Here is a 72089-nt window from a genome sequence, read left to right as displayed (position 1 = left end):
AAAGTACTGTCACAGTACTATCGTAGATCCAATTGTTACTACAGTACTGCAGTTGTTACTGTCAGGCAGCACAGGTTAGGACACAGTCGCAGACCCAAAAAACGCGAGGGCAGAGAAACGCACGGCAGAATCAAAAACGAGTATGCAGGCAGGGTCAAAACCAGAGAGGCAGTCCGAGGGCAAATCCAAAACGGGAAAGTCAGAACAGGCAGGGTCGGAAAACGGGAAGGCACGATCAGGCAAACAAAGCAAAGCGGCAGGCAAAAACGGAGTCAGAAACAGGCAGGTCGAAAATCACAAAACAAGCGAGCAAAGAAAACGCGGGGACGAAACAGGCAAAAAACACTGAGACGAACTAGCAAAGACTGAACAGCGAGCAGGGCATATAAAGGGACAGACCGACGAGGGGATGAGATGCAGGTGCGCAGGTAATCAGGCGGAGACGGGGCGGAGAAAAGGGCCGGGCAGAAACAAGGGAAAAAGGAAAAAAAAACCAAAAGCGCAGGGCTAGGAGGCGGGAGTACTGACAGTTACTCCCCGCAATAGGGTACTTCATGCAGCTTACTACCTTAAAAAAGTCAACAGTATGAATCAGATTTACACACATTGGACTGCCAAGTGCCATCAACTGAAACCCATTATTTGAAAGCAAGAATAAAGACAAAATTCCTTCATTCTATCGTAGCTCTTCCTGATCTGCATAACAGAGGTAGGATTTTAAAGTCCTGGCAATGTATACCTTACCAATAAATAAAAATCCAAACCTCAGCGAAACACCCTTTGGGTGCATTAAATATACCCTGTGATGGTGATGGGATATGGATGCATGACAACTGAGACAACTAAGACAGGCTGCAATTGGCTCTCTCTCTCTCCCTAAAAAGCAAATGCTGAAAACTGACTTGTTATAACAAATAACAAGAGCTTGGAAGTCAAAACCTCATCCCACGTGTTCACTATATACCAATACATAACTGTGACACTACATAAATATTTAACAGCAATCTCTTACAGACAACTTGTCAGTTATGACAACTGTTAAAATAAAAAAAATAAGGTATCTCAGGCATTATTAATAACATCTATGTTTACAGTGTGTTGTGACAGTACCTTTGCAAAACAGTCCATTCATTTAAAAGTTTATTGCTATATATAGTTATCATTACTACAGTGCCAGAGTCACTTTTGAGAGGAAATAGGTCCTTGCAAGCACTTCTTGCCTTATTTTTAATCACATTACTAGTTCAGCCACACTGTCATACGCCCCTATGTTTAATTCATAGGATCTGTTAGGATTAGAGATGCCTGAAGTTTGGCAAAAAATGCATGCAATTACATGCCTGGGTTGATTAATAATAGAGTTAATAGAGTCAATTGGAACATTCTTTGATGTCCCAAAGAGAGCAACTAGCTTTAGTTTTGTGCTCAGTTGGTCTCTGATTCTAACAGCTCCCCTCACTGGAGACACAGGCACTTCTCAAAGGTCATGCCTTCAGGGGACTTCAGCAGAACACTTAACATCTGGTTGGAAAAGACATTTTCTCAAAGTAAGTTTCATACTTTGATTTTAATCACAGCTGCATTTTGTCATTTCATTCAGCATGGTGTTCAGCTTCAATATTCCAAGCAGCCTGAAACTTGTTTTGTATTATTTTCATGTTCCCAAAGCATGTGGGGCAATTTAGTATTACTACCTGCAGTTAAGACTTTTTGATTAATGTTTCTGTAGAGAAGCATGAGGGAAGCATTCGACTGTACACACATTTAGCCACCAGACTTTTGGGCCCCATTAGTATGTGTTACACTATAGTAATATTCAGATGGGTGAACTTGGGAGCTTGAGTGGAGGGAGGGGGCTGGGGGGTTAAGAGCTTTCCTTAATATCACAATCCCAGCAGGCATGAAAATAATTAACTTTGTTTCAGCACGGTTTGCCCTTGTTGATCATATCTACAGAATTTCAACAACATTACATTACATTGCTAATATTGTATCAATTGTGTGGGGATGCACACAAATCTAATTTGATTTGAAAATCAAAATAAGTACAACTCAGTCAAATTCTCTCAACTTTGACCAAAGTGATTTCTGCATTAATGCTGTGTCATATACTACACGGAAAATCGATTTCATTTTGAAGAACAGAATTTAATTTTAACCATAACATTGTATTTACATGAGACATCAGATGCATTTTTTTCTTTTCAACACTGCCACAAGTAGAGGTGTGCAAATCCTCAACAGTGAAGGCTACTGACACACAGACTTTATGCCCAGGTGGAAATTGATTTTCTTTATGGCTGTTCAGTTCAGATCATGATAATGTCTTGAACTACAGCTGAAGTACAGTCTCAGTTGATACTCTGCCTTGCTTGAGTAAGAAAACTGACTTCAAATCAAAGAAAACCATAAGTTTCTTTTATCAAGTTTCTATTAAGCTCCTATAGAGCATATACTGAATCAGGAAACATTTTTAATGGTCTTGAAAATGAAAGAACCATTGAAGTATTCACTCTAACATCATCTCCTTTTTGCTGTAATGTTGTGTGACTACAGCAAGCAGTAATTAAAAGTAAAAACTGCATGCTCACTATATGTTTACCGGTGATGGGCGAGTGAGTCAGATGGTTTAATAACTTCAGGAAAAACAGGATTCAGGATTGATCCATATTAGTGAGTCACTTATAGAACGTGTCACACACTCATTGTGTGACGTCACTCCCCCATTACTAATATTTATGGTTTAAAAAGGATGAAATAAAAGTCCTTTGCAAATGACCCCTTTAAAAGCTAGTTGTAAAAAACAGCCTCGAACTGGCTCTAGTAAGCAACGTAGCACACTGGTTTAAAAACAATTTACAGCTTCTGAGGTTTTGATCTTACAGGCATAATGAGCTACTAAAACACTGTTCTATTCAATTTGGGAAGCTATCACCGTTGTTTTTGTCTAAATAGGCATTCAGCTGTTGAAAAGTGTAGGAACTGAAGATAATCGTTCAATAATTAATTCCAAAATAAGCAACAGAAGTAAGAATATGTAGTATATTCTAGTCTAGCATTCTTCACGCTTTCAGCCCATTGTGTCAGTTTGCAATTGAAATTTTACACAGCTGTCCCATTTTGTTTCTCATTTTTGGAGACAGTTCAAAGGAGTTCTCTGCATCCAAAGCCTATCTGCGAACACCGAAACTGCAATTAGTGTGGTTTAGGTATAAGGGACAGAGATGTACAGAGGCCAGGCTGAGGCAGTCAGCTTGTTGATGAACATCTGTAACATGTTTTATCATTTCATGTATTACCATAGAGAGTACAAAGGGGCCAACCCTTTCCAACCTACCCACCCCTATCCCCCGGCAGAACGGAGCCAACTTGTTCCACCGCTGTGAGCTCCCAGTCACCATCGTTGATGACACAGCCAGGATCATTCCAACCCAGGCCATAGAGCTCAGCTTGTGTTCAGAGCAAATGCGTTGGACACTCAGGTACTCAAGAGCCCAGTGAAAGTGTTTTGTTGGACACGCTGTCAGGCTTTCAGGTGGAAGGACTGCCAAACTCAGATATTTTAATAGATGGCACAAGCAACAAAAAAAAAAGTTATCAAAACCAGAAGATCCACTAAAGCGGGCAGAATATCCAAAATCACAAGGCAAAGACAAATCCAAAAATACAGGCAGAGGTCATTAACTGGAGATCAAACAGGTCATCAGGAGCAGAGGGGCACAGGCAGAGATCAGGGTCTAAACAGGCAGAGTAGTCAAATTAACCAGGCAGGAAATTATTCCAAATCAGCAGGCAAGAAAAGTAATCCAAGGGACAAAGCAGAAGTCAAACACAAGAGCATACAGATAAATGCTCTAAAGGCAGGAACAAAACAGACTAACACACTGAGACAAACTGGCAGAGAACAAAGACAACAGAAGGGTATTTATACACAGACTAACGATGAATTAACAGGGAACTGGTGAGCAGGACAGGCTTCAGGTGGTGGGTGTGGCAGAAGGGCAGATCGGCAGGACAGGAGGTGGGACGACGGTGCACATGGGGCTGTAAACAAAAACAAAAGCACATGCATGCAAAAACAAAAACAAAGACACACCCACCCTGACAGACAGGAGGACAGAGAAACACAACACAAGCAAGAGATCTCAAGCTGAAGTAGACAGTAGACAGTAGACATGTGCAAGTCACTTTACCCTCTTGCATGTTGCATTCATTTTGATCAATTAATTAATTAACTAACTTACAGCATTTGTCCTCTGATATCTAGCAATACATTTTGGTTGAATTAAATATAGAAGCTTTACTGACAACCCTGAGCACATCTGGGGAAAAAGATTTCTCAATGAGAAAAAGGCAGACTGCTTTCGATTCAAGGATGGACAAAGGCAAAAGGCTTATATTTTTCCCATTGGAAAAATATATATATTTTTTTCTATTCAATTTTCTACTTCATTTGAGGCACGAGTCACCATCAAGCCCAGTATGCAAACACATGGAAATGAGCGGTGCAGAGGAGGGCGTGTATTGGCCACTCAGCACAAGGCCACCATGTTGACGACGTTAGAATAAATCTTCCCTGTCGCATTTATTCCCAGTTCTTGAGCATTGCTCATTGTTTGCCATGGTAGAACCCAAAGCATACCCCAGAAGAGATGACTCAAAATGACACAGTCAAAAAATATACACAACAATTGACTTACTTATTAATCCAGACAGATGCCATTTACATTTAATTTTAAACAAATGTATTGTATAAATTCAGAAACTGCAGGACATTTTAGGGTGATTGCAGTTATACTGCAGTCATATTGCTGGCCTTATTTCAGCCAATACTTTATCTATCATGCTTTATAAATAACCTTTAACAAACATTTAGCCTAAATTGCATGTGCAGCCAGAATAGAGGGCAAACTAAACTTCTATAAAAACATGCTGTGCCACTAAGCTGGCAAGCATACCGTGGCTGGCTAAATCTCATTCAAACAGTATCAGCAACTGTTGGTTCCTGCAAATCATGTTAGCTTCCATATATTCCCAAGACTGCCACTATAAATTTATGTGCATACAGTTCGTCAGTGGTTGGAGTATATTGTTTGATTCCACTGATTTTGGTTCCGGTATGCAGTGTGGTTGCATGGTTCCACTGCAAATGAATTTGGAATTCAATTCAAGAACAGGTGCATCACTCATAAAATGTGAGGCTTTGCTATAACCAGGCATTGCCAAGATTCATAATCACAGATTTCTAATGAGAAGTAAATTCAGCATATTAACAATATAGCTTGTCAGCAATTACCAGGAAATACAGTATGTATCTACCTCTATAACTCAACAGTCGATATGTGTTCAGTGAAAGATGCTGCTTAAGACCAATGTAACCACCATTTTGAGGGACAAAATTCTTCATTTTCATGGACCATGATGTGTATGAGCTAAGTGATACAGAATAATAGGTCTAAATTTACACGGAATTAACACGTAATTAACACGGAATGTCAGGAGAGGTTCTCACATCATATTAGAACGTCTCTGATATTTAATGTCCAAATCCATGATGACAGAGAGAAAAATTAAAATAAATAAATAAATAAATAAATAAATAAAAACAGGGAATACCCTAAATAGCTAAATAAACATATCGGGTGTAATATTGTGCTACATTGGACTTAAAATGGAGTCAAATGAAAATATTAGTGTGCTGTTTTGATTAGGAAGAGGTCATACTGGGGATATTGCAACTTATTGCAATTTCTTTGAGTTTCTTTGAGAACAAAGCTGTTCCAAAAGGTTTAGGGTCCATTGAAGGGAAGCACATCTTCACTCAGCCACCTAAGAACAATGGAAACACTGTCTGTAATTGAAAAGATCACCTCTCTGTTTTGCTAATGTCTGCGTGAAAGTGAGCTCTACTCACATAAACAAACATGGACATACTGGATATTGAGTCAGATGCTGTTTGCCCACTCATGTGTCACCTCTGCTGTGGATGTAGACAGATTGTATGCCCTCCTACTGACACTGTTCCCAGCAGCGACATCATGATGCCCATCATGCTTGTAGGAGATGAGGCATACACCCTCAGCTGTGACCTGCTGACCATGCCTCTCCCGCCAACTTGAAATGGCCTGGAAGATTAACCACCGTCTGGCGAGTAGCAATAAAACGCATTTTGGCAAACAGGCCACGAGTGCACTGCTCCAGAGTGTGGCTTGAGCCTCACATGATCTTGTGTGTCCGCAATGTCCCCAGATAGCAGAGGCATATGTACCCTCTGAGTATGGAGATACAGAGGATGAGAACCACAGAGGTATCCCCGGGACCTGGCATTCATAGCCTGGGTTCATCCACATGGACCTGAGGCAGGTGCCAGCCAGAACCCATTTGTGTAAGCCAAGGAGTAGTGTGACCAACCTAATGGTTACTTGTTCTCATACTGATAGGGTAGATTGGCAAAATGCTTGTTGGTGCATGAACTGTTGGTGCATTTTCATGAAAAAGAAATGCTTGAAACTGAATGTGACGAGATAGGTTACCTTGCTTCCCACAGGGTTCAGATGATTGAAGGTGTGATGGTTGCCACCCAGGCGATTACAGCCTGCTATGTTCTTTTCTATTTAAGCCCCTTGTACCTGTCATGCTACACGCTGCTCTTGCTCTTGTTTCTGCTTCCGAGTCCGTCTCCTCCCTTGTTCCTGCTTCCTGCGTGGTCAATGGTACGTGTGTGTTTGTTTTTAAACTGTGGTTTGTCTGAGGTTTATCTGTTCGGATTAACTTTGGCATTTTATGGACAGATTGCCAGTGCTTCCTATATTTTGAACTGGCTCGACAGAGGTAACCCGTGTCACGGTCACTGATTGCAGGTACGTGCATTCATTTTGAGTTCATGATTCTGAGATGGCCTGGCAGTACGGCACTAACCTGGCTTTGCTTTGATTTTAAAGGTGTTTGTAGGCCGGGATAGTGACGCCGGTTCTGAGGGCTACTCAACCGGAATCGTCTGATTTCTATTCCGTGTGTCTAGATCAGGTAAACTCATTTTGCGATACTGTAGGATTACGGTTCTGGTGATACGAGGTAATTCTAGCAATTTCGGCTAATATGCATGCGTCTGTACTGATTGACTGTTTGTATTTTTACAGGCAGTCTGTGACGCTAGCTGCTGTTTTGCTTTATAGTTGTAATCCTTATTTTAAACTAGCAGCATTGCATGGTAGTGAAGTGCCCCCGTGGGGCGCCAATGTCATAAAACAGTCTGGCTAGCCCATAGGATTATAAATGCCTTTTTTGTACGTGATTCTGTGATGTGTGACCAAACCAACTGGTTGTAGCGTATTTAAAATCTTCCTTGATTAGGGTAGCACACCCGAATGCAGTGGGCTCAGGCTGTCTGGTGGTGGGGGTTTAGTCTGTAGTGGAGTCTCCCTTTACCTGCTCGTCTAGTGATCTGCACCAGCACATTTAAGTTCACGTTTGCTGTGTTGACTGAGTGAGGCTGCGCACAGAGCGGTGAGTATTGTTCACATAGGTGGAACCCTTAGTGGTGAGTAGTATAACCTCCCCCAGACAGCTCTTCACCCACTTTTAACATGTATTGGTATAGTGTCTGAGTATTGTACATTGGTGACTGATTCAGGTCCTGTACTTTTTATTCCTTCCTCAATATTTATACTCTTTGCCATATTGTGGAGAAAGTAAATTGTAGTACCCATCGTCCTAGGTGTGTAGTTTCTTTAATTGGTGCGTAAAGTGTTTTCAATAAATTGCATTTTAAATTTGAATCACGTCTCTGGCTTCTTTCTTGTAAAGAACTCCAGGGGTCCTCTATTGTGTATAGGCCCCATCCATAAAACTATTTTCCCTGGGCGCAATCCCAGGGTGGCGTATTCGGTTTGAACAGCTGCCACACACCTCATTGTTACATGAAGTTGCATAAATGTGTTAAATTTCAGAAGAGTACTGTCCATGCTCAATAAAGTAATTGTAAACAAATCTGACCAAACACATTTTCTTCAACAGTGTGAAATAGAAACTGCAAAAACAGTCTTGCATACTGTTAAAAAGACTGCCAGCAGCTGTCTTTTCTGCAACCTGAAAGGAAAAAGAAAGAAATTAATGGAGATCTCAAAATTCTTCCACATCAGTAGACCTTAGTATCTTAGTATGCTTCCCTGGTATAGGCTTATGCAATCCACAATTGTGTTCAATCTCTGTTTACAGCTGACATTACATCTGACAGAATGACATTTGTATGGTGTGGGAAAGTTACATGTTGTTGAAATGGTGTACCAAAGGTTGAGTTTAATTAGTTTGAAAAGACACTGTACGTTAGATAATGATTCTGTGTGACACAAGGTATCCAGGTTACTAATACTTTATGAGCCACATTTATGAAAGATATGCACAGAAGGACCTTATATGAAGATGAGACCATAATTATCTTATTCTGCAAATTCCTTTGACCAGGGCAGTGGAATGAGACTTCTGGCCACCCTTATAAACCTTTGTCTAAAAAAACATCACCCCAGGTGTAATGGGTAATTAGGAGACATTGCTAGTGCCATATTGCAGCACAGCCTGGTTTCTTATTCTGAAGTGTACCACTGTTGCTGAGGTGTTTCTGTTAAAATTCATCTAAATCAAAGTCCAAACTAAAGCCTTTGGCCCTGTGCTGCTACAGAGAATGCACAGTGTAAGCAGCGCACAACCACAAGCACACAAGAAATAAGAAACATGGAGAAATAAATGTCCCCACACTACCGCTCCGTCATTCTATGTGTCCTGTTTTCCAGCAGACTGACTGTAGTAAGCTGGCCGGGAGAACCTTCGGTATGGCACGTGTGCAAGCCAAAGGTGATGAGAGCAAGTAGTAGGAGGAGGCTTCTTGAAGCCAAAATAGTTGGCGTTACCATGTGCCATAAATGGCTCACTGATTTAAACCAATTTTAATGTGCTGCTGTGGAGAGCAAAGCCTTTTGATTGGTTCACGCAAGTCAGTGATTGACGGCACACAGTAGACCCATGCATCGCTCTCCTACCACTACCCTTTAACAGTGCAGATATGGCGACAATAGAGAATGCCTTCACATTGAAGGCTGATGTGTGCTCTTGTGCTTGCTCCCAGTACGACTTAGACAAAAGTTCGGATGTCGATATGTAGTCTCATCTGCACTGAGGGCTTCTTTATCTGCTTTATATCAAGTACCAGGTGCCAGGAGAACAGATCCTCAACACCCTCTGTTCTGACAATGGAAGATAGCTTTTTGCAGCATGCTCAACTTTTTCTCCATTTCCATAGTCTTTCCCAGCAGGTTCCTGGTGACAGGCTTTGAACTTGGAGCACTACTGGAGCTGCAAGGTGCAGAAGTACCCTCATAAAAGTTCCAAATCAAAACAGAAGACTGTCTTCTTAATTCTGATAGAGGTGTCTGATTCCCACTCCCATTTGGCCATCTCCTAGCCCAGTATGACAGCCGTTCCTTCTCCACCTTCCATATCCCCATATGTGAACAAAAATAACCTCATAAATACACTGCAGGGTACCTATCCTCTATCTCACTATGATATGCTAGAAGGAATAGGAGCAATTTCTATGAAATAAGACAGATATATATAAGAGATGGTCTATTATCAAGCTAATGTGTTGTATCAATTCTTTACAGTTCAGATGCAGCTAGATTAGCTGTTATCACCCAATCGGCTAGGCACCTGAGAACAAAATTAGATTGTGGAGTTAATATTTTAGGCTATTTCAATCACTATGGAATGAGAGAAAACAACATATATAAATATATTTTCAGGAATCATTTTATAGCTAATATATATATAATTGATATTGAAATAAAAGGTGCATATTACACATAATATCTTTTACATTTACATTTATCCATTTGGCAGACACTTTTGTCCAAAGTGATTTACAAATGATGTAGAGTACAACACAAGCAAAAACCATAATGAGTCAACAGTATTAGAAGCGCTGCATGACCAGGTTTCAATGGTTGGCCAGACAGGGTGTAAGCTAACTGGTAGAGCTAACGAGCGTGTTAAACCATTTTTTTTTTATTTTAAAGCTTAGTAGGAAAGAGTTTTGAGACATGAGAAATTCCTTTTGGTGGTAGTGTTTCAGGTGCTCAGGTGAGAGCAGAAGAGCTGTGTGTTCAGATGTTTCTTGTTTATTGAAGACAGAGAGAGACTCAGCAGAACAGGTGAAGTGTGGAAGTTCATCCCACCATCGGGGGCCAAAGATAGAGAAAGTTCTGGATAGTCTCATGCTGTGTAATAATTCAATACACATAAATAATACCTCTGACAGAACTGAACAGCAAGATGCTCAGTTCCTTTAGGTGTGAAATCAGAATACCAAGGTTGGCTTTCACAGCCTAGATCTAGTAACTGCGATGTATGGTAGTAAACTTGGCTCCCTTTGTCTAGTCAGGTTGCACAGGTTAACTGGTGGTAGGGCTTAAATAGTGTTATGCTCACACTCACTGGTTTGAGAGCGGTGCTAGTCTGGTCTGAAATGTTGCTCATTCAGCTTGAATGGATACACTGCTGTTCTTTTGTGCCGGAAGTTGGTCTGGATAAGACCGTCTGCTAAATTATTGTAATGCAATGTAATGTAATGTAACAGCCAATGGTGTCCCAGTCAGAGATATGCACAATGTCCCTTCAGGTAATCTTACTACATTGAGATAGTCCAGTTTTTATCAAATTGGAATATCCCTTTTCATACAAGTAATAAATTGTTTCTGTCAGGGGTTTGCTACATTTTGGAAAATCTGTTGTACTCAATATAGTTCACTATTGATATGCAGCTCATTCTTGATAGATCTGTTTCTGACATCCTGTCCACATAGCATCAGTTCAGTTGCTAGGGTGTAATGCTTTTTAAAAAAAATAATGCATGAATATATAATGGCCTCTGTGTAGAGGATCTTTTCTGTAAGTACTCTGTTTCCTCCCATCCAGCTCAGCAGTAGGCTAAGGCCAACTGAATATTCTTTGTTATCCAATACGGTGGGGATGTGGTATAGTTTGACCAGTGGAGCCCTTCCACTCGATCCTGTTTACTGGGAAGGGCATCAGCTTCATGGTGAAGCTTTTCAGCACCAGATCCTGCTAGGTAATGAAAGCACAAATTAATTAATGAATAATATATCTCAATGCTCTGTACACCAGAGCTCCAGTTTTAGAGAACTATGACCATACAAACATGTCTCTTTCATTCCTAAAACTGAGGTACCTTCCATACTTCCAGACACCTTGAGCTTCATCTTAAATAAAGATTTGACAGAGTGACAAGGGGAGGATAATGGTCCATTATCAATTGAAATGTGTCTTTATTCTCAATAAAGATGTTGAAAACACGGAAAAGGGAAGAAACACTTCATTATCAAACTAAATGGGCATGTGCCTTTATCTTGAATGATGATGTTCAGAGAACGTGGTCAAAGAGTCAAACAGAGAAATGGTTCATTATCAGTCTAAATGCATATGCATATAATTGTCATAAATGACCTTGACACAAAGACTTTCATAGTTACAAGGTTGCATAGTTACAAGGCATGCATTACATTGTTTTAAGATGGAAAAGGAGCATGTAGTATTTTTAACAATTTTAAGTGGATTCCACTGCCTATGGAGAAACTGTGAAAATTACTGAAAATTACTTGATAGAAATGTCCGAGCCTACAGGAGGCCTCTAACCTCTGAATGTATTACATTCAATGTGTCACGTTTAAGTGACTGAGCTGAAAGTAGAGCATTCATCAAATCCCTGAATTTTATAGGATGCTCTTTGATATCAAAATAGTTCCAAGTTCAATGAAGCCCATGCATACCAAGGATATAATGTCTGAAATTTCATTGGAAACATTCCTTTGTACACCTGAATCCCTGCAATCTTATATTTTTGCCTCCATTGTGCTCGTTACCCCAGTGGATAGCTCCTTTTAACAGTGGTAGAGAATTCACTATCCTGTTAGCCAATAATCATGAGAAATACCTCTGACATGTTGGGCTTGTCAGCTTAAATGAGAAATTAGGTTTAGTCTGATTTCAGAGGGGGGCAAACAATTAAGCCCAAAACTAAATGTGATGGCTGCAGATATACAGAAAATACAAATAAATGATTAATTAACTGGATATGTCTTACAGAAAGGTCACCCAACAATCCAGAACATATTTATGAACTTTGGAGTTAAAAACTTGTGAAATCTTGATTTGCATACACAATGAAATGCTTTATAAGGATATGTTCTATCAGTATTGTAGTTAGGGTTAAGCAGCCTGATTCAAATTATGTAAATAAACAGTTTCTAAAATTACCACTGGTGATGTACTCTAAATGATCTCATTTCACAATAAAGCTCTCCCTGACAGTAATCTTTGCAAAGCTGTTATCAATGGCAACAGGCTGCTGCATAGGCACCTGACATCCTAATTACATTTGTGGATTATTATTTATTATATGTAAAACCACCATCATTCCACTTTATACTCTCCTCTTCTGTCGAGCGATGCATCTTTCAAACACACAAAAAATTCCAACTGAAAATGTTCAATCTGACTCTACAAATGCAGACCCAATCTAGCAGATTAATTTGTATTATAATTACAAAAGTTTGGAAAAAGGTGATATGTTCCAATAAACTGAACCATTTTACACGCTTCGTGGAGTCTGTTTTTCATCCTGTTTATAATTTCTTATAGAGGCACCTTCTGCTGCCTTCACAGCAGATAAATAGCAGCAGAAAGAACTATGAACTGTATTTCTGTGCTTAAATAATTGAAAAGCATGAGCCCGATGGATGTTAACAGTTTTCAGAAATGGCTTACATTAAAAAATGGTAACTGGGATCAGTTCCTCAGCTTTTTTTTCCCCTTCTGATGGCAAATGCAAAATTGATTTTTTTGCAGAAGCTGTGGGATCACAATCTGTTTTCCTGTGTCAAAACATGTTTTGTGGATTCTACATTTTTCTGATCTGAGAGACCAGGTTCGAAAAATGATAGGTAGAATATTAATGGGGTTCGATCAACAATCATCCCTGTGGAGTGCGCCAGGGCAACCAAGGGCATTTGAAACTCAGGCTGGGGTGCCTAGTCCTGGGTCAATTTATTGAAGGGAATGTTCTTTCCAACAAAGGGAAGGAAAGTGGGACATCTCCCACAAGACTTGTGGCCGACATGTTTCTGTTTTGTGGAGCTCTTCCATGGGCCCCACTATTACCACTGTTGGGGGAGCTTCACCACCAGAATTAGATGAATGGGTGATCATCCTTAAAATGTTTGTTACTCTGCCTTACAGAAAAAAAACATGCTGATGCGAAGGAAGGACTCCTCTGTGGGTGAGGCAAGGTCCCACGTGCCTTTTGAGAGGCCTCTAGCACGCCAAAAGAGGTGGCCTTTTGTAGCGTTCCCAGGAGGTCCTAAAGGATAAGGATATCCTGAGGATAAGCCATATGCGAGTACCTTTCACTTTTCACTTTCTTTCACTTCTGTGTCTGTCTTCAGTCTGCTCACAGCTGAGCATGAATGAGGTATTTTTAAAAGTTATTCTAGAACAAAGTTCCATTCAACCACTGTATATGGTAGCACTCTCTATTTTTAACCCAATTTACCACAGCAGGACTTGAATTTTACTGTACGAACAGAATTTTACTGGACGAACAGAAACCAGAAAATGTCCTTTCTTGCAGGTAAATTGAAATTGACAACATTAGGGCTGGATTTGAGGCTCAAACTAATCAGAGTCACCTCGGTGTCTGCACCGACTCAATGAGGCCATCTGTCAGCATCATCGTGTTCTTATTTGGAATAAGATGGAAAGTACAGTGACTGCTTCCCCGCTTACACAGGTTTGCTGGTAGTGATTTGTGTATTTCAAAGATCATGTTCCATTATTACTGTCTGTTAAATGGTCCCATCTGTTCAGAATTCTGAATAGCACTTGTAAATGGGAAGAGTTTATGTGCACCGAGTGATGGGCATGACATGGACTCTGTATTAACCAAGAACACCACATTAGCTTTTACCAAAGGTGATTATGAAGGAGCCACCATGAAGTCTTACCATCCGCTTATGAAATGTTTTAAAAATATTCTGAGGTGAACTGCACGTGTCTTATGATCTTTTTGCTTTAAAGCAACAACAGCAAGAAATCATCAGGGACAGCTGATAGAAGAGCACAGTGTACAGTGAATTTTAACACACTGTCATTTTAATAAAAGAAAGATCACTTCAGCAACAATTCACTGGGGCTCCATTCAAGGATATTAGCAGCCTGAATCCCTATTGAGGAGATGGTGTTATTACCTTGTGAGACTTTCCCATGAGCTGTACACAGTTTTTATATATTCTGTATGACTTTTGCATCAGTGTAATATTTTTCTGGATTAAAATGTACAATAAGGTTTGGAGTTCCTACATGTTGGAATCAACTGAATTCCCCCACAGTCATTCTTTCAACTATGTTTTGAAAGCATTCGTTTTTACAGCAATACAGTGGCATGCTGATATGTATTGGAAAACCAGTCCAACATATTGATTCTCCACACAAAGGCTTTTGTGCAATTTTAACTAATGACTAAATTTCTGTAGCTATTCTTTGCTGGAATGATTTTGTGCATTTCACTCTCTTTACATTTTTTTTTAGCTTACATTCCACATTTATTTTATGCACCGTCCTCTTTTGATGTCAGCATTGATGCACAATTGCAGCACTGTGTTAAATGTTACTAAATATATATCCCCCACCAAATGAAGGTGAGATAAGGAAATGACAATAATATCATATTTCTACCATTACAATACATGGCATGATAAAACGGGCATGGATGAAAAAGTTTTGTCTCAGACATTTTTTTCACTTAATAGTCATGCAGTGCCTCCCAGATGAGTATGTTGCCTGCAGCATGCTGTTGTCAACAATACAGCGTCTTAAAAGATTTCTCAAATTAGCCGCATGCAGATTTTGTTTGAAAAAATGATGGCTGTCATTTTCAAGCCTCTCCAACACATGTCTGCTGGCACCACTGGCACCAGCATGACTCCAATTCCGATATGGAATCAGAGCTGGCTGTAAAATGACATAGTTTGCAGGACATTTGGAAGACAGCATCTCTATTTTAGTTCTGTTTGCCTACTCCAATAACTCTGCAAGCATAAGCGGTTGCCTCTTCAGAACCTGGAGAATGGAGCACAATTCAACAATGCAGCATGACAGTGTGATCCTTTCACACAATGGCTCCTCATCTGTCTACACTGATTGCTCTGCCCAAGAGCTGAAACCATCCATTACGGTTATAGGAAGACAAATATTGAGGTTGAAATATGCAAACTTACTTCCATCTCTGCTCCCAAGGGCTTCAGACATTGGACTTGTGCTGCCTCAAGGTTAATATTTCCCTCCAAGGTGGATCCTGTCTGCACTGCTGTCTGGGAGAATAAATAAAAAGTCTAGGTCTTCCATACACTGCTGTGGTACAAAGTTTGCCCCTAAAGAACCTGCGAACATCACTCGTGCCCTGCTGCGCGAATAGCACTGCTCAAACAGAAAGCGAAAATCACAGCAGTGCCACTTGAGGCCACATTTGCAGAAACGAGCAATATCGAATTCTATTTCAAGTGGTTTCGATCAAAGAGAGAGGAAAAAGGTAATTATCTGAAAAAAAAAATGGAAGACAGGAGTATCGAAGCCTTGCTGAGCCCAGCTATGAGAGTGCACTTGGGGTGGGCGCTTGCTTTAATGGAATTGAAGGCCTCTTCTCTGAGATTATACAGTCCAGCTCTTTCCCTCAGAGAGTCTTCAGGATAAAAGTAGATAGGGGAGGGAGGACTTTCTTTTCTGACAGAAAAATAACTCGCTAACACGCTATTCCTCATCTTTCATACTCTGTGTTTCTATTTTTACCTACTTTCTTGGCTGGAATTGAACGTGGTATTGTGGAGCTGAAGTGTGTACTCATATGCTTTCATTGAGAGACAAAGTCCTTACTGAGCCAGAACAGCTACACATATCTTTATGTCACCTATATGGGCTGAGAGCAGCCACAGAGCAAGAGATGAGACTTCCACATAATTCTGAGATCAGAGGATCTCCATGGCTCTGTCTACAGTGACAACATTAGACACATTGAGGAAACGCTTTCAGAACACCAGAACTGCTTATGTACTTAATTGTAAATAACAACACATAAGATAATCATTGGTGGAGTTCTTCAATCAGTCTTGATTTAGCACTTCTATGTAGCACATATTATGTTACTGCAGCATCCTCTCATCCAAAAAGTCATTATGAGAGCCATCTTAGTTCTGGAATGAAAAAGTATGAGTCTCGGTATCTTGAGGAGTTCCTGAAACTATGACGGCAAAGCAATTCAAGTCAGTTTACACATGATCCTCAGAGATTATGCACTGCACTGCCTTTTCAATAATATCCACAAGGTTTATGACATGAGGGGAAAAATGGTAAGGTATTATCAAAGTCATTTCAAACCCATGGATGTAGGGATTACACAGGCGGAAGAGAACATTTCTACTTAACCCTCAACGCTTTTGAGAATCTTGTGTCAAAATGTTTCTAAAAGTAATTAAACTATTTGAAAACTATGTGTGAGCCTCAGTGCTCTGAAAGTTCGCACTGTGGTCACGTAAACACCAAAACCGCAGCACTGAGATCTAGCGTGGGTGAAACACAAGTTGTGCCCCTTGACCATGGCTCTTAATCCCTTTGATGAAGAAAAAAAGCAGTGTCAAGCAGCACACATCTGACATGAATTAAACATTCAGGAATGTTTAAGGTGCCGGTGGCCATGTTAAGCCAGACCGGAACTCTTAATAGAGTCTATGTGCTCTGCATGTTAACACTGGTAACTGTTCGCTCCATACCCTATAATAGATGTCTCCAGTGACTCCTGGTATCTACTGCCTGATCTATCCTAATGGACTTGCTTTCAAGGACTGTAATTCCTGATTAGAACTCCTGGATACATTTGACCATTTTGAATGTTTAGTTGCTGAATAAATTTGCTGCCAATTGTTTATCATAACCATATGTATTTATTTCATTTTCATATCAGGTTTTCAGCTATTCTGGCTGTGAGGTTTGAAAATTTACTAACAAAAATTAATGGATACTGTTTAGCCTTATTTCAGTTTATTTCAGACTTTGTTCTTGTATTGCATAACACTTGACATTTCCTTTTTTGCACACATTGTTACACACTTATTGACACCCTTCTATTGCCCTATGCCCAAAGCTACACTCCAAAGTGGCCACCAAAAGCGTTTTTCTCAGGTTCATAGATTTTCATAACATTCACTTATCTTGCATTTCGCATGTTCGTACATACTTAATAAGTAGTAATAAAAACTGTATCATCTTCACATTAGATTTTTATAAGTACTTACCCCCAAAAAAAGTTTATTTTTCAAAACTCAGACCGACAAAAGAAATCCTATTTATGAAAATTTTAAGCTATGACCATTCTCTAAAATTTGACATTGCATTACTTCTTGTTTTGTGGAAATGAAATGAGGTGTGTCAGTGAACTAGCATTGACAAGTCCCAGAGCTGTAGTTACTGACACTGTCAGCTAATTGACTCACAAGGTTCACAAAAGGTCAAGCAGCAAGGTACATGTTACATGAGGTATTTGCTACCATGTGCATACATATCATCATAAACAAATAATTAAAACAATAGAGAATATTTATTAGCATTTTCTACAGTGACTGTTTAGCTATCTGGAAGTACGTATGGTGACAGCTGGGTTTCCTTTTGGAAATGATGATGTTATAACCACTCAATTTGTCTAGCCAACCTTTTATTAAGCAACAGCACACAGGAAACACAGCCATACATTACCACTTGCCAGGGTAGGAGGGGACTACATAAAACGGGAATACGGTCACACTCAAAGTGGGTAACACAAAAGTCCACTGCCACAAGGCATGCTGGGAAAGCTCCGCCCACCACCCCAAACATGCTACAATATGTATGGTGAAACAAGTGATCGAAAGAGTACAGATTTAGTGCAGTAAATTCTCTTAAAAATAATAATAAATAAAGCCCAGTCAAAATCGATTTAAAGTTATGTCTGCAGAGGATGAAATAAGAGAGAAACAAATTTGTCTCACATTTCTGTGGACATACTGTTAAAGAAATTCTGATCATTGCAGCCAAAATTACATACATTTACGCTCTATGGTATAAATTTTCCCCAGCAGAGTGTGCTACTCTAGATAGAGGCCCTGTTTTTTCCTCAGTTTTGTGACTTCTTAAAGATCAAATTAAGGAGGTATGTAATTTACAGACGTTGTAAACATTGATGCAACTGAAAACCTGATAGGAATGAAACATTCCAAAATTATACATGTGTGTGTATATATACACACACACACACACACACACACACAGGGTTGGGACGGTTACTTTTAATATGTATTCCACTACAAATTATAGAATACCTGCCTAAAATGTAATTTATAACGTATTCTGTTAGATTACTCAAGGTAAGTAACGTAATCTAAATACTTTGGATTACTTTCTGACGTAATCTAAATACTTTGGATTACCGTATTTTAAATACGTAACGCTGTTCCATGTATTCCGTTACTCCCCAACCCTGTATATGACTCAATGAAATGCTCGTCTTGCCTGTCAAAATTTCAGAAAAAAAAAAAAAACTTAACGCTGGCACACGCTGTTCTTTTTGTGTTTAGAAAGACACTGTGCAGACGGGGGTAGGTGCTGCACTATTGGCACCGTCACTGTCACCAGCAGCCTCTTGCATCCCATGTAATCAGCAGCACCCAGAACAGTTCACTGACGTGTACAATTAACACAAAGAGACTGCCAGTACAGAAAGTGCTTGGCAGTGAGAAGGTGGGCGTGTTTTGTCTCAAAACACTACCCAAAGGAGAATATCATCCCTATAACGCCGATCTCCTCATAAAACACTGTCACTTAAACTGAAGCTGAATGCTGTATTTCTCATTTACACAGCTATATCCACAAAACAGAAATGCAGCAATGGGAGTTGCAAGCCAACTGCCCCCTAGTCTAAAATTGTGACCTTGGTCTGTGAGAAAGACCGGGAGAGTAGAAGATTCTAGTTCTGTTTCCATCCAACTTACACTCACTAAAATAGGGATAAAGCCTAAACTAGTCTGACAGGCAATGTGGAAACCCAGTTCAATGCAATGTTAAGGGTCACTCATAAGGATTTTTAAGATTCACTAACAGAAGTGGTGACACTGCATCTCGCTAAAGTTGAACAAATGGCCAAAGCCGTGGAAACCCCCTAACTTAATTTTAGTCTTAGTGAACTTGCACATGCTATGATACTTGTCTATTCCTTCTTTTCAAATAAATAAATTAACTTGACATCAATTTCTACCAATGATAGGCCAAAATGCACCTGATAAGTATATGGAAAAGAGACTGCAGACACAGAGATTGAGAGATTCATGAAAATCATGTCCGATGAGCTCCACTTAACACTATATGTGAACAAAGCCAAGACCAAACACAGTTCCAACCCACCATTTACAAAATGCAGATTAGTAGCCTTAGGACTGGTCCCAAATGTTCAGATTCCATGGTTTTACCATGGTAAATTAAATTACTTTTGATAAAAAATAAGAATGAGAAAGAATGAACTAGTCCAATTGTATTATAAGATCCAAATCTTAATTTAAACCCCACTTTAGAATATATTGGTTCAGATAATGATGAGGATTATTTTTTCCCTGGGATTTAGCCAACTGCTCCATCTGGTGGTTCAAACTGTAAAAGAATCTTGCTATTTTGCATTGTAGCCAACCTGTCATGGAAACTCGTTATGCACATAACATTTGTACTTTCAAAAAAACAATGTTTCATCCATTTTATTTTTTTTAAGTCTTCACTATGTGAGCTCAATTAATGACAGAGAGGAAAGAAACTAAAGAGTATCAGAACCTGATTTTTGATATGCCCTGAATACAGTATCAATGGTCAAAGCAAGGCTAACATCAATAAGTATGCTTTATTCAGCAATGTACTGAAAATGCTTCTTAAAAGCATTTGTTTGCAATTACCCTTTAATACAAGTAAAATAACCACCTTTCAATGCAGTTGACTGCTCCCACCAACCGAAGGCCCTTTTATTTGGGGCAGTATTCGGCACAGGTTTAAATGAACATCCCAGACCATCAGCTAAGAGGATTGTTTTTTTTCCCCAATTCACTTTCCATTAATCTGCCACAACGAGTGGCTTATCTTGACACGTCAACTTTGATATAATTGGGGCAGCTGTTTACTATTGTTGTGAAATCCTACCTGCATTGTACCAAAAGTCTCCTCTCAAAGCTGAATCAAATTCTTGATTCCAAGGACTTATTGTTTGATATGTAAAGGTATACGTTGCTTTTTCAGTACCTGTCACTAACCCCTACCCCTACATCAACTCTCAGGGCTTCTGTTGCACAGGGATACACTTTGCTGTCCTGATCTGTGGAGGTATACTGTAGCCTGGTGTCCCCGCTAGTGTGCATGAAAATCACCTATACGCTACACAGCAACAGCCTATTGATGACAGACACTTTCATGTGGATAACATTCACATTCTGCCAATGTACCAAAGGTTTTATGGGTAAGCCAGTGCAGACTGGCAGAGCAAAGCTTTCTAATTTGGCAGTGTTTTAAAAGAAATTACTTCTGATGATTATCTGCATCCAGTCCCAACACAGCTGGGGGCTCATTTAATTACATCAAAGCATTCAAGTACTTCGTTTTAAGGCGGTTTGTATTAAAATTAATGTCATTAAAAATGCATGGTCCACAATGCAAAAAAGCTGACTTGATTTTCCAATACAAGTGTATATGTCCATAGATCAAAGTTCAAGGGCCAGAGGTCTATGTGACTAAAAACAAACAAAAAAAGATACTGGTTATACCACTGAGCTTATGCCACCCCCACGAATATACCCCTGCCCCTGCTGTGACACTCTGGGATCTTTGAGAGGCGCTATATAAACATCATGACTATAAAAAAAACAAGACATTTCAGCTCTTTCCTTCCACATGATTGACACACACACAGACTCAGTGTTCTGATATAAAACATTTGTATTTCTGCATGTTTCAAATGAATACATCGGTTTGGAAAACAAAAACAAAAAAGCGAGCACAAAAAAAGAAACAAAACTCCCATGCTTATTCGCAAGAACACCCCCCTTCCTGTACACAGCTCTTCAGACTTCGACCGTACTCAGTGACAGATGACGCGGCAGAGCGTCGAGTGAACAGCTGAGTGGACGAGAGGCCAAATCCGTCCCCTTCGGTGCCTCCGTGCGCCTGCGGTCACTGGGCCGTCTGATGGGAAGGCAGCTTCCTGCGGTCCTTGGCCGCGTTTCGCTTCCGCTTCTTGCTCAGGAAATTCTCCAACTTTCCGCTCTTCTTCAGCTCGCTGTACTTGTCGGCCAGCTCCAGCCTGCGCTTGTCGGCTGCGGGAGGGGGAGCAGGGGAAAGGAGGAACGGTCACACCGTGCTTAGCTTTCAGGCCAACAGCATGGGCTGAAGCCCTGAGACCATTACAAAAACAAGTCGGTTCCAGCGTGCGACACTGTACCCCTGTAATTACTAAGGCCGGGGATGCGAATCAAGCGGGCGGTGTGTGTGAAACGGGACGGACACGCCAAGTCCTCCCTAGTGACACTTACACTTCTTGAGGAAGAAGGGTCTCTGGCCCTGGCCCACTAGCTCCCTCTGCTTCCTCTTCAGCTCCAGCTCCTTCTCCCGCTGCAGCTGTCTCCTCTTCTGCTCACTCTCCTGGTTCACCTGCACAGACGGGCGTCACGCAGCTTTGAGTCCCCACTCCCTCTACACTCACCGGCCAATAATTCTGTTTCTACTAAACATTCTTCCCCAAGTGCACGGTGGTCCTTTGCTTTCGGAGACCAGGGCCCACAGAGGCAGCTGAGTGACATTCAACTAATGTACAAGCAGCATGAATTGGATGAATTTGAATGCCAGGGCAACTCACCATCCTCTTGAGCAGCAGCTCTAGCTGCTCCTTCTTCTTTTGAGTTTTGACCTTCTTAAGCTTCTTCTTGATCATCTACAACACAAAAAGGAAATGTCTGCTTTCAGGACATTTTCCTCATAGACCCATAATGATATGTGTATATATATATATAAGCTCATACTCATAAGCTGAGTACATATCTTATGGTAAAAATGAGTAGGGGTGGTGGGCACGTAATAGCATGAGCAAACAGGACAGGTAAGTAAGAGGTAATGCGGCATGTATAAGGGTAAACAGAATATGTAATATACTTAGAAAAATAAACCATTACAATGCCTTGCCTAGTTAACATTTTTAATTTTAGCTGCTAATTTTGCACTCGCTGTGTATTTTTATTATTGGAGTTGAATGTGTCCTAAACATCAGTAAGCAGGGAAATGATTCCTATTGCACTTAAACAATGAAGACTCATTTTATCATTAAAACATGACAGTGTGTGTGAAAGGACTTATTAAAGGTACACTTTACTAGCAGGATAACTGGTTAAGATGGTTCATACTCTCAAACTGCACTAATAAGCCTACATCAACACATAGCTCCGTATGAGGCAGCAAGGTTAGCTTGAAATGTGTGGGTCTAACAGCAGTAGTAGTTTATGCTGTCTGAGGAAAGAATAAGATCAGAAGAAAACCTATAGTTTGTAGTACCTCCTTTTCTTTCCTCTTTATGTCATCAATAAAAGAGTAAGTCTTCTCAAAAATCTCTGGCTTATATTCCCCAGACAGGTCATCAAATCGAGGGTCCCTCAAAACCTGGAAAAAAATTGGATTGTTAATTAAAACACAAAACCTTAAAATTCTATTGGCTATGTAACTACTATACCCTAAGGTCACCAGTAAAACATTTACGCAAAAACACAAAAAACAGAACAGACTAGGACATCTGATGTCAAAACACAGTTATAACTGACAGTTCAGAAACAGAAGTTAATATTGGACTTGTGTGTCATGTTTAAAATCTACACCACCTGCACCAGCAGGCTCTGCTGTCAGCTTAGGTCCATATGGTTGGATTGCTCCCTTACTCCCCTCTTAATTAAAAAAAAAAAAAAAAACACAGGATACTTAAGGAATGCATGCCCACAGTTATTTGGTTGAACATCAGTAGGTTATGAGGTACATAAGGTACATACTCCAAATCTGATGCAAGTTAGCAAGCTACCACATATGTGCATGTATACTTGAACTACACGTGGGGTACATATGCGCAACAGGAATAGTTATACTTCCAGGTGCTTGTTTGGTGACCTAGATGCCATTTGTTTGCCACCTGAAGCAACGGTCTCAGCATCAGGCATTGTATGTGGCTGCCCCTCAACAGCTGGATAAGCTTTACACTAAGGCCAGCTGTTCAAGAAGTAGCCTTTCTATGACATTCTAAAGCAGAAGGAGAGGGATGTTTACTTCAATCTGTATTAGCAGCGGAGCTTTACTGATTATATAATTTATGAAACTATTAGGCTGAACTGTAGTTTTAGGGGGTCTTATTCTTCAAATAACATCAGGTAAGTGACATTACATTACATTCATTTCGCAAATGCTCTTATACAGAGCGACTTCCAGCACAACAGAACATAAGTGCATCCGTTCAAGCTGACTGAGAAACAGTCTCAAACCAGGCTAACAACACTCCCAGACCAGTGAGTGTGAGCATAACACTATTAAAGTCCTACCCTAAATTAACCCGTGCAACTCGAATAGACAAGGGAAGCCAAGTGTACTATCATCTATCAATTGCTAAATCACAGAATCCAAAACGCATCACTATACTACACATAAAATGAACAGGAAGTACGGCAAGTTGTTAGGTGTCTGAAGGGTTAGGGTTAGGGTTGAAGAGGTGAGTCTTCGACTTGCATCAGAAGATGGCCAGCGATTCCGCTGTTCTGATACCTGTGGGGAGTTCCCACTCAGGGGCCACTACAGAGAAGGACCGTGTTTGAGAGGAGGGACCCACTGAGAAGGGACAGTCAGTTGCCCCATGGTTGCAGAGCGTATCGATCTTGGTGGAACACAGGGTCTGAAGACCAAATGTAGGTATGAGGGGGCTGTCCCATTTACTGTCCTGTGTGCCAACACCAACATTTTTAGCTTGATGCGGGCAATAACAGGAAGCCTATGAAGTGAGGTGAGGAGGAGAGTGACTTGACTACATTTAGTGAGATTGTAGAGACTGTGATGTTTTAACTGTGAAGGACTTCACGCACAAAACTTGACTTTACCCCAATGTTGCACATATTTGATAATGCTTCAGATACTTCCTTCAAATAAACAGCCAAAACTTACTGTTTTTTTGACAGGCACAACTTGTCTTAGAAACGGAGCAGGCCTCTTAGCAGATATTTCCATAGGCCTAAAAAAGAAAAAAAAAAACGACTGTTTTAATGACTCGGGACAGGGAGGGAAATCTGAGCCTGACGATTTTGCAGCACAGATCTTAAAAATTCAGCAATATTACTTTTTTGACTGGCAGGGCAAAGCCAAAAGATCAAATAAATGCCCAGTCCAGAGATTACAAATTGTGTAATAAAGTTTTCTTGGATCTGTGTATCTGTGCATCTTATTCTGTGTGGATGACGCTGTATCACTGGCTTTACATACTGTGTTACAACATTTGGAGGGTAAAAACACATATGCCAGGATGCTATTTGTTGACTATAGCAGTGCTTTCAACACAATTATTCCATCTATCCTTGTAACTAAGCTGATAGACCTTGGCCTCTGCAATTCCATCTGCAGGTGGTTACAGGACTTCCTGACAGGCCGACTGCAGATAGTTAGGGTTGGAAACAGATATTCATCCACTGTAGTTCTGAACACCGGAGCTCCACAAGGCTGCTGTGTCAGTCCTTTACTGTACAGTCTGTACACATATGACTGTGTGGCTAAATATCCTACTAACAGCAGTGATAGGACTTATTACTGACAACAATGGGATGGCTTACAGGGATGAAGTGAGGAACCTAATCATGTGGTGTCACAAAAACAATCTGTCCCTTAATGTGGAGTAAACTAAGGAGCTCATTATTGACTTCAGGAGAAGTAAATCAGTACACACACCTGTTCCCATAAATAACACTCCTGTGGAAATTGTTAATAGCTTTAAGTTCTTAGGCATTCGTATTTCTGACTCTCTCTCCTGGTCTCTTCACATCAGCTGTGTCATCAAGAAAGCACACCAGGGACTCTATTTTCTGAAGTGTCTCAAAAAATATGGCTTGTCCACAAAAACCCTCATTAACTTTTACCGTTGCACAATAGAAAGTCTTTTGACAGGAAGCTTATTGGTGTGGTTTGGCAAAATTACATCACATGATCATACACTCCTGATGAGGACAGTAAAAACAGCATCTAAAGTCATCGGATCACCATTACCACCAATACAGGACATTTACATCAAACGCTGCAAGAAGAAGGCACTATGCATTATGCAGGACACAAGTCACTCCGCTCACAGTTTTTTCTCTTATCTCCCTTCGGGGAAGCGCTTACAGAGCATCACAGCGCGGATCTCCCGCTTCAGGGACAGTTTTTACCCTCAGGCAATAAGGCAACTGAACAAGAGTTCAGTTAGAAGGAGGGCTGAGGTCTGAAAAAGTCTTTTTTTATTGTACTTTTATTGTTATTTATTGGTATTTATTGTTATTTATTGATATTGGGCTGAGAGAGCGCCAGGGCGCATTTTATTTCATTGCTTATGGTACTCTGTATTTGTATGCACATGACAAATAAACTTGAACTATTCGGTGCCTCAATATCTTCACTTCAGAAAGAGTAGGGAATGGAGGAGGATTACCTGTTCTTGTTCAAACGCTTCTTCTTCTCTGGCGCTTGTATGCTTTTTGCTCCATAGGCAACTTTGTTGTAAGCTTTTGTTCCAACCTTATTCTGCAGCTTCATGATGTCCTCGAAAGACATTGTTGATAGTTCTGCATAAAGGGGCAAAAATTAATGAATACAATGTAAAATGCAAACTGACATTTATTTGTCAGCCTGGTTTCATATAAATCTAGACTATCATTATCCCCGCCTCAAATTTAGCAAAATCGTGGTGTATTTGCGTAACACAGTTAAATTTGAAAATAAGCGATTAACTTTTATTTCAGTGACGAATGAAATAAATCATTCACACTGCCAAAGCCAAGTGGCAATGCAATGCAATCACCTCTTTTGATGTCCTCTTCGGTTTGCACTGTTTGATCATTGCTTTTGACGGTTGATTCTCCTTTTTCATCTTCGGAAATGTCATGTCCAAAATCGCTATCTGATCCAGCCACATCCTCGCTGCTGTCATCGCTCCAAACATCCTCTTTGATGTTGACCTTGTCTTCCTCACCGTTGTCATCTTCATCACTATCTTCAGATGCACCACCCTCTTCTGTAGATTTTCTTTCATTTAAACTTTGATCACCACCGTCTTCTTCTTCTTCTTCTTCCTCTTCCTCCTCGTCAGTCTCTGAGTTATTGTCCTGTTTAAAGTTCCCTGATGAACTAATCAGAGCAAAATTTCTTTCAAGCTCTTCCTCGGACTCATCATCACTGTTAACGGGTTCGGCCGTCGCCATCCGGGATGCTGCTTTCAGTCTTTTACCTGTGCCAACCCGGGATACTTCATTGCCTTTTTGTTTGAGAATAGCAGGCTTGTTTTTGCTGGCCATCTATTAATATACAAAAAAAAAAGAAGAAAAGAATTTGGGAGACGTTTACCGGGCTGGTTGCCTAGCTAGCTAGCACTTCAGGCTGCTAAACAGCAAATGTAACGATAACGTAGTTGAGCTATCCAGTCTGAATTTACAACATAAAAAGCCAGGCAAAACTACGGAGTCTTATCGTTACTGACTGACTTGCCTAATTAATTTATATGGCCAACTGTGATGTGGTGAATTACCTATTTCATTTGACTGAATCTGCGGGCAAATGTCAAAAGGAAAATCTTATACCACATTATACATGTGCTAACCATGTCCTAGCGAGCGCCCTCACTACATTAATTAACGTAGTTACCTAGTGAAATGTGGTCACACTCAAACGAAGAGAACGGATTTAACATTATATTGCATGATCATTATACGCTGCCTTTCGGTCTGGAGCGAAATAAAGTCCCCTGCTTCTAAGGCGGCCTTTCACTACACTTTTAACACAATCCCATTTAATTAGCAAAGTACCTTTTTCAGAACACATAGTCCCTATGCCAGGGAGGCATATTTAACATTACATGTGATATAATAGCTATACACAGTCATACTTACATTAAAATCGATAAAACTCAGGAATTTTGCTTCAACTGCTATCCACGTGAGTCCATGTTTGTTATCTCCAACGCGTCTCAAAATGATGACGTAGGACCTTTATTGTACTGTACTACAGAGGGCGCTAATTTAAAGGGAAGTCAGTCTTGCATTCTGCGGTTAGGTGTTCAAAATGCCAGAAAAGTTACAATATATGTCGAAATGAATATAACTAACAAAATTTCACTGTAGTTATTATTTTGTGATTAGCATGGAGGCTGTTGAAATGTCAAGTGTAACACGTAATGCCACAATAACAAAATGTATGTTTACATTTTCATTTATTCCCTGCAATACAAAAATACTGAAAGAAAATTCAAAACAGGTATAAAACATTATCCTTTACAAATATTACATTTAACCATGGGAGACATAATTTGCCAATTCAAGAAATCATAAAGAATTATTTATAGCGTAAAACAATCATATCACAGCTTTATGGTAAACCGTTGTAGAGTAATGCAATACTCTCCATTCAGATTTTGCCACACGGTTACTTTCTGATTTCTAGTACAATGCAGAAAAATGCATACTCAGATCACATTTTTGGAAAGGCACATAAAACCCACTGCATTTGAAAATATTTCTAGTGACATGATTCTGCTGATAAACAGCATGTTCACGATGTAAAACACAGTACCTCAGTTTGCAATGGCTATGAACGTGTCAGAGGTAGTAATGTTGCATTTATTACCGCAATTCACTTTACTGGAAATCCTCAGACATCTCCTGTCTTGTGGTTAAAGAGTCAGTGGTGAGACCAGGACATTTGCGCACTTTATCTCAGTTTTGTGCCCATTGACGAGCGGCCTTGTCAGTGTTCAAAAAGCTGCACAACACACTATGTGCTCAGCAGTATTTCTTGGCATTGGTTATTCACCTGATAATTTTACAGCTATTTTTGCTTGTAGGGAAGCCGGCAACATCAACACAGAAAATACAACATTGTAACAAGGACAATAAATATCAAAATATTGTAATATGTAAATGCTTCTATAAATTTAGCTACTCCAACATGTTTGGTCAACCAAACATTAAGCTTGATAAACCATAATTAGAGCTTTAATACAAACCAGTTTGATACATTTTCCTTTATTCCTCTTGCTCCTGATGATCCATTTTTTAAAGTGGAAAACAGCACCCTCCTACACTGTATTTGTGCACAACTGACACAATGTCCTTGATCAGTCTGTTCTTAATCCAGCAAAGAAGCTGCAGGGTGTTATGACAATATGCCATACAAGGTTACGCACAGTAAGTCCTAGACTTATTTCAGTACATGGATTCTGCAACATGTTGATCTGAAATGAAAGGAAGGAAAACAACATGAGTACTATTTCATGACACATTTACAGTTACTTTTACCAAAGTCTGTGTGTGTGTGTGTGCGTGTGTGTGTGTGTGTGTGTGTGTGTGTGTGTGTGCGTGCATGTGCGTGTGTGTGTGTGAGTACATACATGCATATTGGGTGAGCATGTGTTTTGTGAGCAGATTATTAACCATTCACTCATGCATAACTATACATCTGACTGGAAAATTACCTTGCTGGAGGCTCCTGTGAAAGAAGTGATTGAGTTGATGCAACTCTGTGTCTTCTTGGTGTCCAGTCCTCAAGATGCAGGTGTCCATTGCATTGGCAAAGCTGGGAAACTGCTCGAGGGATACGCCATCCAACAGGGTGACAAAAGTGAGAGCGTCTGAGTGCATCGCGGCCAGGTCCGGTGCCTGATGACCACTCCCCAGTGCACAGCGGCTGGAGCTGGGTGGTGCGTACGCCCCCGGTACCCTGTCCAGATCCTTCAGGATGCTGTCGATGACGCCCTCATCCAGGACCAGCTCCGGTTTGAGCGGGTGCACAGCTGCGTGTGGCCAGCTGTAGACCTGCGCCGGAATCTCCCGGGCAGGAGGGCCGGTGCTGACGTCGGGGAAAGCCTTGTCCTGTGCTGGCGCGGGGCTTTGGGAACGACCCGCCACACGATAACTGTTAAAGCTGCTGGCTAGTGAGGAGATCTGCCGGGCGAGGGTGCTGATCTCCGCCTGCTCTACCTCGCTGTAGGGAAACCCAGTCCCTGGAGCAGGGGAGATGGCGGGGCTCAGCAGTGCGGAGGGAAGCGGGGAGATGCTCTGAGCACCCCCAGGGCTAAGATAAGAGCCGCCACCCGCGTGACCACTTGGTGGTTGGCCAGAGCCCTCCAGATGGAAAGAGCCGTCTGATGGCCCTTCACATGCGCCAGGCGCTGGCAGGTAGTCCGGGACCAAGCGAGCATGAGTGGGACGGCATGGAAATTCACACAAAGGGGAGGGGCAGGGCTCCGGGGACGGAGGAGGTGATGTCACTCTGACGGTGTTCAGGTTGAAATCCTGGTCTATGATGGCTGGGAGGGGCTCCGTCGAGGACAGGCTGCCAGAGGGCTCACAGTGGGGATCCTGGAAGGAAAGGTAGCTGGGCAAGCCCCCAGGGGGTGACAGCAGGTCCTCAGCATATCTGTAGATGTCCAGCAGGAAGTCTGAGTCGGTCTCATCTTGCAGGGAGGGCGAGTGAGAGGGCACAGAGTTTTGGGGACGGGTAGTGAGGAACGCAGGGCAGTCCCTCAGTTCAGCTGGTGAGACGCTTTCAGAGACCCGGTCATTTGACACCACACTGGACACTTCAGGCCCTGAAAGCCTGCTCGCCTTGTTCTGGGGCTGGTCACTTTGGTTGCTGGGTAATCTCGGCCTCTTCAGGTTTGGTACACTGTTGTCACTCTGGTAAGGAGGGATGTGGGACAGCAGGGGGTTGGAGGAGTGCTGAAGGAAGGATCTGAAGGGTTCTTGCATGTCAGCGTAGATTTTTTGTATTAGGAACTTGGCTTCGGTTTCACTGTAAAGGGTTAAAAAGTCTGTCATGATTCCGTTTTGATCTTAGTGGGATTATCAATTTATAAAGTGGTTTATATATAACAAGATTATCTGGTAGCGATGGAGTTAAAAGGACAGTGTGACAGTGTTTTTGTCAGCACCTCTGTACCTGATGACATAGTTGTTGCAGGTTACTGTCTGCTTCCCAGAGTCCTTTGCAGCTCGAATGTACAGCCAGGCCCACGAAAGATCCCTGCACTGCAGCCTTAATACAATCTCCACCAGGGCTTCCTCATCCACTTGTACTGTAAATCAGAGAGAAAATTACATTATTGAATTTTCACAGTTCTTACATGGCAGCAGTGTGGTGTAGTGGTAAGAAGCAAGGCTTTTAACAGGTGAGCCACTGTTTTTGTACCCTTGGGCAAAGTACTTAATCTGAATTGCCTCAGTCTATATCCAGATTTGTAGATAGGTAACAGGTAACACATTGTAAGCTATGTAACTGACTAAAGTTGATGTAATACACATGTGACTGGCATCTTTGAAGTGTATAAATAAGACTGTAGAGAGTCAGTGTAAAGTATTTTGAAAACATGCAATAGACAAAGAGTAGGTCAATATTATTAATAAAATCTAAAATGCTTTTTAGTCACTCAGAGAAAATTCACACCGATACTTACACAAAATCTTATGTGCTTCTGCTCCTAAAGTTAGGTCCTCTGGATGAAGCAGCTTGTACCACGACTGACCAATCATAGCTTCCATTGAGTAGCCAAGATGAAATGGCACACTGGAATGACCACAAAAGTACCACACATTCAAAAACATATCTTAAAGGAGCTCAAAAATTCTGTGAAACCAAATGAAACACACTTCATGTGGTAATTTTATTTAACACTTTGAAGTCTGCATTCTAAACTGAACATTTAGACCCTTACCTCTCAGACACATGAGTAAAGGTCATGTCAAGCTGGTGACTGCTTTTGAAGTGTTCTGTGAAGCAGTGGGAGTCGCTGTCTGCAGTCCTGTTCACAGTTGGGGTGCACAGTGCAAAAAAAGCATGGCCCAGGTCAGCACAGGCTGGAGAGGATTGTGGGACAGACTGAAAGTGGCCCCTGACTAGTATGGAGCAGCTGCCACTATGTCTGAGTCGGAATGATTTAGAGGTATGCATCCGGCAGACGAAGGCCTTCTCTGGAAGAACCAAAGAAAAAAGGATGTTACCGAATGCATCACACAAGCATTCACACTCAGTGCTGACAAAACACTACCATAGAAAAACTGCTCACTTAGCTTGTTCAAAATGTTGAGCTAATAATCTCAGCATAAACAGCACCTGTTTTGCCTGTTCAGGACTTAATATCAGGTCTATGTGGGCTCATGTAAGTTTTCAGGCAGTTTGACCATTTTATGTCTGTTTACCTGTTTCTGATATGGCATCAACCTCTAGCTGAGACTTCACAAAGTCCACATCCCTTTTTTCCACCATGTCATAAAAACTATCTCCTTGAAGTAGGTCAATCTAAAGAAAAAAAAAAACAAAACAGATGTGACATTTATTTTGCCACTTATAAACCTTTATGCTGAAAAGATTAGAGACCGAATGCTGATATGCGAAGGCAACATATCATTCTGTGTACAGCATTCAGATTCTAATCATTTCACCTTTAAGGTTAAAATATAGCTTTAATGTTTAATGTAATGTATCAGTGTGTTTCTGAACATGCACATGCTATATTGTAAGATGAACAAAACATCAGCTGCAATTATAAACAGGGCAAAATATAGTTTGAAAATGCCATGCACAGGATAGTTGTCTGTTATAATTGCATGTCAACATGGAATAACCTACCATTGAGAAGCCCAGGTACTCAGCCACATTCTCTGACACATAAATTAGCTTGCCTTCGCTGGTCATGGCAACAATGAAGCCAGGCAGGGCTTGTAGGAAGTCCTCATAGGGCAAATAGGAGTTTCCTCCTTTCTTAGACTGTAACTCTGATAATGACAAGCACCAAATGGATCAATGTGGCTGCAATAAGGCACTCAGAGTGTAGTGTATCTACACTTGAAGCTACGGTCATTTGGTAAAGACAGTGCTGGGTTTACCTTGATAGAAGACGGACTTCCTGATGTAGGTGCAGATGGCCGACATAGAGTGCAGGTAGGACAGGCGCTCCTGTTCCTCCACAGCAATGGGCAAAAGGGCACGCATATTCCTGATTTCTGCATTGATGTGATCCCTTCGCGCTTTGGACGCCCCCTTCGTCGACCTGCGCAAGACCATTGCGGAGGCGTCAGGACTCGGAGCGTATAGGAAAACCAACTACCAAACTGCTAAAGGACAGGCGGCACCTCCACCTGGTTTAGAACGGCATTGCCTCCAGCCGCAAGACACGACTTCGCGAAGTTATATGATTGCTTTGAACACGAGAGTTTATATTCCCCGTTTTTTTGAAGCATGCGTTGCTTTTGTGGAAAGGTATTAAAAGGTGGATCCTTTTTATCCCTCTTGCGTCTGTCTGTTTGAAGCTGTTCATGTGTTCTCCGGCCAGAGAGGACGGGAGTACACCACTGCGTTCTGTAATTGCGCGGGCCTGTGAAGAATCCTCCACACTTTATAGCCAGTGCTGTGAGTGGGCGTCAGAGGAGGCTGTTCGAAGCCTTTTAAAGAGGGTATCCACAGAGCCCGGCAGCGCACGTCAAAGAGTGTGACGCTCCAGCGACTGAGCGCTTTTATGCCCAGATACGTCCCGATGAAGAGAAATCCTGATCCGCAGATCTGATTTCTTTTAAATCACAGCCATATGCGCACCCTTCCTCACCTCTCCATTAATCCCTTGCAGCATCAATGACCACTGTATTGACAGTTTAATACATAAATAATGTTAAGTCGCCAAGGACAGGACGGGTTTGTCTGCCACAGGAAGCCATACCGCGTCTAGAATTTTATGAATATTAGTTGAACACAGGCTGGTACGGGATTTCATCTGAATTAGTCAAAGTTGTAAAGTTAGAGCTATAGCTGTATAATGCATCAGTGATGGAAAATGTTAACTTTCGTATTTTAAAACACGTGCAATGAGCAGCTACTGCACCTCCAATACTCCAAAATCACTTTAACAAGTTTAATGGTTTGGATTAAAAGTCCAGTTCTACACATGACCAGCAGAGGCAGGGCAATAATCCCGAAAGCATCAGGTTGCCTTGGTGCAGTAAAGGACTGACCTGAATCTCTTGCAGGCTGAAACTTTTCTCGCATTGACGCGTGCATCAGTGATGCTCGGGGATGAGCAAGGCGAAGACCCGCGTTTCCCATTCATCGGACTGGACTCACAGCATACCGTCATTTTCCTGTCGCTGTCGTTCAACAAAACAAAAAGTGGCAAAAATACATGTAGCTGAAATAGTCTTCGCTAATATTGGTTGTGACTCTCTCAACCTGTCCTGAAAATATAACGAAATTCTATTGTAGACCATACTGGAGAAGTTCAAGATGTTTAAGATATGATTATTAAAAGAAACATTTTAAACAAACACACATATTTTAATAAGTAAGGGACAAACATGCATCTTTCAGCTCAAGATCAGATAGGAATGCACCTTCTCTGCTTACCTTTGGAGGGCTATGTGTTCCCTGCCTCCGTTTCCTCCCTCTTTTTATAGTTCAGCGGGCTCAACCTGACACCTTTGTTTAAAAACTGGCAGTATGAGAAAGGGAAAAAACGACTAACGTTACTTGCAGTGACGCAATGACAAGTGATGGGATATTTTTAGTTATGTCCACTCTAAAAATAAGCGCCCAATCTACCCCAGCGGGGAGGCGGCTTTGGCATCGCTCAAAAAGTGACGTCTAGTAATCAACAGTGGTTTCAGGCTGAGGTGACTTGCGACTAGTCACCTCAATTTTAATACAAAAAATAGCAGTAGCCTACTAATAAGAGAGAAAAAGACAAGGCTATAGGTGCATATCTGTAATTATGTGTAACGTATGTAGCTAATCAATTCCTCCTTTGATATTGATATTTATTTACCGTATTTGGTTTGTTACAATAATAGCGAATATTTGTATTGAAATACAGCCAATTTCTCTGTTGGTGTATGGATACGTTATTTCCCGTATATTTGTTTTAATGTTTTTATAAATTAATTTCAGAAACGTTGTTCAGAACTGAATGTGCCTCATAAACTCTAAATCATACCGCAACTCATCAACGCTTCCGATCAAAATGACAATGACACCAATTCAGATTTTTAGACCTTCCCCCTTTATACTGCATGCTTTCAGCGCTGTAAAGGGAGACACGAGTAAGACATGATATTCACAACTCTTCTATAATCCTCTCTGCTGTGTGGATCGGGAGGCATACTGAGCGCCACCCCTGTCAGAAGTCTCTGCTTGGGTTGCCGTTGGTCACATTAATTTATTTACGCTCAGTGTTAAGGTCTAATTTTAGCCATGTGCCAGTTGAGTTACAGATCAATAATTTCAAAAATGAATAGCCTACAATCATAATGTGGCAGCTCATACTACAGACTTCTGTCTCTGGCTGATCCAGTTCCTTTGTGGTAAGATCTCTCTCTGTGCCTTTCAAGCCTGCAGTCAGGACTTCTATAGTGTCACTGGCTTAACATACATGAAACCGTCTTGTGGAGGGGCATTGGAGTCCCCAGAATTCGGCTGTCATCAGTCCGTCTCCTAATGAGTCGTGCCTGGGTCCCATGGGGGCCATTCTCCTGCTTTCACAGTCAAGTTTGCCTGAAGAGCAGTCAACAGCAGTCTGGCGTCAATGGGCGGCCAGGTTCAGGTTAGGCCATTAGATAGATAGATACATAGATAGATAGATAGATAGATAGAGAGAGAGAGAGAGAGAGAGAGAGAGAGAGAGAGAGAGAGAGAGAGAGAGAGAAAGAGAGGATACATGGGGTCATTGTCATGATCCACTGTGCTGCACCTACACTATTGTATTGCTTTGAGAGTAAAGGATCCAAAAATGCATCAGATAAAAGCACAATGACAAAACCTCTTTATGTATGTAGCTATTGTGCTAGTGCTAGTGAGCTCATTTACTCAATATTTTAGTGTTTTCCTCTTCATCTATTTTGCAATGGAAGCTCTTGAAATAAAAATAAATCTACACAAATCCATAGCTGTAAATATACAAATATAAATATAAATATATAAATATAAAAAATATAAATATTCTTTTTCAGGACATACTAAAAAGTTATTGTTGGTTTTTTGTAGCATGTTTCACAATAAACTGGAAATGAGTCCAACAGTGTAAAGGTATGTTCTCTGCTTTCTAACACTTGCTATTGTCAACCATTTGCAACTTCCAGTTCTTACCTTCAGATTGATGTTTATTTCCTGTAGTCAGTTTGTTAGATTAATAGTGGATATTTGCATTGAAATATAATCAGTTCCTCCATTGGCCTACAGACAGATTTTCCTGCATTTTTACTGTTTGTACAAATGCATTTTTATGACATGTTGCTGTTCGGATATCAATGATTCCTATCAAAATGACAATGATACCAGTTTAGATTTGATGATCTGAATGTCCTTTCATACTTATTCAGGGCTGTAAAGATAATGGGCAGACAATCATGGCATGTACTCAAGAAGCCTTCAAAGAGTATGGCTACACCCTCTGCTTCTCCTAAAAGGACTTCACTTTCAAAACAGCCAAAACTAGTAAAAGCAATAGAGGGAAATACTAAAAATTAGCGAAAGAAAGGCTAATTGATTTCCTGTGACCTGTGTAGCTATGTCACGCAGGCTAAATTAGCTGAGTAAGCCTGCATATTGGCTTTCAAGATCTGGATTGGCTTTTCAATCTGAACGGGAAATTGGAAAGCAATTTCGCCGAGTGCTTCCCCGGTGTTAACACTTGAGCTGACCTCTTGGTCTGAGGCCAGACGGGGCAGCAGCGGACCCACTTCCTGTGTGCAGCCCCCTGGGTGGGACCGTGCCTGTCCAAGTGACCTACCGTCTGCGACGGGCACTTAACGCTAACAATAATGCAGTGCTCATAGGACCAGCCCGGTGAAAGACACAACCAAACTGTTTGGCCAGAAAGCGAGGGTCCATTCAGTGGAAGATAAAGTGGCTACCTCCAGGCCATTGCTCTGACAGCACGGTCCACCTAATATCAGAGGGCACCTGGAAATTGGGCCTGAGAGGGGAGGGAACAGCTACATGAGGGAAACTGTTGTAGGTAGAGGCAGTGGCTTTGGACAAGAGACCATGAGCCACTACAGTCTGTGTAAGAGCTCTAAAATATACCCACTGAAAGGGTACTAAAAATCAAGCCCTAGCTATACTAAATCATTTACATTTACACTTTTTCATTTAGCAGATGCTTTTATCCAAAGCAACGTACAAAAGTGCATATAGTGGGCAAACAGGCACAGGCACAAGGGCAAGATGTGTAAATGTCATACAAAGCAGATAGTGCTGAAGCTGAGCGCAAGGTCAGTGTAGCGAGACAGAGCTAATCTGATCTAGGGGTACATATATCAAATACAATCATTAGGACAATAAAGTACCACTATGCTACCTAGGCAAAAACGTGCTACAAATACAAGGTAAGAGATAGAGCTACAAGTACATGCCAAGAATCTTAGATCTTAGATCTACAAGGTCAAAATGGCAAGGATGTCAGTCCAATCAAAATGACCACTTTTTTGAATTACTGCAAGAAGGTCACAATGTATGTGCAAGTGCATGTATAATATTTTAGCTAGCTTTTGTATTTTAGAAACACATTTCTATTTTGGTCAAAATGTCTGGGCAATATAGGAATGGATGATGTGTGAGAACATTCATGAATACTGTCATGACTCTCTCCCACAGTCTGTCCTAGGGCTGGCAAATTGGCTTGTCTGAGGCTTGCTGATGTACTAGGACCTTGACACCTGGTGCTACTCCTATCAACAGAGAAATTGATCAAATGTTACAGACTGTAGCGTCTGCTCTGCATAGAGAACCCAAACATCAACAGCTCACTTACAACATCATTAAACAAACACCACATTTTGTTTATTCCCCAAAATCAATCACCCACAATCAGTAACCACTATTCCAGAGTTACTTTGAACATGCATATTTTGGTACGGAAAATCTAGTCAGCCAATGTCCAATGTGTTCATTGATTTTGTCTGCAATTTAGATGTGGGTGCTCTTTTCTGTCCACATCTCCCAAGAGGGTGGCAGTTGAGTACATTTCAAACATGCTCATCAGTCAACATTGCCCCCTCTGCGGTTCAATGTCTTGACGATTAGCCTGGAAAAGCAGGCCAGGAGTGGACTGCAGAAAGAAATCTGAGAGGCCTCACAGATCTATCAGTTGACCTCTGTGACACCAATTACGCTGAACTCACCACGGGCTCAACTGCACCACGGGCACAGACGTCACATTATGTAACAGTGGGAAAAGATGAAAGTCAACATAATTTCTTGTGAACTGAACTTGAGAAAAAATTCCTTAAAAGTACGACAAACAAGCGAGACAGCATGAAGACTTTCTCTCCACACACTTCTTCTTTACAGAGCTTTTCCTTAAGAAGCACACAGAGCATTTTACTTCAGTTTTGTCCATTTTATTGTTTATACAATTAAAGAGCATACTGCACAGTAAAACTCAATTAGCCTTGGCAGAGAAATCTTCATTTTTTAAAAGTATATGATAAGTAAACATTGTGCCCATTAATCTTTGTGCGCTGTCAGAACTGAGCACATGGGTTCACAGAACTCCTCATTCATCTATTTTTTTTTTCTCCAAATGAACTTCATCTGCATTAATTCATTTACTCCTTTTTATGAATATTGCTGAAGTCATACTTGTTTATATCTCATTGGACATTGTTCATTCCTATACTCAGTCTATGAGCACATATCAACCAAAACATACATTGAAAGATGCACAATATTATCAGCCCACACAAACCGGCCTGCAAGATTTACATAACATGCTTTGCCACAACCTGCCACTTCAAAGCAGTCACTCCAATGTCCACAGGGAGGACAGCCATCACTTGATGCATGTTGCTCACTCTCATTGGTTATTTTTCATTGATCAGGCTTCTGTATGGCTCCTCTTATACTGCAGCGACAATGACCCAGGCCTCAGAAAAGCAGCACAGAATAATCATCAGTCAGGCTCGTGCAACACTTTACATTAATGTTCCCATATCCATAACATGTCTTTCCTCTACATCCTTCCCAACACTTCAATCAGACATTGTGCCAAGCTTCTTCAGCTTGATTCGATCACAGTTCCAACAAAAGTCCAGCACAAACGCACAGGCTGTAATTATACCCAAAATACTGCTAATTATATAGAGATAACCTACGCTGCTCATGTTATCTGCTTCAAAAGCAAGGTAAACCAAAGGCCTCGGTGTAAGAAAGATACGTCCTGTGGCTATATTGAGAAATGAATGGACATGATGGACTGACATGAAGTCGGTCTTGAATTTAATGAGATCTTTGTTTGAAGGTGTCACCAATGCATTCGTGGTTTTTCTACCGAGAAGGTTTCATTGGACAGAATAATCCATACAATAAAACATCACAAATTCTATGTAAATGAATCAAACTCCCTTATGATGATTATCATGGAGGTTAAATGGAGTGGAATCTTCTGGAATATTCCTGTTACTTTCAGATTACGGCAGTTCTTGTCAACGCTCACTTCATCCTTGTGTGCACTACAACCACAAACTATACTCATACAATTTAAAAATGGTTTACAGACCCTCCCACCCACTGCCATTTATTTATAAAATAAAAGAACAGCAAATCTAACCACTTTGATATTTTCTTACAAAACCTATTTAGTGCACAATGAAAATCGATCTGAAATTTAGGTTGTCTTCATGATTTTCACATTGGAAATGAAATAAAATGATTATTGATCACTGGATGACTGTTTTGATAACAGAACTAAATGGATTTCGAATCCCCTCTCAATAACACTGCACAAGAGTGAATTGCTCTGAAACAAAATGCTAAATTTGCAATGGTAAAGTGCGGGAAACGTTAGCCTGTTAGCCACTTGCTATTCACATCGCATCTGTTAATTCTTTTGGCAGCATCACCCAGAGAACACTACAAGTGCAATCAACCGAATAGCATAGCAAACATGATGTTTGGAGAAGAAATTGCAGGGGACTCTCAGCTGGCAAATCCACAGAGTCCACATCTGAGTTACACAGTCAAAGAGCCAAACAGACACGCTACAAATATTAACAGCCAGCTGTGGTGTCTGTGGATAGAGGCCGCTTGGAGAAGGGAGATACGGCCTTATTTTCATGAATGAACGAACAGGGTATGGGATGCACTACAATGTCGGTAGGCTGCCTTGAAAACCTGGCACTGTGTTGGCAACCATCTTCACTGCCCTGCAGCCTGAACTCCAGGAACAGTGGCTCTCCAATACACTGCTGTGACTCCCGGTAAAGTGATATTGCGCAGTAAGTCTCACGCGTGACCTCACGTGCCCGGCCAGACTCATTCCTGGGTTTCTTGCCATTACCTGATAACTGCTTAACCCTATGTAAATTTGGCAGGAGCAACAAAAGTGTACTAAGCAAAACAGCTGCACTGGGATTACCCCCAGCTTCCCCATGGTTTTGATATGTGTTGCAGATCTGCTGTACCTGTGGCTAGATGAAACATTTTACATGAGTAACACATGCGCTGGATTAAAGGACTCACTACAATGCTCTAGCACCTTGTGGAGCTGTCTTTGTTGTCCACGATATAGTTAAAAAAAGATTCTCACTTAAAAAGGCATTGGAGAAAATATACCTTATTGAGATACACCTTATTATACTAAGAACATATTGTGAAATAAAGATGGTGTTAACGTTAAAACGTACAGCTATGACAAAAATAAAAAACCACACAACTGCATGAGTGAAGTGGGGATCCATTATGTAAAATGGATACGTAGCGGTCTGTATGTGTGTGTGAGGGTGTGTGTGTGTGTGTGTGTTTGAGTGCTACAGACTGTAGTGTACAGTGTGTGCCTGACACACTGAGGGCCACGACGCTCCTCCGAAAGGCTCTCTCGCTCTCAACTTTGCACAAATCCTGAACTACTTGTGAAAGGAGCTGTGAAAATATGAACAGAAATTTGAGCGACGATCTCTTCTAAAACAGTGTGTCACAGAAACTGCATTGGTATCATAGAACACGGCAACATAATGGGTTAACTGATAGTGTAGATTGTGAGTCCTTGCTTTTAAGCCCATGAGCCTGGAAGACATTTCATTACCCTCATCCCGCCGAAAAATCCTTGTGATTGAAGAGCGTGCGACGTGCCTCTGTACGTGCCTTTCTGACAGAAACGAGTCATTTGCGACAACTTGATTATCAACAATCCGTCTGATGAGGACAAGGTTGAGGAGATCTTTCTTTGCGTGAGGATTGCTAGTTTTTTTGTTTTTTTTTTTTTTTTGGATCAAATGCATGATGCTGAATGGACCGGGAAAAAAATCAAACAAACAAAAATGGTTGACATGTTGCAACAGCTCTTCTCACTCATAATTGGAAGAAGCACTTCAATTAACACTGTGCGATGATTTGTGTTCAAGTCAGTTTCTCCCTCAGAATGCCCGCTACCATGTACCTTAAAAATAACAGACGCAAAACCCAGGTGCATGTAACTTTCCTTAAAATCTAGAGTTCCATAGTGGCCGCAGAGGAAAAGTCGATGCGTGTTCGTATATGGAGAGTGAGGGCTCTGGAGAAATTCCTATGCCAGTTTTGAAACGTGAAGAAACACCCTTTGCACACCGGTTAAAAAAGACAAAGTTCCTCAAACGGGACCAAAAAGTGCGCGCATCGCTCCCTTTTCCTCCGGCTCTGGGGGTCCAGCGGACTTTCAGCCGTGAGAGGAGAAGATGGGGCGGCTGATATTGCTGTTGGTGGTCATGGCCGTCAACTCCCACCTGCAGAAAAGAGGCAGAGTCAGGTCAACAACATGCAGTCTGAATGGAATCTTCTGGACACACAGGTAGAACCTTCCACGCTCACTACAGCTCCACCTGATAGCAAATGCAGCACATTATCACTACAGATAAATCTAATAACGTTACTCACATAACTCACACGTATCTGGATGTCACAGGGATAACCGATTTTGCAGTGGAATACTACCACCCAATAGTGCAACATTATCAGATTTCCACACACGACATCGGTGCGTAGTTTATACGGCAAATATCTTTCTAAATAGGCTCATTATGTAAGATGAAATCATCAAAAAGCCTTTTTTAATAAACCGCAGTACTTTTCCAGTCCCACTACTGACTGGTGCTTGTTAAGTCACATGTCACGCTACACTTCCGTGCAATCTGCCAATGACAGCTTTTGGGTATGATCTGCTGCCACTGCACATCCTGGAGATGGATCAAATCAAGAGAAGTCCTATTAGCATTTCTATTTCTCATCACACCATCTGCCCACATACTGCCCCATTAATGTGACTATATTTCATATTCACCTCCTCTATAATGGTCAGTCTTAACGACGTTAATAAAAATGCATGTGAGTGAACACACACACACACACACACACACACACACACACACACACACACACACACACACACACACACACATAGAAAGTGTGCAGTGCAGTGCAGTGAGTCTAAAGTGTTGAAGCAGTTGAGATTTCTGGAGGACACACAGCATCTGAGTGTGTCAACCTGGTTTTGACTTCAAGGGAGCACAGAAAGACTGAACTTGTGTTAAAGTGGTTATGATTTCTAAGGAGCTCCACTTTATTCTCCTGCCAAGACGAACAGGAGAGAGACCGCAACGAGGCAAGGTGGTTTAGCAGCGGCCCGGCTGATTCACACCCTCCCTCCCTGCTCGAGAGCCTTTGCGTGAGGGTCCCTGTAACCCGATAACCAGACGTTGCTGAACGAGGTCTTGCGCTGGCCTGATGAGGAGGTCAGGGGTCTGGAGTGAGACTGTTATCTCGAGCTCTGGTTTCACACTCATGCTCACTACACTGTGCATGCCACCGATGGCCGAGGGTGAGGGAGGGAGGAGACCCCTGAGACAGGTTACAGCCCTCTCACTGAGGACAACGGGAGTCATCAAGACCCTGACCCAATCCAAAAGCCTCTCAGACACTGAGACGAGAAGGGAGGCTGACATAAAATTAGGGCTGAGTCCCCTTGTTTTTGGTGGGAGAAATTAATTAGTACGCATTTTCAAATGCCACCTGGGGGAAAGCAAGTGACTGAGAGAGAAGATCATTTGGTTTCCATGCGGGTGGCAGTGTGGCGCAATAGTGAGGAGCAGGGCTTCTAACCAAAATGTTGCTGATATTGATTCCCTGGCAGGGCACTGCTGTTGTACCCTCAAGCTAGGCACTTAACCCCACTTGTTTCAGAAAATATCCAGCTGTATAAAGGGACAGTATGTCAACATAAAATTGTAAAAATGCAAGTCTCTCTGGATGACAAAATAACCTGATGTAATGTTACCCAATTTTAGTTAACACACAATGAAAGGCAATATTTAACACACGCAAATGGGAGGTGCTGTAGTTTGTGCAAGCATTCTAGTGGTTCAAATTGAAAGAAAATATATAGCATTTGTACTGATGTATAGTCTTTGTACTGACATAGCTGGTAAGAAAAGCATGCACTGCAAGATGTCAAACAATGAGAATGGATCTCACTGAGAAGCTTGTTTCTGGGGATGACTGGGGATAACTGGGGATGATTGGGATGCATTGGGATGATTACCTGATGTCATGTGGCAGTCCAGACTGCTCCAGGCTGTACTGAATAACGGCTAGTTTGCATAACGTCTTCAGATCAGGGCCTAGGTATAGAGAAAACACAAGTCGATGAATCCTCTAAACTTGTGAAGTGCCCCCCCATCAGATTTGCGAATACCATGTGACTTCACTATGGTGAGGGTTTTGGCATACTGAAACCAACTGAATTCAAGCCAGTCCATACTGAAGCCAAGCATTTAGGCAAAGAAAGGATTCTCGGAAAGACTGGATCAATGAACATAGGTCTCTTTTTGTTTTTAAGTGAGAGGTAGATGTTCAGATGTGATGTGATGCTCAAATGTGTCATTGTGTGAGCTTCTGTGCATTTGTTCTGCCAGCTGCTCTGGATAAGAGGGCCCACCAAAATGCAAAAATATACATGTGCAAGCGGCACAAAAGTGAATTGGACGGTCACTCAACTTATCAATAAAATGTAAGACTCGCTCATATCCACAGCTCCAAGCAGAGTGCAGTGTTTTGCGGTTTCACTGGATCATGGCTTTGCCTGAATTCGCCCTGCAGCCATCCTGCTGCCCATAAAAACGCAGCACAGACACCACATCTTAACGGGGCGTCTTCATCCAGGCTGTTGGAACGTGCGTTCTTCCGGGAGGGCTTGGGTACAGGCCAACGTGCGCTCTGCCCCGACGCGAGAGGACACAGCCTTCCCTTCAGCTTCCTCCACCCGCAGACGGCTGCCCTTTTTAGCGGGGGCCAGAGAGGACTGCTAGGTGTATGGGGACATGGTTTTGGGAGGGGGAGGTTGGCGCGAGCCAGCGGCAGGTGGTTCACGTGGGCCGCTCTGTCGGGGCAGGGGGGAGGGCGGAGCGGTGCCAGCCCGTACACTCGCGGTGTTTATTTTCAGCCCTGATCGCCTGGTGTCGCACTGCGCTAGGACGGCCTTCCAGACTGGCCCACAGCTAGCGGAAAGTGTCTTTATCTGGTGGCTCACTGTGTTACGACAGACAGGCAGGGGTTCGGTGACAATACCGGGCTGGCCTGCTTGCTGCTGTCACGGGTGGAAGGCAGAGCATTGGCTACCGTAGATAGTTTATATTTATCTTTTTTTTTTTTTAAATCGGGAAAAGATTCGCTAAAATCAGGGCAAAATAACTATAATTAATCATTATTTGAAAAGCTTGCTTTCTAAATTACTCAATTTTTTTCATGCTTCATAAAATTTGTGAGAACACTTGAGAAAATGTACCTTGCATTGCATATCTTACATACACATATTTGTATATTTGAAATACACATATTTCTCATCCGTAATCTTGCTGTTAAAATAAGCAAACTATTATCTGCAGTGTGTGACAGCAAAACGAGCTATTGTCAGTAACGGTTTGGTGTAATACACAAAAAGTGACTGGGATTACTCACAGAAGTCTAGGATATACAGATCAGAGTGATCCATCAAGTTGAACTCATCACCCATCCCCTGCTCTGGACAAGGGCTGTAGAAAAAGAAAAGAGGAAAAAAAACAAAGCACACATGAAACAAGAATACATGTTATTTCAGAAACAAAGCCAATACTGCCTCTACTCAATCTAACATCCTTTGCACTTTTGTCATAACTCTGAAAAAGAAAAACGAAGATGTTCCTGAAATCAATGCATTAAATAGTTATAATAAAAAATATATATAACTCAAGTCTGTGCACTAGGGATCCATGTGAAAGGTATAATCTACTCCATCAAGCTGAAAATCATGCTCTTTGTATTTCTGCAAGTACAAAGAGAATGATTTTTCACCTGATTAGATTCCACGAGACGGTACGAACTGTAACATAGATTGCTCACAGCAGAATCTCCCCTTTGAGCAACTGTGTCTGAAAACACTACCATAGACAACGCTGGCAAGGATAAGTCTAAGATGATGGTTTCAGACAAACTGCAAGAGAACGAGGTAATCAAAGGGACGATTGTGTAAATATTTTAAAGTCACCGAGGCCCCACCACCAAAGAAGGTGCAACGGAAGTGTTTCAGGGCTGGCCTGTGCGAACAGTGGTGGCAGGGCACCCCACTGGTCCTCGCTGTCACCCAGGGGTGGTGGGGGTGACGTCACCACCACTAACAGCTCATGCCAGGAGCCACAAGGCGCTTAAAAATCAATCAGAAAAGAAGCGGTTCCGTCCAGCACCACAACTCCTTTCGAGACTGAAAGAGGACTGCTTTTATTTATTTATTTATTTCCCCCCCTCTAACAGCTATTCCAAGACCTATGAAGTCACACAAATCCCTGCCCGGGTTAAGAATCGAGCCGTAACCGTGCGTGGCTGAGCCGCTGATGCATCTGCCCAGCATGAGGAGGGGTGAGTCATGTGTGTCTCTCTGTTTATACCAGGACGTACACAGGCGTGTCAGAACGCAGGCTCTCTCTCTCTCTCTCTCTCCCCCGAGCGCGCACACGCACGCACACGTGCACGCAGAAGCCGCTACAGAGGCCGCTGCGGCGCCGCCAGCGTTCGCAGCTCCCCGTTAAAACTTATTCCGGGCTCCTGCGTCTGCACTTACATTTCTTTTGTCCCCTTCCTCACAGGCATTGGTCAGCGTGGAAGAAAGAGGACTCTTTGACGTGCGTGGCCGCGTGTGAATACAGCGGGGCTCGACGAGGCGGGGGGCACGCGCTCAGGGACGCGTTCTAGAGCGAGCTGCGGCCCTGAGAGGCGGGGGGCGGGGTTTGACCGACGGGCTGATCCCTCAGAGCAGCTCTGCCTGCTCTCTGCTCGAAGGCGGGGTAGGTGTGAGGATGGAGGCGTTTGGGCTTCCTCAAACGGCAGCCTGTGGCCTCTGATAACGGGCCCCGTGGCCCCCCTGGCCCCCGCGACCACACCTGTTCCCTGCTGAATCACAAAGAGCACTCCTAGTCGGACACCTACATAGCACTGAAAGCCCCAGGACTGTGGGCTATGCTGCTACATGAAGGACTGCACGTAAGAAGTCACTGAGGATAATGGGATAAAGAGCTAGCAACAGACGACGGTTCAAATCCCGGACGAGGTAAAGCATCTTGCCCGATCAGAGGCTGAGCTGACCAGTGCGAGTAATTACACATCGTTCCTAGGATACTAATTACTGTCCATCACCTCCCCTGGAAAATCACTCGCTAATGGAACCAGTGCAATCACGTTGCTCCTATTCCATTTACACGTGCTACACAACATTTATATTATTGTTTTACACTATTGTTGATGGATGCAGGTTGTTGCAGATTTACACAGAACACCAGAGGCAACACTAGAGAAGATGTTTAGCATACAGTCTCCAGCTCCATTCCCAAGTATTGTAATGCACCCTGAATTAACTGTCTGAATAGTTATGCAGTCCTGGCCAAACGGCACACTAAATAAGATTGTTATCCCTTTCACAACAAACACAGAGGTCAAAAATCAAAGACAGTGCTTCCATCCAAAAATCCTCAGATGTACATTCTATGCTTGAAAATGGATGCTTGTGACCTTCTTCCTGGTTGTCTGTTTAAGCTAATGTGAGGATGCAGAGCTCAAAATGGGGAGCTCAATTTTTTTTTCCCTTTCATTTATAATTCAAAGATTTCAAAACAGCTGCTGCGTAAATGTAAAAAAATGAAGTTTAAAAAGCATCAAAATATGCAATGTGAATAATGAATGAAATGTAAGAATTATCTTGAATTATGCTAGATAAACTGAAGTACAACTCAAATATACTGCCTACACTTTTTATGCCTACACCAATCCCTCAGTCATAGAGTACAAATGACTTTTACTCAATTACTTTCAGTGCCAAACACAATTATCATCGACAACATTTGTATTAATTATTATTCCATTAATACTTTTACCATTTTAATATTCCATTTCAGCAAATTTTGCTTTGACAGGGAAATCTGCAGACCAGTGTGAAACATCTCATAATATGTACTTACTGATATATGTATACACACACACACACACACACACACACACACACACTGCTGGAATGAAGACAAATATTAAATATACACAGCTGAAAAATTTCCTTAGAACTTCCCTAGCCACTGCTGCCAGCCTTAATCAGTTTCAAATAAGTGATGTGAAGAGGGTCCAACAAGTCTTCCTCCATTTTTGCTAATCACAGCTAAGATTCCACAGCTATGACATTCTACTGATAGTCTACACATGGCATTCCATGGAGAATTTATTGAAATGAGTCCACTGAATACCAGTATTTTATTCAATAAGGTATTTTTTCAACATTCAACATTCTAATCCTATGGTATGCATGTACTACCGCGGTATGTATGCACTGTTTGTGACAGTCAACTATAAAATTAAAAAAACTGAAGTGCACTGAGAACATTTTTGTCAGGCAGACCTGTCATGTCTGATGTAATATTTTCACAGCCACACTTGTATAGGTTCACTCAAATGAAACAAGAAGAGCTCATAATTTGAGAGTCAAATGGTCTCTTTACTAAACCTTCCTCTATGTGTGTCCAAGATGTTGTAAGACTTTAACGCCACTAATCTTCCCCAGATAAATGCAGGGTGAAGGGAGCAGCCCGTTGAGGAGGAGAGGTGTCCCGGTGGCCAGCTGGGGAATTCATTACGTGCCCCTGCACCCATGAGGTCACCCGGCACTGAGAGAAGCTGCACCGTCATCAGGGCCAGTGTCACCCTGCCTGGAGCTCGCGACTCCCTTTTGTTGCCACGGGAATGTGGCCCAGAGGACCGGACACCACGGTATCGCTATTTATTTTTCCTTACCTCGGGGGCACGGCCTCTGAACTCGTTAAATGCCGTACGGTGCTGTTCTCCCCCTCCACAATGGGGTGGGGGGTGGGGGGGGGGCGTACTGAAACAAAACATAGACCACTGATTTTGAACAATGCTCTTGGATCCATTCGACAATTTTATACGGTGACTTACTCAAACTGTCTAGCAACAGCGCAGTGCCTGGAGCCTTCAGATTAGGGTAGGTTGGAACACATCAGTAAGACACGCGCTGTTGTACAGTATGTTTTAGGGATTTTATCACTCTAGTTAAATTTCAAGGGGAATTTGCATGTCGGTGATCAAGCAAGAACCAAATGCATCAGATAATTCTGAATAGAGGGAAATTATTTTATGCACTAGAGAGAAACCTACAGTTGCGGGGTCAATAAAAAATTATTACAGTGGCTGGTGTGGAGAATGTCTTGCTTGAAGCCCAGGAGTTGATCATCTGTTGAACTGTGAATTTCATGACCCAGACTACCATTTTACTCAGTGTGAAGGATGAGCCCTCACCTGTCCCCGGAATCTGAAATGCTTCAATAACATGTGTCTTGTATTCTGTATTGTTAACTGTTTGGGTATTAACGGAGGATCCTCACCTTAATTGCCAAATTACCAATGACTGATGAAATCCAATGAACCTCATTCAAACAGGTTAGTTGTCAATAGTTGTCTGTAAAAGTAACCGCTTGCCTGTGCTAGCAAGCCTCATCTGTCTAATCAACAGGCATCTTAAATAAAGGTGTGTGGCTGGAGAGCAGGAGCAGTTGGTTTGATTGTGGCTGTGCTCAGGTCCCTGTGTTTTGTGGTGAAGTTTTATAATAAAGCATTTGGCTTTGGTACTTTTGCTCCTGTTTGGTTTGTTTTGGTTCAGTGCACTGGCTGGCACTGTTACACACACAGAGGGTTACAGCGTCTCTGTGCTTTGCTTCCTCTACTTGCTGGCACAGAGTGGAGTATCGCTGCATATGCCCTGAATCCCCACTGCTGCAAGCGTGGTCCCCACCCACACGCACGGCAGGACGGGTCTCTTCCATACAGTACGTCCAGAAAACACGGCCCAGGAGCCTCCCGTAGCCTCACAACCTCACGCCCACCCGCAACCCGAGCGGAACCACAACAGAGTCAGCCCAACCGGAGCAGAAAATGGACCCAGAGGCAGCGGGCCTTTACGGCCACAAATGCAAGTCAGCCGCCCTGAACCGCACCTCTGAAAGCACTTTGCGCGCTGAGGAGACTTAGTGTGGACCCGAGAACCTTGGGAGGGAAGGTCTGACAGAGGCATCGCGTGAAAGGCCACCCGTGGAGGGAGCTAGGATGTGAAGTGGAGCGGGACGTGGGGTGCCGCGAGAGGGGATGAGGGGGGCTCCCCGGGACGCAAGGCAGGACTGCTTTATCTGTTCCTCTGATGTCTGACGGGCCGTCATCACCTGATCGGCGAAGCATCACGTGTGTAATCGCCCCCTGTTCCAGTGATTAGGCAGGCAGAGGGCTGTGTGCCACTGAGGGCTATGGGGTGAAGGCACTTCAGAACAGTAATGCAGTAGCGGGGAGCAGTGGGATTCTTGTTTCAGCCAATACTGGCAAGGGGCATCTAATCAGAACCTCTAATTGCAGCTGTTTTTCAACAACCTCCGCCTCATCGGTCCCTGGAGGCCCTGTACAAAATGGTACTAAAATAGAGAGAGACGGGTTTGGTTTCTAGAGAAAACCTGGTGGAATGCACTGTATTAATTACCCAGAGTCTGCATTTCCTCCCAGAGCAAATGAAATTTGCTAGTTAACAGAAAGAGGGCGCAGAATAAGAATATTCTATACCGAAGAAACTGGACTTCAGTTGTTATTGCTGCTGAAACATAAGTTCATAAAATACCCCTCTGGCAACTCAGTCATAACATCATTCTTCCATGCTGTCTGTTGGTCTTATCCTGTCCTGCTGCGATTTTATCTAAGCCTTTATCCTATTTCTTTCCCATCTCCTGATGACCTGCAACCACGGGATCATGAGAAACTCGTCATGCACAATCGCTTCCTGTGAAGCCACATATCTGCTGGGCCAGATGCACAAGCCGTCTAGGCTTTATGTTTCAGTGTCTCTTAAACAAACCCAAGTTGCCGCACACACAACCTGGGGAAATGTTGCTTCTGCAAAGACTTAATCACAGTGAATCATCATCAACTACAAACCGTACCCAAGAAACCACAGACATTTAGAAGGCTACATGACAATTACATGGCAGTCTTACCAGATTCTGCGTGACCATTCGGACATGGTAATCACAAATGAAACACTGTAACTGCAGGTCAGCCAGTTTCCAAGCAGCCTAATCATAAGCAGAGCAAACGTTTATGTTCCTGTGTGTTTTATTGCTGTTTGGAGCTAACGGGCTCAGAAAGGTTGAGAAGGTGATGTTTTCATTGGGTCAGACCAATAACTGCCATATCAGATTGCAGCCCAGGCTTCAACATTCCATTTCCTCTCCCTTAATCTAAAGTGTGTCTAAATCCTTCCGTGTAAATGCTATTTGTACCCCCTACCAATGTTGCTGTGTGGTTTAGGCTGTTTTAGGGGTTAAGCTTCAGGTGAAGCCATATTTAACTATGGCTAAATGGCAGAGAAGGTGTGGTGCCCAAGACTAGAAGAGAAACCAAACACAGGATTTGAGTGGCTCAAATCACAAGTCTCACAGGGGCAAAGGCTTTCATTACATAATGAATATATTCTAGAAACAGTCAAATTCAATATAACTGCAGTGCACTTGTCTTTAAGCAGCTGTTAATATTTTTCTGTGCTAACACAGAATAAATGCAACAACCCAGGAACTGAAGAAATAAGGCCTTCCATTGTGTGCAAACCAACAGAATCTAAAGTGGACCTGGGGGATATTTGATGCCAAACACGTGTCTATTTCCTATGTGTTAGTGTATTAGAAAGAAAATAATGAATATAAAATCAAATAAGACAACCCCTTTCCAGGTAATGATAACTAATAAGATCACCGGGTCAATAGGATTTCTTCCTATCTCTGATATTAAATAATGGAAATTTGGCTGTGCAGGGGATGGGCTGTGGACATGGCAATAAGTTTTTTTTTAGATCAACAGATTTTGCCTGAAATGGTTATCTTTTAAAAGTAAATGACAACATACGTGTCAGATAAGAGCGTGGATCTCATTCTGCCGGGTGAGGGGTGTGCTTTTGCAATGATTTCAGTTGCCTGTGTGAGAGACCCTCTGTGTTGTATGTGACATGTGCCTTTTTTCCCCAGGGCCTCTCTGTTTTCCAGGTTTGGCCTAAGGCTTGGGCTCTTTGCCTTAAAAAAGGCACATTTTTTGGTCTGCGAATATCTGCTGGACATTTGGTCAAAGGTTACATCCCTGTTTTCTGTTTTCCAGGTTTGGCCTAAGGCTTGGGCTCTTTGCCTTAAAAAAGGCACATTTCTGGTCTGCGAATATCTGCTGGACACCTGGTCAAAGGTTACATCCCTGAAGTGAACTTAGGACTTTCCTAGGAGTTCCTCTCCAAAACTCCCACCATATTGCACTGACGATGGCACCAAGGACTGCCAGAGCAAACCCTAATGTGTATTCCAGTCCAAAAGGAGCAACGGCAATAAAAAAAAATAAAAAAAATTGCCTGACACATCATAACGAAACGGTCAAATTTGCTTCTGAGATATTCAGGCCTTCATTAAATATATCAAATGGCACTTTGTGCAGACAATTAGAACACATAGTCCTATGTGAGGCAAGTAAGAAAGTACGTCCGCTTGAAAGATATATTTACCCGCAGAACGTCACTACAGTGCTGAACATAGAAAACAGTGACATTTTGCCAAATAACCCCATGATTGGCTTCGAGGCAACAACAAGCGAGTCCATGCAAGCGCCAAGCAGACGTCAGCCGCGAGGAGGTAAGCTGCGCCATGGCCACCGCTGTGCAGTGACTCACAGGCCATAGAGCAGCCAACACACCTGATAATGCCGCACCGGAAAAAAAAAATAATAATAACAGATTCACTGTTTACAAAAGCCTCTCAAATCATGTGCTGTCCCTAAAATTATTTCGGGAAATGACCCACATGGCAGCTCTCGTTTCAGTTCCTGTGCTCGCTATTATTGCGCGTAATCTCACAGAAGCTAAGATAAAAATAAATGGACGCAAAGTGCCGTACCTCTGCCTATTGTCTGAAATCCAGACAAAAGGTCTGAAATAATCTGAGGGGCATGCTAGCACACACATGGCCGGTGTTCTACAAAATGCGTGTTTGAATGCATTCATATCCAAGACAGCAACTTGCACAAAACCAGTGCAGTGGTACTGACCTTGCCAGCTGTTAACATTACCTGCCAGTTGTTAATAAGACCCATTCACACCATGATAATATTGTTCATCCTCTAATTCACCAATTTAGTGCCTAAAACGCACCCACACATCCATCCACCCACACCTCATGGGCAACCAATAGATGTAGCTAATCTGTTGCCTCCACCATTCATTTTAAATACAGCACAGTGCCCGTTCCACTGTGTTAATGTGATTATGATTTCCTTCACAATGGGATTATTTTAATACCCAGCCAGTCTGGAGATCGTGTGTACGAGCTGGAGGGGAGGCTTCCACTCGTTTAAAAAGGTCAGTTTAGCATAATACAAAGACAGTCTAATTACCTTTACTGATGACTTCTTTTAGGCCTTTTGGAGGTTACTGCCGTGTTGACAACGGGTGACCCTGTGTGCTTTGTGCGACTAGGAATGCTTTCCAATAAATGGGTGCTTCTGATTTTTGGAAAAAAGGCACAGTGCACCAAGAATAAACATACTGTTTCCCAGTCTGTAAACTGGTATCCCAGATATATCCCAGCACTTTTAATTGATTGACTGACCATACTGATTACATGGCCACACTATTTATATTTTTTCCTTTCCACTAGACTTATTCAGGTGGAGATGAATGGGAACGATGCCAGCACACTTCCGGTTGGCTCTCGCGGGAAGCGAAAGGATTGTCGAAAAGGGATCACATGACTCTCCACGGAGGTGCTTTACAGGACAGCGGGTACTGCCAATGCCCTGTCCCTCTGGCAGGTCCAGGAGCACGGGGCCGCGGTCGAAAATATCGCCCGAGCGGTTCATCACAGAGTCACCCCCGAATGCAAGCTGTTGGCTCCCAGCATGCCAATCTGTCACGTTCCCGCTCGCATCCTGTCACTCGGAGGATGCTCTGTTCCCGACCTCGCAACGCTGCCTGCTGTTCCTCCATTCATCCCGACATGAGGCTGCCATGAATGGGCAGTGATGACATCAACGGGACGGGCATTCGCACTCCCAACGTGAGGGAGCGGCGATGACCTCATTGTTTGTTGATGCCGTTGCCGTTGCTGATGCCTTGCTATCCAGCTGTCAGTTTTTTCAGTTTTTAATCTCTTACGGGGCTTTGAGGTGCATAAAAAACAGCTACTCTTTCTGTCATCCATAATGAAATGTTAGAATTTTAGTTCGGTACATTTCATTTATTTAGACAAGCCGGCACACAAGAGAACTGAATAGCAGCTATATGCCAACATACCATTGTTGTGTGGAGCAGCCAAAGCATACATCCATGCGGTAACTTTCAGTACAATCGCTCACGATGAGGTCAGACGCAGTATGGTCATTCTCATTCAGGCCAGTCTGACTGTGGTCACTCTCAATGAAGCAAGACCCTATGCATTGATGGCCAGTGACATCAGTCTCAGTACAGTCAGTATGGTCACCTTTAACGATGCAAGACCCAGCAGAGTGAAGTCAGGTCAGCACAGTCACTCTCGGAGTGGGTGCACAGCGGACACAGTGGACAGCCCTCTTAGTGAATGACCCCCCCCCACCCCCCCACCCTTCCCCCGCAGGGCAATGAGGCGGCACTCCAAATGAGTTGAGCAGACTCGCCCCAGGCGGATCAGGTTTCGGGCTGAGTGAGCGGGGACTCCCTGAGGTGATAAATCTGGGGTCCCGCTGAATTTCACGGTCCTCCACAGCTCAGCAGGGCTGTTTACACTGCTGTAAGTGGCCGTGAATGGCCAGGGCACGGGCCGGCCATTAACACCCAGCCAACCGCTCCATCATCACACCCGCGGTCCAAGGGCAGCAGGGTGTGCGCGCTGACCCCCGAGTGATAATCTCTGACATGACCGAACCGCAGGAGGTGCGCCACACATGCAACAAAAATACTCTATGCCTTTTCATAACAGCTGTGACTGACATTTATTCATTCTTATTACTATTGCATTTACATATTATTATATTTACTTCAGGACTAAAATAAAACTGCACAGAAAAAGTTTGACAGTTTGACTGGAAAAAATCCTTTCAAAATAGCCCGAAATTCAGAATTCCTTATTTCATAAATGATCTGATCTTAAAAAATTACAGCCAAACATTTTCATCTTAATGATGCTCAGATATAGGCGAGTTGGACTAATGTTTGTTTCTTCAGCACATTTATTTTGATGGTGGCAGGCAATGTGGGAATAGGTTGGAGCTGTAGTATAAAATCAAGAACTTCGCAGAGATGTTCTTGATGGTCTGTAGTTTTCCATAAACCTTCAGCCCCATGTAGCCCAAGTCCTGGATATGACCCCTTTGAACACAGTGGGCTTGGGTGATTAACAGTTTTTTTGTGCTTCGCTAAAGCAATAAATTATTTGCTAATAAATTCCTCCACTTAGGCAAATATAATAAACTGTTAAGAAAATATCAATGGTGTCTTTTCTTTGATCAGTTTGAAATTACCACTTCCCAAGGAAACAAAAGGCCAAACAAATCTTAAACAACCTCCTTTGTAGGTCCTACATGAAAATAAACACTGGTACTAATAAAGTTGCCAGCTGGAGAAAGGAACTAATATCGATGATGGCTCAAACTACTCAATTAGTTCATTTCATTAGGACAGAAACAATCCTTTATAAAATATAACTCACTGTTCTTGACTAATCCTTTGACTCAACTGCATATAGTATAATGATATGTGTGGCAAAATGTTTTATTATTCCCACACTACAATATATTAGCATATTCTCCTTAATATAAAATGCCCAACCTGTTGCTCTTAACATGTAATTACTCTTTCACACTAAAAGCAGTCTTAGACTCTGACCATGGAATTATTCATATTTCACTTATTTTAAAAGATTGCCGAATTTCTGAGAAACACCAACTACTTTGTTAAGTTCAGACTTGACTAAATTTCACGTGAACAGTATGGGAAGTGTGTGGAAAAAGGCAAAGCTATAGCATTTTGCCTCCACCGGTTTCAAATGTTTTGACAATTCTCACAACATCTTCAGCTTGGACTTACAGTATGTGAATACGGGCCTATTCCAAGCTCTGAACCTGTTGAAACAGATCCGAGATCAGGCACACTTGCTGAAACGAGGTCACTGTGGCCGTGGAGAACAAGGCATTACAGGCGGTCAGTCACTGAAAGCAAATACAACTGAGGAGGGCTTCAGTGCGTGTGTGTGCTATCAAGCAGTGACAGGCAGCTAATCCTCAATCCCCTTGTATTCTAATCGGCATGATTAAAATGGCCCCCACTAAGTTCAGTTTGCCCTGTCAGAGACACACACAGGCAGCAATGTTTGTCACTCTTGTCTATATGCTCAAGCCATGTCTTAATGGTGATAATTATCATAGCAAATTACTATACTGTATTCAAATAGACATCATGTTCTTTCACTTCACTGATGTTTGTTTCTGTTATACAAACAGTTAATATTACAGCATTAGAAATTCACATGTATGTTTTTGTCCCATACAAGAGTGCATCCTATATAGTACCAAACCTAGTGTGTTAAGAAGCAAAAGGGTTAAATTCCACACAGCTCTTGGTACTGAAGACAAAACCACAGCATCCAAATTACATCAGACCTATTGTGGAAAAACAGAACGGCTGTTTTTGGCTTGTGTTTAAAAATATTGTGAATGCTGTGAATGCTAAAAAGCACGGCTAGGGAGACACCAGCTCAGAGAGGCAGTCTCGTATTTCCCCTTTCACTGCTACCTTGGCTGAGCTTCAGTGATTCACCTCGCTGTCTTGGCAACTTGTGCTGCTTTGGGGATACTCAAATTGAAGCAAAGACACTTCTTTGATTTCCTTTTCCTGTACACCTGTTCAGTCCAGGGCTTTTGAAAGAATGCAAGATGTGCTCCCTACTTTTGTAGCGGCAGTAGAAAAACAAACTTCTAGCCTTGAGGGTGTTAACATCCAACCCAATAAACCCAAAACAGACAGCAGATTTTGTCACATAACTTTTACGAATGCCATTAAAAGCTTTGACATATGCGAAAACGTCTACACATAACATAATTTATGAATATCTGTGTGCTCTAGCTAACACCGATTTCACATCTGCAAAGATCAAACTACCTGGTGCTAATGCAACAGCATATATGAAACCCGCGAGCATCCAAGTTTTTTTGTCATTGGAGATACGTGGATGGGTTACCTGGTCCCTCCAAACAGGATTACCACATCCCCCATCATGCAGCAGTACAGTGAGAGGTTCCAGTCAAAGCATGCGAGCAGGTTACCTGGTTCCTCCAAACAGGATGATCTTGTCCCCCACCATGCAGCAGCACTGTCTCCTACGAGGGCAGGGCCCTTTGCCCTTGGGGTCCACCTTCTTCCAGGAGAATGTCTCTACATCAGACACAAACGGGCATCCACATGATCAGGACGACATTTGGAAGGTGCGTTTGAGATCCCAAGAAACCATCCTGGCACCTTCTCCTGACAGAAAGCTAAAGCTAAAGCTAGGCAGGACATTGTTTGGTTGTGTTTGGATGGGAGATCTACAAAGGCCAGGTTTCTTCAGGAAGTACTGCTGCTGGGGCAGTAGGGGGCGCTGTGCTACAAGAAAGGCCACCTTTCCTAACTTTCTATCTTTCAAAATAGTCCTGATAACTGACTAACTGTGCTCATTAAAGATGGGATTGCGAACATCAAAGAGCAGGAACAGCAGAGATTTAAAGAGGTGTCAGTGCCTGTTCGTGACCCTTTTGAGACCTTTCTGTGAGACAATCACACTTCTTTATTCCACAAAGCTGTTCCAAGATCAGCCACACCTATCACCTCTTTCGTCTGTTTGGATTTTGATTTCTTGTTCTGATGTAGAGACAAAAGCGACAGAAGAAAATACACCATGGACTGGAACACATAAATGAGCTGTGCACTGCCAGCCTCAGCCCTCACGAACAGCATCCCTTTCTCTTAAGGCTGACTGATCATTATTCAGTCCATATATGGAAGGGTCAGATATACTGCACTGCATCACTGGCTAATGATGGAAGCAGCATCACATGTTCCTATGACAACAGGCATCTTTTCAACCAGACAGGGGATGTTAAACATTCTGGCGGATGGTAGTGCTGCCATCTGCTGGGCAAGAGGCAATTTAATAAGTTCATCAAGAAAAAAAAGTATTTGCATTGGCCTCCGTCCTAACAGAACTCGTTTCTACACGGAGGGGGAAAGGTGTATTTAAAAAGCTTAGCTGTCGAGCAGTTACACACTGAAAAGCGTATGCTTGCTGTCATTTCAAAACACAGGTTTACTGAATGAAAACTGTCTGTCACTGATGGCAGCCGTTAAAATCAGCATATCTCAGCAAAAGTGGGACATCCATGTGCACATTTGCACACAGCCATAGATGGTGTTGATGATGGAAAGTGGGATGACTACAGCTTCCGCTACGGAGGGAAGGAAACTGGGTCAGGATGAGACAGCCCTGAAAAAGCACGTCAGTTCATTTATCTGTCATTAGGAGGCTCTGAGCTTGGGATTGAAGCAATGCAGATTCAGCTGCATGCAAATCTAACATGTCCTCGAAGTACAGCAGGGTACAGTTCAAGGCCAAAACCAACAGATGCCAACAACATCAGCACATAAGCTGTATTCTCTTAAATCTGATTCTGGACATTCATGTGGAGGTAAAACTCTCATGACATGAAAATAAAAGCCAGTGGGTTCAAAACACTTCCTGAATTTTATACATATTTTCTGCATTGTATATTATGCATATGACTTGACACTTGTGACGATCCTCCCATTCACTATGAGACATTTCTAGCACAAAGTCTGTCCAAACACACACTGTCAGAACCATTTACTTAGTATGCTTCCTATATCAAATTAAACAACTTCCCTCAGGTTAAATTTCAAGCACTTTCTCCTAGAAAGTTTTAATTAGATTCAAGTTTCAATTAGATATACAACTAAAACGATGTCTTTGAAGTAAACGACTGATCTGAGAACAGCCCCAGGTACACATTCCCAGAACGCAGACGACTCGGAAGCTGCAGTTTGGGAAACTGATTTGGCAGAGGCTTTGATGTAAACATGAACCAGGGCTGATGTGTTCAAAGAGCATCACAATACGGAAAACTGATTTGATTTTGGAACCGTCTGCACAACCACATGACACTTTCATTCAAATGGGACACCGAGTGGATCATTGCAAAACGCAGACCTTGAAATAGTGTTTGGTTGGATGAAACTACCATTTATTAAAATGGCCATCTATTTCAAGTGCACTGGGTGTATTGAGCCAAACACTTTGCTAAGTCAGAAAAAAAAAATCAAGCAAAAGATACGTTAAGCACTTCAAATCTGTATCTGTAATCTGATAAATACATTAAATGGTGAGGTCAAGGATTTTAGTTACAATCCTAAAATCCCATCAGATTTAAGGATTAAATGATTGATTACCTGGATTAAATTTCCACAGGTCATTGTAATGCCGATCCAGACGTGCATTGTAGCCTCCAAATATGTACAACTCTCCATTGAAGGCAACTGAGGAGAGAAGAGAAAAAAAAAGCGATGAATAATGAACCATTCGGAAGCACAATTACAATGAACCCATTTCCGAGGACACAACCTGTCCACGTTATTTTCAGCTTGATCCCGGCTGCGCTAAAGATGTTAAATTACGGGGACGGCTGTAATAAAGACTTCGATTAGCTTATTTGTATTTCATTGATCGCCATTAGCCTGACTGGTGTTTAAGACCTTGCACCTGTGGGCAAGGCCGGTGCACGCTCCGCTAGTCTTTATTGCGATTCCACGACAATGCATTCGCGCCACGGCACGCCGGTCGATTCCGTTCCCTCATTGAAGTGTATTGGGCCATTAGTGAAGCTGAGATATTTCCTGCAGTCCCTCCAGCTTGTCTTCAGAGCAAAATGGATGCCTTTGACGCTTATTTCCGGCTGCGTTTACCAAAATCCCCTGGACGCGGAAGTATGCCTTAGGCGATGAAGAGCTTTCCGCCGAAATGCCCCTCTTGTGGCACCATCCGGGGGTCAGCTTGTTTCAACGGACCCTGACTGTTACTGCAAAAAATAACCCCTCAAAAATAAGTAATAAAATAATTAATACAAGGTGTTTTTTGCTAGCAATAAGTGAAATCTGCCAATGGAACTAGTGAAAATACACTTGTTAAGATTTCTTGAAATAAAATGTTATTGTTAAGCATTTTTAAGATAAGGGATCTTAAAATTAGGTGGAAAAAAACGAATTTTGATCCATTTTTAACAGGTATTAGGAAGTGTTTTTGTGTCATGCAGTTTAAAAACCTTCTGACTTGTCAAAAAGGCTTGCTTAATTTGATATACCACTCAAAGTAAGATGTTTTCAAGACAGTTTCACCAAACAAGATATTCAAGATGCACCGTCTAAAAACAAGTCCTTGTAGCTTAAGGAAATTTTGCTTGTTTGGTGACTGTGTCTTATATTAAGTGTAAAGAGATATTTTGACTTGAAAAGAGACAAATATGCTTGGTGAGATTTGGATTTTTTGCTCTTAGTTACCAGGTGTGCTGTGCTTGTGCTGCCATTACTTTAAGTGTCGGCAGTGTCGGCAGTGTCGGGGGGGGGGGGGGGTGTATGCAGGACATGGGAGCCAGCAGACAGATATATGGCCTTCTCTTCTCTGGCAACAAATCACAGAGGCCCTTTCTTGTGAATGACTTCTCTGATATTCGTCTCTTCACACTTAAGTTGGTAACAAGGTCAGCGGCATTGCCCAATCTAGTGAACACACTGACATATTACCATAAACAAATATATTTAACACACACCATGCAGCAATTAGACTAAAAGGTCACAATACTGTGGCTCTGTTTGCATAATGGTACCATAAATGTAAAATAGCTGGAAAATTGGAGTGTGGGCTCACACTGTTTCAGTTCTAGGAATCTGAGTTGTTCTACAAAGGATTAGGTTTTATTTGCTGCGGTATATAGGTGGTGACGCCCTGTACTTATAAACTCTCCTTTAACAGACATCTGTTGAAAGCGACACAAAAACAACACAATAATGTGCCTGCCTTCATTTGGAACAGTGGACAAAATAATGCAATTTACAACACACAATCTCAAACATGACAAACAAGAAAAAAACTCCTACTTAAAATTATTAAGCCTACCATCCAGCACTTCATAAACATTAATCCATGTCTGCAACTGAGTGCGTGCCCGTGTTTGTGTAAGAGAAAGAACACAGTAGGGGTGTATATATAAGTGAGTACAAGCATATGGAACCTGAGTTCACACGTTTTCCACACAAGCGTTATTTGTATGAGAATGATGCGTGCGGTTATATACGTTCATATGCCTGTGTGTATGACCACAGTCTGTGCATATGTGTATCTGTAAGATACAGCAAAAAGAACATGCAATCGTGAGTCTGTGCATGTGTGAGCATGTGCAACTGCGTGTAAGTGCACAGTTCCATGCGTGTACATGTGTTTGCGACAGACCAAACCACTCACATGCCGAGTGACTTCTCCTTCCCTCTGGCAGTAGCTGTGTGGAAGGGGTGTCCAGCCAGCAGTTGGTCTGGGTGTCGAACACTTTGATCTTGTTGCAGTAGATTTCGTTGTTAGAGTGGAAAGGGCCAAAGCGGTCCGCCCTGCCCCCGAACACATACATTTTGGTGCCAATGATGGTCGCTGAGTGAAAGTCTCTCCACCGAGCTGGGGTACCCTGGGGGGCAACAGAGAATACAGACTCAGTGCAGGAAAACTCACACGGGATCCTCACTACAGTAATTCCAAAACACACAACCGCCCACTATCTTAAGTCATTATCCTCAGAGAGATGTATTAGTTGAAGCCAACAGCATCACTGTGTAAGGTGAGGGGTATCTGGGAAGAAAGTCATTGGACCATTTTCATTGTAATCAAAAACATCTTCATCGAAAAGTTCACATGAACCTGTCTTAATATGCAAACAGAAAAACCAAATGCTGACAGAAATCCCACAGACAACAAGCCTTTTAACACACAATGAAGGAAGCAAATATAAATGTAAAGGTGCAAAATACTGCTAATATGCAGTACATGTTATCACTCAGTTACAAAATATGAAACTACAACAAGGCCAAGAACACCGCATGGTACTGAACAGAAGCTGACTGACAAGGAAACTTGATGGGCAGAAAGTTTTTGAGTAAACAGTGCCACCTAGTGGCAAATATATATATAATATGGTAAAACCAAAAAAAAAAAAACTTTTCCCTATTGGAAAAATAAAGATTTAGGTTAAATACATGCCCTTCAGAAACACAGAAAGCCAAAGGATGCATGCAGAGGATAAAATGTGTACTGGTAGAGCAATGTGACTCAAACCCAGTCCTGCGGACACACTACGCATGCTGGTCATAGGTCCATCCAATGCCCTATATGCACGGCTGCGCATGACGTATTTCCGGTGAAATCTCAGGTTGCTTGGCTCCTTCCGCCGACCGTAGAATGCTATAGGAATGCCGGTCGCCAAAACAGTCTAAACTCTGCTAATGTTATTGTTGTTTATTTATGTATGTTGTTTACTTCGATTTGTGTGCTGAAGTGTGATAACATTAGAAGAGTAAGAACTCAGAACATGTTCAACAGAACTTTGAACGTGACATTTAATTTACTAGTCCTACTCTCAGCTGGTGTGGCGTCTCTGCTTTCTTCATAGAGCGGTAGCAGTGAGCTCTCCCAGAGATCTCATTTGTGGCCCTATTTTTACCTGACACTTTAAGAAAACATTACAAACACATTATGAGAAACATATGTAGTAACGTGATTAGCCTGCTGCTGGACGGATCGTGAATATAAAACCCCTAAAGCCACACTAGCTCAGGGTAGCTGGCGTTAGCAAATTACCTTAAAAATTGCAAAGATAAGACGACACCTAAAACCTTTCTCAAGTTTGCTCTGCGGCGTTGTACTGGATGCCCGGACAATTCTCTCGCTGATTGTGAATTTAGGCAACTCCAGCAAACACCGAGTGAACTTCGTCGACTCTGCCATGATCTGTTTTCTTCCGCGTTCAGTCTCGCTGAACGGAAATTTCAGAGCCCCCTCACATCAAACGTGATGCTTGCATAGAGCCCATTATAATGTATCAGAGATGATTGCGATTGAACACTGACATTTATGTAAATTCTGACAGTTCATGTCATATGTAAAAGGAATGTAACCGTAATGTGTTAGTTTTAGTAAAAAGATACAAAGATCAACTTGTAACTAGGGCTGTGCGATATGACGATATATACCGTGTGACGACAGAAAAACGTCTATCGTTTCATATTATGCTCTATCGTTTATTTTGTTGTGTCGCAAATCACACACTTTACAGCAATATTTTTTGTCATTTGGATGATGCTTTGCGTCCTTCCACACGGCATGGATGCAAGCAGGAAAGTGAAAGTGACACAGAACCATAGTTGAAAAGTGTTTTCTATTTACCTTTTCATACATTTTATATTTTGTTACATGCTTAACCCTGTCGCACGTGACTTATTTTTATGCTATGTAGCACGCGTTACCTTACATTGTTCGTTATGTTTTCATTAGTGTTATTAAGCTTCTAGTTTTCAGTTAGCATTTACTATATTTCTTAACGTTAAATTGTTGTTTCCTCAAAGCTAAAATTAACTAGAATTTTTTCCAATCTAATCCAATTTAATTGCAGCTATGCACGAAAGGGTTAATTGAAAATTTGCACAAAGGTTCTAAATAAAAGTAGAAAAATAATCAAATATGAGTAAGTACCTTCTATCTGTCAAGTATATAATTCAAAATGCAATAAGAAATAGGCCTTTCCATGTGGTCATTTTATATAAACTATTTATTCATTGAATTTACAGAAAATGTGCTATATCGTGATATGTATCGCTATCGGGATATGAAATGACCTGTATCGGGATATGAAATTTTGGTTATATCGCACAGCCCTACTTGTAACTGCATTTGGCCTACTTGTTCTAAGCTCTTAAACAGTGGTTATACAACTAAACAACCATTCTTAAGCTGAATGCCAATTTGTGATTCGTTCATAAGCAGGAACAACAAAAAGAAATAAGAACAAACCACTTTACTGTTAGTACTACACATTTCTTTCATTAAGGACTTGCATATCCCTTTCAACTGATGCTAAACAGAATCGGTATTCATTCAATAAAGAGTTGATACCATCATAACCCAGTATATACAGTGATTCAGATTCAGCGCTAAGAAACACTGTGGTATTCCAGTTTAGCATTAGCATAAAACATTTATCACTAGCATTGATCATGGGAAAGGCTGCTAAAACAGCAGTGACCAAGTTTGCTTTGATTCACTTTCATTTCCTAACATTATCAGCAGTTTCTACAGCAGCGGAAAAGCCCATCAGTTCAATCAAAAGAACAAAAAAAGTCACATGACCACGTCACATGGGCAGCTTAGTCACAGTCAGTCATTCACACATTCCCACGAGGCTGCCACTGCGTTACCAGGTCAGCAATTAAACTGACTGGTGCCATGACAAGCCTCTGAACACAAGGCTGAACAAATGCCATTCCAGTAAAGGGATGGAATATTCCACTGAGCAGAGATGTATATCACAGTATTGACTGTACCTTTGAAAGCGAAACAAACAAGCAAAGCATCCGGAATGTCATGTGGATGTGACTATATGTGGATTTATATAAATATATGTTCCCCGAGTCCTACCTACATCAAAAATGCTACTTGAAGTACACACATTATTTTTTCACCCTTGAACCCCTAGATGTGGCCTTTAAAAGTTAACATACCGTTAACAATATGATGCCTAAAGCTGCAACACAAGCACAAAAAAATGTTTTCCTTCTCTGAAAAGAAAACCAAAACATCCAACACGTTTCCCTGCCGACCAGCTCAAAAAAAAAGTGTCTGTCCTCTTGAAATAGGGCGCGAGTCTGAAAGGAAAAAAAGCATGTGGAGCAGCGGTCCTGTTCTGGAAAATCCTTAGCGGATTTACTGGATAGCGATTTGTCGTGCGTGACACCTCTGTGGTGCTAGCACAATCCGGATGCAGCAGGCCCCACTTACCCTTGAATTGACTAACGACCAGGTCATGGTCGTGGTGTCCAGCTTGTGGATGTCGTTGGAGAAACAGTCAGCCTAGAAGCGGGAGGAGGAGAAGGCATTCAGTGGGCACCAGCACTCCATCAAACCAAATGCATTCAACATTTGCGGTACTTTTTTGGCTCACTTTGTATTTCATTAAAGTAATTTGCTTTCCTTAAGAGGTCCAAAGCCAGACATTATTGGCACGGCTGCACTGTCTGCCTTGTGTCTGTCTCTACTAATGCTCTCAGTTAGAATCTTTTGGATCCGAGTCATTGCTATTGATATGCTCACTTGATAACTCATACCTCTGCACCGTAATTGCACTGCAAGTCTCCCTGAGTGAAAGCACCTGCCAAATAAATCCATGGTAACAACAAAGGGATGTCCAAGGGATGCATGAAAAAAGACCAGTGCATCAGAGAAACAACTGCACTAAAATGCAAACCTCCACCTTATTAAGTATGATAATAATTATTTACCAGGATGCCCACTCAAATCAGGTTCTCATTTATCATTAATAACTTTTTAAAAATGTGTAAGGTTTTAATAATAGATAATAATACTCCAATTCCCATGAACTGGTCTACTCAGATGACGGAATTGTACGGGGAAACACTCTCTGAAGCATATTGCTTTAAATACGTTGTGCTTGCATGGATATTCATTTATGGATGCTCTTGGCAGAGAATAGTAGTCATTAATGGCTCTTTGAACTTGCATACTGTACTGTAAGCCAAGAAGCTAGGAAAACTCTTAGCAACATCAGCACACTCGCATCGCCGGACTTGACAGTAATGGATCAGAACAGGAAGGAAAAATGGGACACACTGCTAGTTGTTAAAGAGTAAGTAAGAATTTCCCTTCTTTGGATTTGAGAGTTTTCCTTTTCTTTGCAGGGGCATTCAATCACCTCCGATGACATTAGCATGACGTTCCAGGAAGAGGAGATTTTCAAGAACCGCGGGAACCATGACAAACAGGATATTATTAGATGTGGTTTACCATTTCCTGAAGCGGCACAGAAAGGGAGGCACGGGACATGGCGAAAGAAAGGACATGATTCAGTTAGAGTAAAGGGTTAGGGCTTAGAGGAGGGCACCAGCTGCGGTTTCCCAAAACCACCTACCAGCTGCTCGTATCCCCCAAAGATGTACATGGTCTTCCCCAGGACACAGGCCGAGTGGCCGTCCCTCGCTCCTGGGATTGTCCCCGAAACCGTGGGAGTGAACCACCTGTGACTGTCTGCAACACAAAGGGAAGGATATAAAAAAAAAAAACACGCGGGTGGAGGGGTTGACCACAGCAGACCAAAACTAAACTGCGTGCCCCAACATGTTGAGCCCCAGCTGAGCCTATATGAGTAGCCGTAATCATTTGCGTGACTGGATTCACAGGCAGAGGCCCAAACAAGGTGCTTCTGTCTTCCCTCTGAATTCAGGACACGTCTGGAGGGAGGCTGGCCTGACGTGGCCTTTTGGGAGGGGGGGGGCGGCGGGGGTGAGGGGTGTGTGTGAGGCCATCAATCCCACTTCAACACAGGGGAGAAGAATGCCCACACAGAGAGCAGGGGATAAATCTCTGGTGGCAGGCTGAACAGCAGAGGGCCTCCGGGAGGGAGCATTTTCTCAGGGCGGAACGCACCGAGCAGCACTGCCAAGAAAGGCTGTCCACCTGTGCTCTTCCGAAAGTGAATTATGGTAAACCATTCTGACTTCTCAGAGAGGGCAAACCGGTCAGACTGGGGCTTTTTTCTACAGCGTTTCTCTCAGTGCCGACTCAAAGCACTGTCAGGAACGTTGTAAGGGAAAGCTGGTATGGAGCTGTAGAAGTTGTTAGCAAGTGCTGACAACCTTGAGCAACAGTGGCAGAATGAACGGCAACACAGAATGTTGTAATTTTAACCAAAGTCACAACTTTTGAGTAGGATTTGAGCAGCTCTGGTTGAAATGGTAAACAGCGCGGGGGATGACCTTATTCGGATGCATAAAGGGGCGATTCTCGAAGGTGACAATGCCTCCATAGTTCAACAATCTGCCACCTCTATGGTGACGAAACATTGACACAGAAACAGAAAGGGGTAGTCTTGTGAGCACTTGAGGAAGTGCATTACTAAATTCAGGTTCCCAGCTGAGGTTAGCTTTCAGTTGCAATTGCAGTTCCAGCCCACTTACTCATTCAGAAATACATGCCCACTCAGTGAAGCCTACTTTCATTGCGAGGAATGTAACCGTGATGCTGCTAAGTCCTTTATAAAAAAAGCCGGGATAAAGGGCAGGGTCTGACAGTCAGTGTGTGTGCAGTGTACAGAGCACAGGGTGCAGGCTGCAAGGGTGGGCTTCGGAGATGTACTCACTGATATCAAAAGCGTAGAGCACATTGCAGGCCCCCTCCGTGTCGTTCCTGCCCCCCCAGATGTAGACGGTGTCGTCCATCAGCACAGCCGTGTGGCCGTAGCGCATGTAGGGCACCTCCCGGGCGTGCTCGCGCCCGGCGGTCCTCACCGGCGGCAGCTTCATCCAGCTCAGGGACACTGCAGCCAGGACCACCATTACAGGGTCATCAGCGGTCAGATAGCAATCACAAATCTCAACAGCTGACATCCTTATCAAGAAGGGACAGACCTCCCTGGCCCCTCACTTGTCCCCCTCCCTCTGAAGTAGCAGGCAGCAGAGAGCTGGCATAAGCAGGAATAACAAGCAGGCTAAACAATGCTCGAGTCATATAACAGGAAGGGCCCTGAGCGAGAACCCAGCAACGCAAAATTATCAGCACAATTACTCCAGCGACTTCTGGAGTAAAACCGACTGCGCAGTAAAACCTGACATGCTGTAAGGTCTGCCATCTCACATAAAAGTGTAGCATGCGAAGAAATCATTTAAGCAAACGGCACATGTCAATAATGAAACCACAATCTGGTCATTAACTCATTACTACCCGACAGTAAAAATCAAAGTGTGCATTGTGTGCATAAGATCAAAGGGCAAGCATGTTAGCATCAACGTCTAAATTGTGAAATTAAGGCTATTCTTGTGAAACCTCTAAAGGTCAATGACTCAATATTTAACACATTACAAGTGGCGCCTGGGTCACATTAAACTCACAGTGTGGCAAGCTTGAAACAGTGTTTCATTGGACAAAATGATCACCGATGTGACCTTATTAACTTGCAGCACACCGACATAAACAAAGCCACATATTCCCAGGCACACTAGCTTATGACCAGGGCCTAATAATGCCACTATTCGCTTCTGCCTGTTAACCGTAAGAGTGGCTGACGTACATGTTAATATTGGCCTCTGAAATGAGACTTGGCGTGGTGTGGTGTTATAAAGGCACACATCCGTTCTTTTAAGAATTGTTTTAAAAATGACAACACCACGTGCAGGGGAACCCCCCTCCCCCCCCCCAACCCAAACTGGGGAAAGTGGGCAGAGACAGCTTCTCCTGTGCCAAATTCGCTTTGCCCCTTCGCTCAATTTGCAGACCCTGTGTGACGCCTGAGGGGGGAACAGGGATAATAGGAATTGAGGAGAGCCCGGCCCCCTCACCTGCGTTGAAGACGTGCACGTCGATCTGCCGCAGGGTCTCGTAGTCCTCGCCCGAGCAGTATCCCCCGAAGGAGTAGACCTTGTGCCCCACAGCCACCGCCGCGTGGTTGACCCTCCGCGGCCCACCCTCGAGGTGCACTGTCCACCGTGCCATCCCCCTCCCCCCCCGCCGGGGTTGGGGGAGGGCCCCACTCCCGTCGCGGCTGCTCGTTTAGACCGTAGCGCCTCTCGCCGGCCTGGCCACCGTCATGCCGACCTCTCCGCCAGCCCTAGGGGAGAATGTGCGGGAGGAAAACGTGAGGCGCGGCCTCTCCGTCGCTCTCCGCTGGACCTCTCTCACGCCCTGCATTATCTGAATGCAGACGGTATTTTAAGAGCCGCTCCCTGCTATCTCTCGCTCAGCCTCTGCTGGAAACTCCAAAGGGCAAAGGGATATGACTAAAGAGGGGGGGGGGGGGAAGTGACAGCTTCAGAAAGTCACACTACGTACTGCTGTTTGAATTACAGCTTTCTCAAGACATTATTTAAGACGTGTTGACAGAGGGAACACAATGGTTAAATCAATACAAAATGCGGCAGGCTTTGTTAATCCCGTCCGTTCATTGTAGTGGCTGACAGGGCTTAAATGGACTTGCTGGAAAAAAAATGCATGTTTTGTGAAGATTACCGTTGCTGCCCAGAGCTTTGAAAATTAACCTGTGAAGCTCTCCACCTCAAACTTCCTTCTTCAGACTATAGCTTGTTCCTTCGCCAACCGAGGAGGCAACAGAGTATGTTACGCCAAGACTAGGCATCCTGTCCATTTCAGGCTTTAGTGAAAGCAGAGTGGGAAGACAACGAAACAGTGCTGAGGAAAACCAACACACCTTTTGTCATGACTGCAACTAGAATAAGCTGAACTGAGATCAGCGGCCAGCCGTGTCAAAGCGCTGATCTAATATGTCGGCAATTACTTCACCAGCACAGACCGACTGATCTGTCTATTAGGAATAACAAATGGACTGCACATAATGCTACTGCACTTCGGAGGTGTGACATAATCATCACACCAAAAGGAGATGAAATACCAAAGGGGCCAAATTCATAGTCTTGTGTCCTCCATGCCTCTACTGCTCCAAAAATGCCATTGATCTGCACAGTCAAGAGGCACCATCCCACCACTTCTCTACACTCAGTATGGTTCAGGCATGTTCGGGATTTCATGGAAATTAATCATTCCAAAGACAACTTTTTTTATCTGTAATATTTACAAAGTAGGTTGGCAAATGACAGAACAGTGTGTTGGTAATACTGTCTTTAAATGGTAGGGTGGAACTGATCGCCAAAAAAAAATCAAACAGAAGTCTATGCGGGATTTTGCAGGGATTAAACATAACAGCAACAGTTGAGAGGACAATTCAAAATCGGTAGTGTGTAAGCAACTGGCTATCCGAAACAATCCTAACAATAGCCAGTAACTGACACGCAAAATCAGTAAAAGCGTGGTCAATGTCTGCTGCTTTCTCACTGACGAAAGATTTACATATTATCAGATTATATTGCATTCACAGTAACTGCTGCAGTTCAGGGGTGAAAGCCACACCAATGGCAACACTGTAACATAGCTGTCATGCTATCAACCTGTCATGATGCGGCAGCGGATGCATTCTGCTTTGAATAATGCGATAAGTGTAATGTGACTTCATAATGTCCATCTGTTCATTTGACTTGTAGGCTATATCCATGCTGGCAGAACTATTAGTGTCAATGATATAGTTCATTGGACTGGTGTTTTCCCTAGGCACTGTATTCCGATGCTGTCTTTTAAAAAGAAGTCCCTTACTAACTGAAAGTGTATATAATCCACACAATCCGCACAAAGTTTGCAGGCGCAGACTGCAGCACGGCAGCAAAGGATGAATTCCTTTTTAAAAGGTCAGTGACAGAAGACAGGACAGTAACTGACACCGATCCCAGGACATTAAATGGTGGTGGGAGACATTGGGCCACACAGACACAGTCTTGAAAAGTGGGATAACAAGAATATTAACGTGAACACTACCACTACCAATTATGCACTGAATGTATAATGGTCATTTAAATGGTCATTTAATACAGCCTTCGCTGATCAATCTACCCTTAAACTATCTGCCATTAATGGACATTCACTCAAAAAATTTACAAAAAATATTTTAGAGTTGACGTTACATGGCAAACAAGCACACCATTGAGAAAAGGCAAATTTGACAAGATTTCCAACGACTGACCCCAGTTCACTTAGGTCCGTAGCATTCACCTCAGGTGACCTGATGGGAGATCTGCAAAACACCGCCTCTGATGTCCTTTGCTGACAGAACCTGAAAAGCAGGGACAACACAAGCATTACTGACCGGCGCAACATCGCTAAAAAAAAAAAAACAATTAAGTAAATAAATAAATAAACACGTGTGTTCAAAAAAAAAAACAGTGGTTGTACAAAGTGACAATGGCCAGAGACAGATGATTTAAATACAAAAAGGATGTCATCACAGATATACCAGATTTATGACATAAACCTCGAGGAGCACCATCAAATGGACAGCATTTAATCTGAGAGCCACTCAGTTCACATCCAAACTAAGAAGTGTGGCGTCCCACCTTCCCTTTACTCTTACAAAAATAACCCCTGGCACGAGGTATTCTATACAGGCCACTCTATTTCCAGTAGATACATCATCCAGCCTGAACCACAGTACTGCCAGCAGCCCTAATTCTGACATTTGACATTTGTGAATGAGTGCTTGACTTCTAGTAAGTAACTGCAGTGTAGATACAACTAGCTTGTTCGCTGGTTTTGTAACATGTACCCGGCTGACCGACTGGTTAGCTAGCTAGCGGTGATCTAGCTAGCTAGCTACATTACCTACCTAGCATGTCAACAATGGGGGTTTACAAATGGGAAATTATCGGCCCATCCGAGTTTGTAATGTCGCTGAAGATGGTAAAGACTAGGTGTATAACAACTGACAGCTAGCTACTTTACTTCCTTGTGATTATCCTGAGCTGTGCTGACGTATTTTTAACCATACATGCCACACTGAAGTTGCATATAACTTGTTTTATTCTGTTTTGCCAACACTAGCTATGCATGTACAAAATGCAAAACCAAAAAATTGGTGCCAAACAGAAAACGCGTATGTATCGAAACATGGTCAGTCGGGGATTTTATGTCATTATCAGACGGCTTGACGGCTGGCAACCGGATCACTTCGGACAACATCGCAGCAGGCGAAGAGTTTGAACAATCCACAGCAAACTCACAAATTTGACTATACATAACAACCACACACACACCGGATGAGACAGTTTTGTTTACCAGCTAGATCAGGCTAACTGAGAATGCTGACCGTCGTATTTGCGCTTGTCAGTCTTGGTTTTCAAGAGCCAAGCTAGCTAGTTACTTAGCTAGCTACCTCACGTTAGCCATCCCTACTTAGTTTCGTTTCAGCGTTGCAATTCCCCGAAGTTACAAATTATGATGCAACTCAGTCAACTTGGACGAGCAAGCCAACTGGGTAACTCATAGGAAAGAAAAACTGACCCCCGGTGAACCTTCACGGTGACCATATATTCTCAATAAATTGCTTTGTCTTGTTACTTATTCGGCTGGTTAAGCGGATAGGTGATATGATGGGATATATCTTGACTACCTAAATCGAAAGAGCTAGCTGGACATTAGCTACATAGCTACCTAACCAACTATACTCTAACGAACGTCAACTTTGCTGCTGCTAATTGTACCTGATAATGGGTTTCGAACACCAGAGTACAAAGCTAACGTTTGCCAGGTGAGAAACAATAGCATGTTGCCTACCTTTGACTGAGGAAAGATCCCGTTCGGCCTCTGCAGTGGCCGGTAGCTAGTTTATGAATGAATGAGCGTTCGGCAATATGTGGCTACCGTTATCTCAGAAGCTAGTGCTAGCTAACCATTGGTTACTGTTTAGATTAGCCAGCTAGCTAGAGGAAAACACTGACAATTAGTTTTATCTAAATGCAAATTTTATTCTTTGAAATACTGTATGGTGGTACAGTTTTGTTTGATTTTTTAAAGGTGCAATCTTAAACTCATGCATGAATAAAAGTTACGGCATAAAATCAATTTCACTTGTACGTTATTTTGATTTTTTCTGAAGCTCGGCACTCCTAACATGAGACTGCGCATAAAAGGAAACTGTTGCATTCTGGGGATTGTCGTTCCACACAACAGCTGTACCTTTGACTCTGAATGGTGTTTTTTCCAATAAAACTTTAGATCCCACAATGCACATTTATAAGTCTAATCGATCCCAGTAAACAAAGGAAGAGCACGAAAACGACCATTTTGATAAGGGCATATGATACGACGGCGTTTGGAAACGTTTGCAAAACGTGC

The 72089-nt window shown here is 42.4% G+C and overlaps 3 protein-coding genes across 3 annotated transcripts; all 3 read right to left on the bottom strand.

The window, feature by feature from the left end:
- Positions 1-21141: 21141 nt before the first annotated feature.
- On the bottom strand, positions 21142-27636 carry rrp36 (ribosomal RNA processing 36). Its single transcript, XM_036520951.1, has 8 exons — positions 27321-27636; positions 26237-26729; positions 25868-26000; positions 24358-24424; positions 22720-22824; positions 22031-22105; positions 21708-21825; positions 21142-21491 (listed from the first exon to the last, which is right to left on the bottom strand). The coding sequence occupies exons 2-8, from the start codon at positions 26727-26729 to the stop codon at positions 21349-21351; spliced, it is 1134 nt and encodes a 377-aa protein (XP_036376844.1). The 5' UTR covers positions 27321-27636; the 3' UTR covers positions 21142-21348.
- A 1214-nt stretch (positions 27637-28850) lies between these two features.
- LOC118772523 (neuronal PAS domain-containing protein 4-like) lies at positions 28851-33790 on the bottom strand. The gene is made up of 8 exons (XM_036520923.1): positions 33429-33790; positions 32310-32473; positions 32053-32198; positions 31623-31722; positions 31139-31394; positions 30881-30990; positions 30367-30502; positions 28851-30219 (listed from the first exon to the last, which is right to left on the bottom strand). Exons 1-8 carry the CDS (start codon positions 33548-33550, stop codon positions 28863-28865), a joined length of 2391 nt encoding a protein of 796 aa, XP_036376816.1. The 5' UTR covers positions 33551-33790; the 3' UTR covers positions 28851-28862.
- Positions 33791-40166: 6376 nt separating this feature from the next.
- LOC118772529 (kelch domain-containing protein 3-like) lies at positions 40167-71816 on the bottom strand. The gene is made up of 12 exons (XM_036520937.1): positions 71529-71816; positions 69943-70032; positions 67697-67965; positions 66502-66678; positions 65275-65390; positions 64128-64199; positions 60555-60768; positions 58490-58576; positions 56314-56422; positions 44389-44462; positions 42974-43052; positions 40167-41162 (listed from the first exon to the last, which is right to left on the bottom strand). Exons 3-12 carry the CDS (start codon positions 67848-67850, stop codon positions 41096-41098), a joined length of 1149 nt encoding a protein of 382 aa, XP_036376830.1. The 5' UTR covers positions 67851-67965; positions 69943-70032; positions 71529-71816; the 3' UTR covers positions 40167-41095.
- Between the last annotated feature and the right edge of the window lie 273 nt (positions 71817-72089).

Source organism: Megalops cyprinoides, chromosome 1, assembly GCF_013368585.1.
Source record: "Megalops cyprinoides isolate fMegCyp1 chromosome 1, fMegCyp1.pri, whole genome shotgun sequence".
NCBI lineage: Eukaryota > Metazoa > Chordata > Actinopteri > Elopiformes > Megalopidae > Megalops > Megalops cyprinoides.
This window is presented reverse-complemented; position numbering and strand designations above follow the sequence as displayed.

What these genes read in the sequence shown, in the direction of transcription:
- rrp36 (XM_036520951.1), bottom strand. Translation starts at nt 26,729, where the DNA reads ATGGCCAGCAAAAACAAGCCTGCTATTCTCAAACAAAAAGGCAATGAA. An exon ending in AAGCGTTTGAACAAGAACAG is followed by an intron (nt 24,425 to 25,867) that starts GTAATCCTCCTC and finishes TTTCTTTTTTAG; the next exon opens with GCCTATGGAAATATCTGCTA. An exon ending in TTGTGCCTGTCAAAAAAACA is followed by an intron (nt 22,825 to 24,357) that starts GTAAGTTTTGGC and finishes ATTTTTTTCCAG; the next exon opens with GTTTTGAGGGACCCTCGATT.
- LOC118772529 (XM_036520937.1), bottom strand. Translation starts at nt 67,850, where the DNA reads ATGGCACGGTGGACAGTGCACCTCGAGGGTGGGCCGCGGAGGGTCAAC. An exon ending in CGTGCACGTCTTCAACGCAG is followed by an intron (nt 66,679 to 67,696) that starts GTGAGGGGGCCG and finishes TCCTGGCTGCAG; the next exon opens with TGTCCCTGAGCTGGATGAAG. An exon ending in ATCCTGTTTGGAGGAACCAG is followed by an intron (nt 44,463 to 56,313) that starts GTAACCTGCTCG and finishes CTTTTTCTACAG; the next exon opens with CCCTTGTCCAGAGCAGGGGA.
- LOC118772523 (XM_036520923.1), bottom strand. Translation starts at nt 33,550, where the DNA reads ATGACGGTATGCTGTGAGTCCAGTCCGATGAATGGGAAACGCGGGTCT. An exon ending in AGTACCTGGGCTTCTCAATG is followed by an intron (nt 31,723 to 32,052) that starts GTAGGTTATTCC and finishes TTTTTTCTTTAG; the next exon opens with ATTGACCTACTTCAAGGAGA. An exon ending in TGATGCCATATCAGAAACAG is followed by an intron (nt 31,395 to 31,622) that starts GTAAACAGACAT and finishes TGGTTCTTCCAG; the next exon opens with AGAAGGCCTTCGTCTGCCGG.